Consider the following 72,089-nt stretch of genomic DNA (forward strand, 5'->3'; position numbering starts at 1 on the left):
CAGAGCCACTTCAGATGAGTTCCTTGCAGACTCGGGTCTGATCGCCCTCCTCGAGTACGGTTACTTAAGGGCAGATGGAATATGCCGAACGGGCGTGTGAGAGTAATTGGAGGAGGGTAAATATGACCCACCGCTTAATGGCGCTAAGGGTGTACAGCGCCTTCAGAACAATACCAGGCGACGCAGCGTGTGTTATTGTGGGAATGATCCCGATAGATATTCTGGCAAGCGAGACACGCTGCCTGTACGAGAAAAGGAAAATGAATCCTCCTGAAAAGGATGCAGAATACCGAAAGGCGGCAAGGTGAGAGTCGCTGGAGAAATGGCAGCAACGGTGAAATGACTCGCAGAGGTTTCGCTGGAGCCACACTTTGATTCCCCGTATTGAGAAGTATATCCAGCGACGATGCAGCGGGATTAACTACCATCTGACGCAATTCCTATCAGAATATGGTGGTTACAGGGAGTATCTGTACCAATTCAGGCTGGCTGATTCTCCCTTTTGTTCTGAATGTGGTTGCGGACCTGAGGACCCGGAACATGTTATGCTCCATTGTGCGCGATTTTTCTCAGAGAGGAGGAGTCAGGAAGAGTCCCTGAAAATCAACCCTAAGTCCACTGATCATTGTCGAGGAAATGTTGAAGTCGGAGGGAAACTGGTGTACGGTGAACTCCGCAATCAAAGGTATACAGGAGGAACTTGGGAAAGTGAAGCGCGCCAGTGGGACGCGAAGAACGGAAGGTTTGGTCGCTTAAAGCGCAGTCCACCTCGCGAAGTAATGCTTTGCCGCGGTTCCGCGGGGAAGGAAAAAGGCGAAAGTCGAGGTGGTTTTACTGGGTGAGAATCCCACACGTTGCTGCAACCTGGCGCTGTAGTGTCTTCGTAAGATTTCCATCTCCAGCCATTAAAAAAAAACAGACTGGCAGACAGATGAACAGACAGACATTGAACCGATTTGAGGTTTTGTTTCACACAAAACGTTAAAGTTGGGGTTACACAATAGCACTGGCAATCGCAGCAACTGCTCAGCACAATTTGTCATTCAGGCTTTTAACTTTACGCAGTTTCTGAGGTAATGTTTCATTCAAGGGAAAGGAACCGGCAAACGGAAAGTAATTTTCAGTTCAGCGTCCTCTTCTCTACCTCGGAGCTCCTTAATCTTTGGCTCTATATTCGCCGTGCATTCCCCAAATACTAAGAATGAAAAAACATGTCTTAGTTTTGAAGTTTAAAAGAAAAATAATTTTGTCAGCCTCTTTTGCGTCTGTAGAAAAGTGTTTTTCACTCCTAATCTCTCAAAAAGCCATCTCCACTAAGTCCCAAAGTTTCAAAGACTTATCTTGGCAATATTTTATGTTATCACGTTTCGCTCAAGCATCCAAAGTAATCAGTAAATATTGCTGGAGAATTTTGTTATTTTCATCTCGAAAATCAATTAAATTGGAACTGATACTTGTGGGATATAATATATCCCACCTATGGTAGCATTTAAGGCTAAGTTTCGTAGCATTGTTGAAACCAACAACCTATCTCAATCGCAACGCCATCGTGTACCGTTAGCAAAAGAGTACTTAGAATAACGTCGAGATTACGCCAATTTGTTGAGTGAAATTCTTCAGAGGGAACGACGTTAAACATGATTATCGCTTTGGCGCCGTTCTCGACACCACTTAATTGGGGAAAATTTCCATACATACATGCGTTTGCAAATCTCTTCAAATTTCAAACGTTTCCTGCGCCACTGTTTCCGCCAGATTTAGCGTGACAGGTTACGATGAATTAATTCACAATTCCGTAAATTTTCTACATCCTTGCCGCGTGCTTCGTCCTCCCTCGAGTGAAGCCAACCCAAAGGTGATGTGGTCCCCACGCGGAAGAGCATGGCGGCAAGAGACTCACATTTTCTGCATTCATTTTCCTAATGAGGGAACACCCTGCTTTCAGTAGATGAAATTTCTAATACCCAGACAGCTTTCGGGATTCCGCCGACGATTTTGATGAGGACATTGAAGCAGCACCAGACTGCAAACATGAATAATTTATAGTGTAAACTTCCATTCGAAGGTAGACTCTAAAAGGATGCTTTCTCGCCTCCAACAAGACAGTGGCTCGTAAACCATGTGTACCTACCAATAACGACTGCGGTCAATATTTGACTGCCGTTGGGTGGAATGGTTGGACCGCAAACTATACTGCAAATTTGAATAATAAATAAGACTCCTTTTAACATCATGTGTAAAGGGATAATTTTCCCAGCACGCTAAAGGCTTTTCCTTTGGATGATTGACTTTAGTATGGGTAAAATATAAAGCTTCCCTTTTATAACCAGGGAGTTCGGCAGCTCTGACCAGAATGTAGGGGAGAAAATGAAATGGAAAATTCAAATGCTGCCTTCGGTTATATCAATCGAAAGTTTTGCATATGGTGTTTAGGGTGCATTTTAATGGAGTCTGCTTTCGGGAGCAAAAATATTTTCCGACACGCTTTCTCCCAAAATTACTTTCGAGTTTTTGGAGCTTACTGAGTGAATGCTCCCTCAAAATGATATGGAAAACTAGGTAATTGTAAACAGTCGGGTCGGTTGTACACATTTTAGATGAGTACATTTTGAATAGGTACACGCAACTATATATAAAATATGTACGTGGAAGTATGAAAGATACAATAACAAAATCTTACAGCTTGCTCTAGGAATGAACTTCTATTTGACTACAGAATTTCTCCTTTTACTTCATTATATGCATTTTCGGCTGTCAAAGGGTAGTATTCGTCCCAGGGTGAAATGTGGATTAGCACTCACGGTGGAGCATAAAACCTGGAAAACTTCTCCTCCAGGTTGGGGTTGGGTAGGGCTGACAACCATACATGGAAAACCGATGTTACGAGACCACAGAAGGAGCCGCGGACAGAATGAAATTTAAAACGATGAACTCGGCAACGACAACGAAATAACGATTTGCGGATTTTCTCATGGAATATGTGCTCCCTATGCAGACCGAATGCTACTCAGCAGCTAGCCGATACCCTGTCCCAATATAACGCTGATGTAGCATCGCTGCAAGAGATGCTTTGGGCAGGGGCCGGTTTTTTGGAGAAAAGCCTCTACACCAGATATTACAGCGGCCATCCAGTAAACTATGTGGTCAGAGTAGGTTTCTTTGTTAGCCAGAAAATGAAACCGGTCGTTATCGGCTTTGAAAATATAAGCGAAAGGCTATGCACTATGCGTTTCCGCGACAAACTAAGGACGACCCTACAGAGGAGACTGCAGGGTCGGAGAAGGATACCTTCTATGGGACAATTGAGCGGACCCTCGAAGCCTGTCCCAAATATGATATCAAAAGAATACTTAGTGATTTCAACAGTCAAGTAGGAATGGAGCCGGTATTCAACCGATACGTCGGTTCCCACAGCTGGCCTAGGGATACCAATAGTAACGGACTATGGATTATTCAGTTAACAGTATTGCACGATATGGTTGTTGGAAGTACCTGGTTTGCGCGGAAAGTGGTCTACAAACATACGTGGGCCTCTCCAAATGGGAGCACTTTCAACCAAACTGACCACGTGCTGATTGAGCCCCGCCATCTACCAGCCTTGATGAATGTCTGAGCATATAGGAGGGCCAATGTGGACTTGGATCACTAACTCGTTAGTATGGTGCTCCGGGCTCGAATTACAATAGCATCTACCATCCCCTCTGATAATCAGAAGAGAGTGATTCGCGATGCAGATGTAAATGCGAGAGGTATCATCCTCTTCAACTCCACCCAACTACCGACGATATTGACATTATGGGAAGAACAACTCGAAATGTACAGTCTACCTTCATCCAGATCTTGCAGGCAGCGCAAAATCTCAGACTGCACATTAATGAAGGCAAGGTGAAGTACATTGTGGAAACGTCCGGGCCAAAACCAAAGAACGAAACGAAAACAATAAAGATAGGAGACTACAACTTTGAGACGGTTAATTATTTCTCCTATCTAGGGTCAAAAATTATAACCGATAACAGCTATGATGATGAAATCCGTGCACGGTTGCTGGCAGCCGACTTACCTATTTCAGCTTATAAAAACTGTTTCGTTCGAAACGTCTCACCATAAGGTCAAAACTCGTACTGTACGAGACTATGATGTTACCTGGGTGCTTAGCAAAAAAAATTGCGAACTCTTGGTCGTGTTCTAAAGAAGAATTCTCCGAAGAATTTTTGGCCCCCTATGTGAGGATGGATGATTCCGTAACTGCAAGTGAAGGTGGCGTGATAAGCTCACCTGCGATACCGAGCGGAATCACGGGAAGCTCAATATAATATGTGACAAAAGGGAATTTGATATTGCGGAAAATAATTGAAGAATTTTGTTTCGCATTACAAAAGAGCTTGCATGGCTATGAAAATCTTTCGATAGTGAGGGACATTAATGGTCGACTTTATATTCAGGATGGCAAGCAACTGAAAAGGTAGAAGGAACACTTAAACACGGTTCTTAAACTTGCCACAACCGGTGAGGTTCGCCTTCTTGTGAATGAAACGGCAGAAGAGAAATCATTTCGGCCGATAATGCACTCTCCCCGTAGAGTTATTCATCGCTGATCTGCTACTTCCACTCGCACGTCAATTTTCAGAATTCGAGACCTTTGCCAAAGAATGGAAGAAGGCAATTATTGCCTAGATTCCAAGGAAAGGTGCCCGTTCTGACGGGAGAGGTATCTGCATGTTTCCTACTGTCACGAAGATAATATCTAAAGTAGTCCTAGAGCGCATCACAGAACACCTCTAGAACTTGATCCACAGAGAACAGGCCGGTTTTCGGTCCGGAAGTTCCGGCATTGACCACATCAATACCCTACTGATCCTTTTGAAACAGTGTGCGGAGTTTAGATCCTCGCTTCACATGCCATTCATCGATTTCGAGAAAGCTTTGGATAGTGTGAACAGGTAATGAATCTGGCGGGCTCTATGGAGTAGAGCCAACTAGTAGTCATTATCATAGTAACATATGATGGCCCACTATTTCAGGCGCTGCACCGAGGTAAAATCTCGGAGGATTTTGAGTTTGAAAGCGGAGTCCGCCAAGGTTCCATCCAGTTGCCGATATTATTCCTTCTTATTACCGTTGATGTCCTTCATGCTGCTTTATCTGAAGGACGTGAAGGAATTCAGAGAGCTGACATCTTCCTTCAAACAGCTAGACTACGGTGATTACATCTGTTTGCTCTATCAGCGGGTCATGGCCCATCGCACTCTCCCCATCTAGATTAATGGGCAGAATATCGAGAGCATCAATTAATTTGTGACAAACAGATGTCATCTCTCACCAGGTCATTGACCTTGGCTAAATGGGTCTGGATTTGGAAAGAGAAGCAAGAAAAGTGGGTGTGAATATAAACACCTCCAAAGCGAAATCTCTTAGTCTAACGGAACATCATACTCTCTCTATCCCAATAACAGGCATTGCATCGAAAGTATCGATCAATTTGTATATCCAAGCGTGGTTTCTGCGGACGGTGGCACCGAACTAGATGTTGTCCGATGTCCCGTTTCAGTGTTTTGTCTATAATCTGGAAACACAGTTATTTCAGTTATTTCATCACCAAGATCAGGCTGACACTGTCATCTGTAAGTGCTCCTTCTGTCTTGTTATATGGGATTACTATAGCACATGAAAAAAGACCCTCCTATTACTCAAAGGCTCCAATCCACCGTCATAATAGGCGCCAGATACCAGCGGACGCATTGATGGAAGGAGGAAATAGTAGTGGATAGGTTACGCAATTGAAAAGGACGACAATTTCATTCCGGTTTTCCCATGCGTGTGTGTGTATGGGGTAAGAAGAGGCATAGCATCTGAACACCGAGACGGAAGTGGGTTCTAACAGGAAAAACGTCCTATGTTTAGCCAACTCTCTGTTGACACTCCAATTTCTGGTTCCGGAATGGGATAAATTGAACCGACGTTTACAGTTACCAGCTACTCAGAGTAGTTCCACCATATTGAATGTAGAAATAGAACTAGATCGTCTCCTGGACGATTTTTGAAATGGTGGATTGGTCGCCTTGAGCGCAGCTTGATTATCGATTGCGATGCACCGGTCCTTCCGGTCCTTCCGGTCCTTCGTTTATCAATCACTAAGGTTGTTGCCCTTACGGCTGCATACACTTCAGCCTGAGATATAGTTGAATATTGTTCAATTTTTGAGCCAGTGATGTATGTCCTGCCATGCATTTTTCTGGTTCGTCTCACTTTTCTCTACTTTCGTATTCACGCGCCCTTCGAAACAGATGTACGGAGATCCTAAAATCAGAAAGCATTACAAAAACTGGATTCAGTTCTGCCAATAACTCATCCAATGCTCTGTGTCCCTCACGTGCCTATTTATTTCTAAATAGACCTATGCAATTTTCTGAATTGATATATTCTGGGACTATAAATTGAATGCCCTTGGCATTGGTAATACCCAAAAGTTCTTTGCAATGAAGCTAGCTTACAGTGAAAACCCTTTTATTTCACCATAACTCAAACCATTCTACGGGCAAGCAAGCATTGGCCTAATGATATCAATATATATCCGCGTTACAATATAAGCCCCAGACCCTATGTCGAGGCAAAGATCTGTATAGCTCATAGGCAAAAACAATTCAGGTTCTTCCTATTTGTAAATAATGCTATCGTCCTTTCATTTGCATTTACTAACCCCGTGCCTCAGATAGCAGCTCCTAGTCAAATTAACAGCACGACTATGGCACCTAGTTGCCTTTCATAATTTCGTCCTATAACTTTAAAGACAAGGCACGAAGGGCAGGGTTTTAAGAACTCTTCACAACCTTGAAATTTCTCTCTCGCCTTTCAGCTCTTTAATTTTCTTTAGGCAGTAAGTTTGGGAAGTTTATTCAATCTTGGTTTTTATTGCTTTTACAATGCGATGCGGGTATTAAGTTTTATTAAGCTTCGATCGCGAAAGAAGCCCTCAGTCGCCCTGGGAAGTGAACGTTATTGCCAAGACGCTCATTAAATTTTATTCAGTCCGCTTCCTAGGATTCCGTCTATGAATTACAGTATGTTGGCCCATAATAGTGTCATGGGATTCTAGCCGCAACTGGATAATCCCGATTTACGGGTTAGAGCAGTGTGAGCGCTCTAACCAGGTGCGGTGGTAAACACGGGATCAGGGGCGAGCAGCTAAATAGCTTTGTCTCGACTTCCAGTGCAGCGTTGACGCTATAACACTGGCCTGACCTGTGGAGAAGCTGGAGAGGCTAAGAAGCTATCCTTATTCCTATCCTGGAGAAGCTGAAAAAATATTCTCCTTTTGAGCACCAAGGAAACTGTTGTGGTTCAGTTGAATAAAGAATGATTTTTATTTGTGAATTCTCGACCTTATATACAATTTGAAATGCTTACGTGGCTAATTTTTCACCTGCCTAAATTCTTATTCCTATTTCACAAAATACTGGGTCGGTGTCATAAGTTGCAAGTGCATGGATCATTGTGCATTGTTAGAATACATTTTACTGCATAATAAGTTTATATTTTGTAGATTATTAAGTATCATCGCAATAGTCATACCAAATTCTCAGTAACAGTGGTGGGAAAGTGAGACTTCTTCTATTGCCCGCCAGTCCCCAATAACTATTTGATTACATTTTGAAAGTATAAATAGTTGGGACAATTACTTCATTTCTCCTTGGCCGACGAACGGTGAAGCACACACAAGGATCTCAGCAATAAGACCAACTAGAGTGGTGAAATCAATCTATGCCTACTTTGCTTTTGTTGTTCACGATTTAGGTCGCACTGGTGACCCGCAGTGTGCATTTTAACTGGATGTTGGATATCAGTCAACTCAACTATCCAATTAGGGTAATATTCCCGGACCAGTGTGATACCACCACAATTGCCTCTTAGTGTACCGTAACTTCATTTTCATTCAAGTTTTTACGCCTGCACGCCGAATATATAAAAGAGGCGTAAGTTTCCAGCTCTCCTACTTGGTTCATATCTTCCTTTGCTGAGAGATGCACTCTTGCTCATTTATTGGAAGTTGAGAATTTTCAGTTTACAGAATATACACAATTTAAATGAAAATAAGGTTACAATTAGTTTGTAAATGCACGCAATACGAGTTCCAGAAAAAGCCTGTACGTACTCGTATATGCAGATGAATGCACTCCTACGTGAAATGCATTTCAAAATACTCACTTCAGAATTTCTGGGCTAATTAATGTTTGATATGAAAACGCTTTTGTATTGGTTGATTGGTTTCCTTTCGCAATGATCACAGCAACTACTCGCTCAATGTCCGTTGGCGAAATTAGACACACGGAATATGGGTAGCATATAATAGATGCATCTTTGCACTAATAGAGCAGGGTGCTGTTGAAGAGGAATGCTTTTGCCTAGTGTACTTAGATTACCAGACACGACTTTCATAGTTAGTATGTATTTCACGTTTTAAATGCGCCGGTGTCAGTTACAGGTAAATCTGAATGTCCTTCCAGATAGTATTATACTTTTTTTGATTTCTTTGAAGGAATTTCATGTGGTTAAAGAAGCTCCGCACGGAACATAAATCGGACCAATTTGTGTAAATTTGGATAAAACGCGTAGAGGAAGTTCATTATATTCATATTTACTAAATACTCTCCCAGCAAAATCAGCAGCAACAGCATTAACTGTTCACGCTAGACGAATTAGGTACTATTGCTTCTGCTTCTTTCAGACGCTGGTGCATTCGTTCTACCGTTGCAACTGCCACATTTATAAGCTGCATATGGTCCTACCATATAGCTTACCAGATCTACCGCTGCGAAAAAGGGCACCTAGGTTAGTCTCAAGGTTCAACTTTCAAAGCTTGGATAAATCAAAAAACATACTATGCACCTTCGGCTTCACTTTCTTACGGAAGACAACGAAGCGACTCATCCAAAGCGAACCTATAGAGGCATTTTTTGTACTCATCATATCTAGCTAAGAATTGAATCTCAACTCGTCTCACCAAGGTTTCGACATTTTTGGAAGCTGTTTACGTTTCAATGCTGAACCCCTGTTTTGTAGATAAGGGGTACTCCCTTTAAACTCAACGTCTAAAAATGTAGTTCATTCCATGCATCAGTTTTTACAGCACCATTTTTTTCAGAAAATAATTTTCAGGTGGACAGATAGACAGAGTGTCAATGAACTGATTTCACCAAGATTTTCCTTTCTTCGCACATATGCTCTCAGGAGGTTCTCTTTATTATAATATATCATTAATATACATCTATCAGTCTAGCTACTAGATTCAACCTGGACATTGGAAGATAGATTAATACGAAGCCGCGGAAAATCAAACTGCGGGGTAACTTACTTTTTGAGTTTACATGGAGGTTATTGTGTTTCGAACTAGGTTTTCCCAGTTTTTCTGCGCATAGGACGACATTGTAAGCTATCGCGGAAATCGCAGTTTTTACTAGAGGTTTAGATATAACTTGAAAAACTTCATGAACAGTTTACGCATGAAGAATTCCACGACGCAATGCCGTAGAGCAGTCTCCCGTGAGAGCGGAAGGAGAGCGAGTGCCTTACATAATTGGATGTAAGGAGGCGGCAATAGGTTTTGAAATTTTTCACCTTCTAACTACGCTCTGAGCACAGAGTATTTCATAATCTCTTGAATTCTGATTTGCGACAACGGTTGTATATCATTATCATCATCATCAACGCCGCAACAATCCGGTCCACCAATTCTATATCCCTAAAAGCTGTTTGGCGTCCTGGCCTACGCCATCGCTCCATCTTAGGCAGGGTCTGCCTCGTCTTCTTTTTCTACCACAGATATTGCACATATAGACTTTCCGGGTGGGATCATCCTCATCCATACGGATTAAGTGGCCCGCCCACCATAACCGATTGTGACGGATTTTATCCACAACCTGAAGGTCGTGGTATCGCTCATAGATTTCGTCATTGTGTAGGCTACGGAATCGTCCATCCTCATGTAGGGGGCCAAAAATTCTTCGAAGGATTCTTCTCTCGAACGCGGCCAAGAGTTCGCAATTTTTCTTGCTAAGAACCCAAGTCTCTGAGGAATACATGAGGACTGGCAAGATCATAGCCTTATACAGTATGAGCTTTGACCCTATGGTGAGAGTTTCGAGCAGTTTTTGTAAGCTGAAATAGGCTCTGTTGGCTGACAACAACCGTGCGCGGATTTCATAATCGTAGTTGTTATCGGATGTGATTTTCGACCCTAGATAGGAGAAATTATCAACGGTCTCAAAGTTGTATTCCCCTATCCTTATTCTTCTTCGTGTTTGACCGGTGCGGTTTGATGTTGTTGGTTTGTTGGTTTTCGGTGCTGTGGGTGCCACTACATATTTTGTCTTGCCTTCATTGATGTGCAGCTCAAGATCTCGCGCCGCCTGCTCGATCTGGATGAAGGCAATTTGTAAGTCTCGGGTGGTTCGTCCCATGATGTCAATATCGTCAGCATAGGCCAGCAGTTGGGTGGGCTTAAAGAGGATCGTACCTCTTGCATTTACCTCGGCATCACGGTTGTATATACAGTTAATTATATATACATACGTTTAGTCTTTAAGTATGTGCTCACTTTTGGGAAAGAGCTGAATGATCACAAATTTCTGCTATAATTGCTGAATAGTTGCATATCCTTAGAGATACCGCCAGCGAAACTTTAAACGTGTTTTTCTGAAAACAGTATTTCTTAAGTCAGTTGAAGATGAGTCATGGTTGAGACTATAGCTGCAGTTTTGCCCGCTGCTGCTTTTCCTTTTCCTTTTTCTTTGTTGATCTGCCCAAGTTCATTCTTCAAGCAAGCATTGAGTACCCCGAGCAGCAAGTCTTGCCATTGGCGGAATATTAGTTTTCGCGGAATTATCATGAGGACCTGGCGCCTTTGTATTTTTCATTTTTCATTCACATTTTGAGTCCTCACTACCCTGCGCTATAGTTAATATTGGAAATATTCGGTGATAAAAAAATGTACACCTCCTTTTGCATATATGGCGATCCTGTCGTCGACCATTTTTGAAAAATGGATTTCGTGGCATGCCGTCCTATCCTAAAGTAGGCCCTACTTATAGCCACTCCCGCCTTTCCATCAACACATTTGCGGTTGTCTGACCCAACTATTGCAAAGTGTTCAATTTGAAGCTTCCTTAATCAAATATGCCCTGATGACATGACGCAGACGTGAGTTGAAAAAGATCTCAAGGCCTTCGGGTAAAAGTGACGGTCACTTCCCCTCAACTTAATTTTAGTGTTGAAACAAGTGAATTTTGACTTTCGGTAAAACAACGAATGCTGATTTATCGCTGTTTACACGTCAAGCATAAGCAACGGTTAAAATATATCCAAACCATTCGGCCCCTTGCGTTTTCCGACTATTAATGAAAATAGGCTACCACTGTCGTCAAATTTCTCTAACTGGGACAGAGCAGAGATTTTACAGTTCTCCATCTATTCTAGAGCGGAAACTAGTTGGGAAGCTGGAAGGTATGAACATTTCTTTGTGTTTCTGCTGCAAGGATATTTGAGTGTAGAACTGTTCATTTACACGTAGCTTCTAATGTATACGCATTTAGCATGCCAGATGTGTGATATTGATATTTAATGTTTAGGGTTGTAGTAAATTTACAGGAATAGTGGGATTTTCACCACACTTGGTTCTGGGATGAACTTAAAAGGAGTTTAGACTTAGTTTAAATAATAATATAACAATACAAAATTTACTTTATTTGAAAAGGTATACGGGTAATTTCGTGATTTTTCGGTTCGGTAGTTTCTCAAAATGACACCGCTAAATAAGAGATCACTTTACAGCCCTTACCAGTTATGTTAAAACTAATACCATTTCCGAAAATTACTAATCAAGACCTTGCATTTGATATTGCATATAACTAGATACTCTCCAATGAAGTCAGCATAGAATTGTATTATTTACTGCATGTGTAGGGGCTGCTCATAGCTCCAAATTTTCCACCGAATTTCGTGTCAATACGGGTAACCGTTTATGAGAAAAGTGCATGTGACAAACAATGGGAAAAAGTCTCTTCTTTATTTATAGGACCCCCAAATTTCACTCGTATGTAAATTATTATCCTTAATTATGACGTCAACATCCTATTGCTTAAAGTGCAGTAAATTCCCGTGAAATTGGTAAGTTTCCATTCCTTAGTCCTAACTCAAATATTATGCGTGATTATGTCCTTTGTGTTGTTGCTAAAACTGATAATCCTAGGATGAACTTAATTACGGTTTTCCAGTTAATTTACAAAAGTTGGTAGTAAGTTTGTTTGGGCAGATTTCAGAAAGGGATCTATTTTAAAGCCAGACTTAAATAAGCGCATGTTACATATCCTCTGGATTCAGTACCACAAAAATATAACTCGTCCATTACAAAAGTAACCAAATACCCGCACCAGGTACCAGACAAAGGGCAGCAATTTTTCATTCAAGTCTCGCAGACATGCCGTCAGCATGAAAGAATCAAGGAACGTGTTTGTAAAGATTTGACTGTCCTAGGAAGTAAATTAGTGTCGAAATAAAAGTGTTAGTTTTGTTGGAAATATACGCCTTCGAGTTTGATTTAATAAAGGAAAGTTTACTTTTCACTTCTTTGCTCCCGCTCGAAAATAGCCACGAAACTCGCATGAACCTAAGTTTTTTTAGAATTTCGGATTGGGTAGAGCAGGTGAAGCGAGGATCTGAACTCCGCGCACTGTTCTAAGATGATTCGTAGACAGTTGATGCAGTCAATGGAAGACGATCCGGAGAGGAAACTAGCCTGCTCTCTGTCGGTCAAGCTTGTAAGGTGTCTTGTATGTGTCCAAGGATTATGGTGGTATGATACGGTTGGAACCTTCTTGAAGTGTTCTTTCTAACTCTTCAGTTGATCGTCATCGTAGACTATATTGCTGCGCTTGATATCCAACAAATTTTCTTTCACTTCAAACCGGCACGACAATATCAATCGGGGGAGGTTCGGTATGGAAGCGATAGACTTGCCGCGAATAAAGCGTTGGTAAAGCTTGACGAAGTTGAGAAGACTGAAATCATGACAAACACCAGAAGAAAAATTCCAATCAGGCAAAATGTGACAGTGAACGATTACAGCTTCAAACAAGCCGACAATTTTTAAGGATTTGTTGGTCAAATTAAACCTTATCAAAATCGGTCTAATGTCAGTCTATCAATCTGTCTGCCTGTCGGTCCTGCGCACTTTTCTCAGTTGACACGAAATTTGGCGAGAAGACGGGAGTTGAGAACGCTCACGAAAGTTACATCATTCTACGTTGAGTTTATGATGGGGTCCTTATATATGAAAAACGGGGGTGTCAATTTTTTTTCACCGAATGTAGTCATTTTGGGTATCAAATGAAAGGTCTCGATTAGTAATTTTTAATGCCAGTCTTAGTTTCGATATGTGTTGAAAAGGCGGGGAGTCCGGGGGGTCGAAAGTGATGATTTCTTTAACGGACCAAATTCTCAGAAACTACCAAACTTAAATATTTAAAAAAAAGACATGAAGCTGCCTCTATCCGCTGTCCAAGCCGTAAGATACTCTCCATATCGATATCTACTTAAATTTATTTAATTTAGTATAGCATTGGTATATTACTGTGTTTTGGGAAATCGTCTAAGAACCCCTTAAAGTTATAAAAATTTGCAATACAGTAGAGTAGTGTGAAGCATGATATTCCCAAGTTTGATGAAACTTGTACTATAATTCCTAAAGTTGCAATAGCTCAAAGTTGTTTTTTCCGTGTATATTTACTGCAACCCAAAGTACGAAATATCAATATAAAACTAAATTGGGTTGTTTGCCATGCTAAATACTAACTACGTATAAATGGGATAGTTCGGCGTTCAAATATATTTAAATAAGGAGAAAGCAAAACTTTCCATACCTGATGCTCTGTGTTTCCGGTTTCCGATATCTTTGCACTTAGGCACAGCTCTCAGAAAAAAAAATAACGAAGCAGACGAAATCAACAGGCAAATCATGCTTGCAAGCAAAACACTTCGATTCAGCCAGTCGTGTCTTATGGTAGCGGGACGTAGACCAAGAACCAGGCAGGATAACTAAAAATCAATGCTTCCAACTTCAAGTCCTCAAGAGAACCGTAGGCTAAGTGAGGGTGCGCGGAGGATGGCGAATGAAGTAAAAGAGTGAGTTGCACATATTATACGAGGAAGCTTCAGTGTGCAGGTCACATAAACGGTATGAAATTCAAAAGAATTCCCAGGCGCTTACTCAAAGTCAATAACGAACCATCCGGAAAACGCTGGAAGAAAGACAAGAGAAATAGGCAAACTCTTTTACGTTAAAAGTTTTAAAATATTTTATTATTTATAACAACATTAGTAATCCAAAAATTAGTAGTTTATACCGCGAAAAAGTCAAAATCCTGGGAAAAAATTGGATAAACGGAATTTTAACAGAACAAATTTATTAACAGCATGGTATTGGGGTGACGCCACTAGCCCGGTATCCGTTATGATAGAAGTCGAACGATATAGGCAGGAATTTTACTGTTAGGGAAAATGCACGATTCAATTTTAGCACGATTAACTCGTCAATTTGATTCATCATATTTTCAAAATCAATCAGAGATTTTTGAGGCCGGAGAGTAAACTCAATTCCTTGTAACTTTCATCGCATTTTAATTTTACAAATTCATGCTGAAATATCTCGCTGACTTAATCTCTCTATGTACGAATAGGTATGTATCTATCGGTCTTTGATTTGAAGGGAAGTTTACCGCAAAACTTTGAAGTAGACTTCCTTCCAGGCAATGCGGCCTATGCAGAAAAAGCGCAGGATAGTGTATTTAAAATTTATTTATGGTTTCCCCATGGTTCGTCACTGACTTTTATTAAAATGAAATAAACAGTTGCGCGTTTAGGCAGCAAAACAAAACCTAATTGGAGCACATTTCGTATTCTGTTCTTTAAAAAATCAAATAATCAGAGAACAGGTCGTTTTCCTATTCACGTTTGAAGATACGTTTGTGCCCAAGAGAGAAAACAACTTGAGCAAGCATCATAAAATTAGTTCCGGGCTTGGTGGAAAGTTTCAATTGTGCTGCGGCTTTGAAATCTTGGGCAGGAAACCTTTCCTCATAATTACACACAAGTTTATACACACATATGCATTCCTGTATGTCGAGACAGCAAACTTTCTATGGCTGATGGTTCTTGCGGATAAATTTTATTTAGATGTACTATGTGGGCAGGAAGGGGGACTTATCCATCCATGACCTAAACAATGAAAATAGTTTACAACTTATAACACGGCTTGAGACACCGAAGGCCAATCAACAGACCATAAAAGAGCCACAACACAATCCCTTCCGTCGCTTCCGAGCGCTTCCAGATTTATGTCCTTTGTTTCAATACTATGGCAGTGGACTTCACTAGAATGTCGCAAGTACCATAGAAGCTCAGATACGTACAAATATTTTGTGCAGAGGAGTTCGCACCAGGGTGTTGAATGGCTGGCAAAAGGATGTAGCACACTAACCACGGGGGAGCCTAAGGTAATTGTCCACAGTTTATGATTATGACAAAGTTTAACTTTATTGATCTTCTGTGCTGAATGCCCACTATAAGGAGCCCTGGAGGCTTTCGCTTTCGGCATTGGGTAAATAAGGGGTTTTGTGTATATTGCTTTATTATTAGAATTTAGCAATAATTGTGGACATTTTTACAGCCAGCTTTATGACACCACATTACCATGAACGGCAGGAGGCTTTCTTCCGTTTGTGTTTCTTTCCTTTGTGAGTATCTACATATATATTTATTGTGTGATTATTATGAGCTGAGATGTATAGTGCTCAGTGGCAACTGAATAAACATTTCAGAATGAATGGTTGAACCACAATTTGGGCCGAGTTGAATTGCTAATCATTATGAGATATTATAGAATCCAATCGACGCTGAATTGAATTGTTTCACCAATATTAGGATAATTTTGGGGTTTGTTGCTTCAGCCGAAAGCCCGCTGCATGAGTGCTGGCAAAGTCTTGTTCTACTCAATGTTCAGTGCACTCCACACAAGCAAACATTGTCACTTATTGCCTATATGCATGCCATCTCTCGCATTTTTGCGTAAACGTCTGATTACTTCCACTTTACTACGTACGCAAAAGATTACATTCATCACTATGTATAACTAAACTAATAACTATAACTAAAAATCTAATCTATAACGGAAAAACTTTGACTTTGCGAGTAGTTTGCAAACAGTTAGTACGATTATTTTCAAAAGCATTGACACCACCTTCTCATGAATGAATTAATTTATTGTCCTGAGTTTTATTGGAATAATAGTAGGTGATATTTGATCCTGTATTCCGTATTAATTTATTATTGATTAAGTGTTGCGACGAAAATCACTTTGGAAAATGATGTGTGATGTCAACGTAAATCGTAGTAATGACAATTATATTTTATAACAGTAGGGCGAATATTTAGTTAGGATAACTTTTAACAGATGACTCTAATGCTGGTAAGGAGATCTTGTCAAAGGCGCAAAGTGGTTTTCTAGTAAAGTGTTCACATGTCTTTTTGGAATGTTCCGTGGGGTATCAATGGGGCGGAAGTCCGCCCACAAAGTCAGAGTTCGCTCCGAGATATCGAGGCGAACATACGTGCTGCGCAGTGAAGTAAAGAAAATCACAGTAGAAGATGTTTTACAAGAACAATAAAAAAGTGACAAAAATGAGACGAAATAAGCACAATGCTCTGTTAGGGCATCATAGCAGTACTAAAGGGAAGTATACAGTGCAAGTTACGAATGATTGTTCTTCATTATTTCATTGAATATACGGAGGACTTCCGGCATCCACAGGATCACGAGGAGGGGAGGGATTACGGGCCCCTTAGAAATGGAAAACTATCACCATCACGACTGGAGGAAGGTGCTAGACGAGCTGAGAGGAGAAAAAGCGGCCATGGCACACCAGCTAGAGTGCCAACAACAAATTATCATGCAGCAGCTCGCAGCACTGCAAGAGACAGTGCGAGGCATATCAGCAGCAACGCTAACTGGAAAAATCACCGTGCAGCAGCACCGACAATTACCACAAGAAGCGGAATCATGCGATATGGACACTGTGGGACCGCCTGCGTCTCCTGAGGTCATCATCGACGATGGCGATCCATTCAACTTCGTCCGGAGGAGCAAGCAGATTAAGCTCAGTGTTAAAGCTGTTATTGCCTCCAAACACCTTCCCAAGCTTACGTACGGTTTGAACGTACCTTCATTTCTAAGATTATTAAAGGCTAAGGGGCTAAAAGCGTCCCTTAAATACACGAGGGCTGATAGGACCATCATACCCACGGAGACGGCGGAAGATTACGCCAAGGTCTTCGCGCTCTTTAAAGAGCAACGGCTAAATGCCTCAACTCGAACGCCCTCCTCCGCGGACTCCACCCTGTGGACATCCTTGAAGAACTAAAAGCTGATCACCCCGAATTCTCACTGAAAATGGCTACGAATCTTATCACGCGCAGAGACAAGGCTTTGCATAGTGAAAACCCAACAATCCCGATGAAATCGCAATCGAGGTTATTCATTGCGACTTTCCAGCCCTCTCAAGAGCTCAGCGAGATAACGAAGGTAAAATACATCCTTCATCAGGACGTAACCTTGGGAAAGGTTAAAAGTTTAGAAGAGGTGCAGTGTTTTAACTGCCAATATTTTGAGCACATTGCCTAAAATTGTATAATTGTGCGCAGGTGTGTTAAGTGCAAAAAATCCCATCCTCGCGGGGAATGCGCACGACCATTAGCCGAAGGGCTTCTTTGCTGCAAGTGCAGCCAATTTGGTCACCTCCGAGTTATTGCGGGTGCCCTGCTTACAAAGAAATGGTAACTACAAAGGAAGCAGCTAAACTGAGAAGAGCTAATGAAAACTCACAAACTCACTGTCACAAAACTTGGCCAATCCTGGCGTATCGTACGCGCAAGCACCCAAAATTTCTTTACCAAGAGTAAGTGGCAGCATAACTTGCTTCCATCTTCGCACCAAACGGCTTCCGTGAATTTGTGCAATCCCATGCGTCGACCTCCACCAATGGGCAGCGGCAATTCGATGCAATCAAACTTATCATGAACCTATGGAGTTAAATATTGTCACCTTTAACTCCGCGTATCTGATCTCACACGCCAAACATGCTACTGCTCAAGTGTGGATTGCTAGCCTGAAAGCAGGATATTATATTATCCGTAACGACGAGAACACTGCCACTGCCCTTTTAGTCAGAAAAGACTATCGATAGCGTGGCGACTTCAACTCGAAACAAACCTCCTGGTGCGATATGGAGTCAACAGAAACGGGGAAACCCTGCTTAAATGGATTCAAGACCTTACTCGCCAGGCTATGTCGATTTGGTCTTACCCGATTCTGCTACAAGACCCAGTAGTCAATCAACCATTGACTATTTCCTCCCATCGGAGGAAGTCTCTCTAAACTTTCAAATGATATCTTGCAACACTCTACCAGGCATGTTTGATCATTTTACGGTACAACTCAAACTTTCCTCGTCCTCCCAACTGTGAAAGCGAGTGATGCCCACCGTAATGTCCTTCGCCTACACTGACTGCGACAAATTCAAGTCAGACCTTGCACCAAGGCTGAACTTGAAAAAAACTCGCAACTGACCATAATCTATCAGACATTGAGATCGACGAAGCCATCATCTTGGCCACAGACGCCATTAATACCGCTACTCGCAGAAACACTAGGCTTATCAAAGTCGACGAGTTACAATATAACTCAGTCCGTCATGATATCATGCTCCACAGGAAAGTCAGACAAATTAGGCGTAGGAAACCCAAACGGATTTTCCACAAATACGGAAATTAAAAGTTAATGCTGAGTATAAAGCATTGCTTTCCCGGATTAGTCGTCTGAGTACAATATCCGGCAAAGAGGGGCGGCAAACATAAATCCCGCAATATCGGTCTTTCTGAAAACGGGGAACACATCTGCAGTGATACTAGGAAAGCGTAAGTTGTTTTGAGACTCAGCTAAATTTCCCTCCCCTTCCAAACAACCCAGCTATATCGTCGATTGTGATTCATTTGTCTCTGAGAACTCCAACAAGCTTGTTAAATTGACCACAACGAACATGCAAAGCGGACACGACGTTGCTTCGGGGCGCACGCGGGTTTCAGCCTGGACAAAGAGACCGCCTTTTTGTGACCACCGATCTCGAGCTGGAAGAAATGTTCTCCCCGCTCGAGAACGCGGTACGGGCCCTCATATGGAGGCTGCAGCGGTTTCCGGACGGCATCCGTTCTGATTAGCACATGCGTGCATGTGTCCAGTTCCTTGGGCGAACAAGCAGGTATGGACGAGTGTCGAGAGGGTGGTGGCGCCTTGATACGTCGGAGATTGTCCCTCAGCAGACGCACCAACCCCGACTCCGTGAGACCCGATCTCTTGTCGAAGACCGGATCGCTTGGGAGTCTCGGGTTCTCCCCGTAAACCAGCTCCGCGGGGCTGGCAGCAAATTCCTCTCGGCGGGTTGTACGAAGGCCGAGCAGGACGAGAGGCAAGACTTGCGTCCAGGACGGATCGTCGCGTGCCATAATGGCGGCTTTCAGCGTCCGGTGCCAACGTTCCAACATCCCATTGGATTGTGGGTGGTATGCCGTAGTCCGCTGACGTTTAAAACCAAGGAGTTTGCCTAACTCGGAGAAAAGGGTGGACTCAAATTGCATTCCCTGGTCAGTAATGACCACTGCAGGGACGCCAAAGCGAGGAATCCACTCTCGACAGAGGGCTTCAGCACATGATTGCGCCGTAATGTCTTTCAGAGGTATTGCCTCAGGCCACCGCGTGAACCTGTCGATGATTGTGAGGCAATACTTATAACCGTGGGGGGCGGAGTGATGTGGCGCGGCAGGATTCGCGAGGTGATGCGCAAAGTCGTGGATGAGTGGAATTGGATATCGGTCAGGAACAGTCTGTGCATTTAGCCTTCTGTAATCCCCACATGGGCGCCATTCGCCGTTTGGCTTAGGGACCATATGCAGTGGGGAAGACCAACAGCTGTTTGAGGGCCTGCAGATACCCTGTTGAACGAGTTGTTCAAACTCTTTCCGTGCAATTGCCAGTTTCTGAGATGGTAGAGGACGCACCTTCGAGAAGATCGGGGAACCAGTAGTGATAATGTGGTGCTGCACATTGTGCTTCACTGGTTTGGAGAGACTACAGTTGGTAGTAATCTGGCTGAACTTTTGGAGAAGTGCCCGAACACGAGAGTCGGTAATGTCTTCTAAAAGAACGGAAAGATTATTGCCTGGGTGAGATACCATAAGTCCCGACGAATTAATTTTGGTCGTGGAATCTATAAGAGACTTGTTTTGCAAGTCCACCAGCAATCCATAGTGACACAGGAAGTCTGCGCCTAGTATGGGGAAGCTGACATCCGCCAGGATGAAACGCCACGAAAACGTCCTACGCAAGCCAAGACTCACGTCTACTTGCCTATACCCGTACGTGTTTATGCGGGAGGAATTTGCTGCCGCAAGTTTGAGCGGTTGAGGGAAAAGTTGATGATGCTGGGGTACGGGAAGAACCGAAACTTCCGCACCCGTGTCGACGAGGTAGTTGCGCCTGCTGAGGGGGTCGAAAATAGTTAGGCGACGTGGCGCTGCGTTCTGGGTGGCCGCCGCCAAGACCCCCCGCGGACCTAGTTTTTTGCGGTAGGAGAGAATCTACACGGTAGCGTACATCTTGTCGCTTTATCCCCGAATCTGCGGTGGTACCAGCAAATCCCTTGGTCCGTGGACTGTCCTGACGACCTGCTACCTGATCGCCCTTTTCGGGTGGCAGACCGTGAGCGTGCTCGCGATCTGGCGCCCGAACGCTGAGCGTCCAACATCGCCCGCATCTCGGCCATACTGGCTGTTAAAGCAGCAATCTCGCGCCTCAATTCACCCACCTCATCCGACGGTGGTTGAACGGCCGCCAAGGTTGGGCGTACGTACACCTCCTGGACCTGGTCGGCCGTCGCTGCCAGTTCCTCCAAGGAACCGGAGACGCAAGCGAGGATCGCCTGGGTGCCCTCCGGGAGCCGACGCAGCCAGAGCGACTTGATGAGGTCGTCGCCGATCTTGCTCCCACCCAATTGCCTCATTTCACGAAGCAATTGGCTGGGAGTTCGATCACCCAACGTTAAACCCGCCAGCAAGTGGTCTAATTTTGCCGACTCGCTTGCCGACAGGCGCCTGATCAACTCGCTCTTGAGCTGCACGTACGATGTCGACTTCACCACGTCGGACACCAGAAGTATGGACTCTTCGTCCAGGCCGACCACCGCGTAGTTGAAACGTGTCGCGTCCGATGTGATGCCGGACATTTGGAACTGTGCTTCCAAATGCACGAACCACAGTTCGGGGTTCCGCCGCCAAAACGGAGGGACGCGTACGGCGAGGGCGGTCACTTGCGGGTCCGATGGGCCTGCTGCGTCTTTATTGTCAAAAGACATCTTGTTTCACTAAAAGTACGAGATTGAGATGCAAACGCGGTGAGTTTATACTGACACGGCAGGCCGCACCCACAAATGCACGCACGAAACGAGAAAAAAAAAAACGAAGCGGACGCTATCCAGCGCAGACCAAAAACACCACCAAAAATGGAGGACTCGCGATGCCAAACACCTCCACGCCGTCTCTTGCAGCGATTTCAAAATTTTTTATTACTATTTTTTTAACTGAATAAATAAATAAATATTATATATAAATGAATAATAATTTCTCTTAAGTATAGCTCCTCGTCGGTGGCGCTGGTCGAGTTTGTCGGCTGTAGCTGCGGCGTTGGCGGTGCTGGGGACGTCCGTTTGTTGCTGTTGTTGATTGTTGTGGCACTGATGTTGTTGTTGTTGATACTGCTGTGGTGGCTGTTGCTGCTGCTGTTGAATTTGTGGTGGTTGTTGTTGTGCAGGAGGGCGTTTTTCTTTCTTGCTTGTGCTCCGACTCGGGATGTGGATGGATTTCTATTACTTGACAATGGGAAATCATCTATGGCGCGAGTATAGTCCAGAGTATATTCAGCATCCGAATAATTGCATTCTTCTTCAGTTGGCTCATAGTCTCCATTTATGATCTCAAAACGTTTCTTGAAAATATCACGATGTCTTTCTTCCAAGCTGCGTTCCAATTCATAGACCTTACGATGAAATTCGGCATCAAGATGTGTTGTTATCAGTTGTAACTTTTGAAGGGCACGAACTTTTTTTTTAAAATCGGGGTCACCAATTAAGTATTTATTCAGTTTTATTAAAGCTATTGCATTATTGTCACTAAATTGTCTTTTATATACAAAAATATTTAATTTAATTCAAAAGAAAAATATTTGAAAAGCGAATCGTTTGAATTGACATAATCATAGAACTTATCTTTTTTTTATATTATTTACAATTATTCTTTAATTTAAGATGAAATACAAAACCAAAACGACCAGTCCGGTTGATGGTTGAGAACTGAATTCCTTCTTGCTTCTCAAACGTTAGAGGCAGAAAAGACGTCTCCCTTCATTTGTTTCTTTTCTGCCCCTAACTCATGGCACACTCGCCGGTCCTCCACTCCCGTGTCGTGATCCGCAAAGTGGATAGATCCGCGCCATCTATTCGTTGGCACTCGCAATATTCGAAATAAATTTCGAATGCCGCGAATCCTGCCGCGCCACAAACATTTCAGTTAAGTCATCGGATTCGCAATATTTTCTGAGTTTAACTCATCTCGCCGACTTAAACAAAGACCTTAACCGTAAAAGGTCAGCTTGATGAAATCAAGAACATTCCCAGAGCCTCCTTGAAATTTTTATTAGCAGTTTTCAATAACTGTATTAATAATTGCTACTTCCCATCTACGTGGAGGATTGCAAAAATGAGTGCGATCCGGAAAAAAGGCACCACACGTTTACTTATTATCTAACCTTGGCACACTGTTTGAGAAGGCATAATTCTCCATGCTTTCTCAAACAGTTCCGATCCCCGATAATGGCGTTGATCTGATTCGATTCGCCGATGAAACGCTTATCTACGCATCGAACTTCCACCCCAACAAGGCAGTCAAAGCGGTTAAGAATTACATAGTGGATTTCTACAAGTATTTCCGTAGTTGGAGAATCAAGATAAACAAGGTAAAAACGAAAATCTGCACCTTTAGGATAAAATCTAGATACTTAGGTTCTAGAGGGAACCACAGGAAAGCTTAACACTTAAAAATTAGAATCGGGAACATCACAGTGAGCAAATCTAGCTCGATCAAATACTTGGGAACAATACTGCATGAACGCCTAAAATTCAAACCTCACCTTCAGCTCGCTATCGGCAAGAAATGTGATGCAGTTAGTGGCATCTACTATCTTCTTCACAAGACAGTAGGTCTCAGCACCAAAACCAAACTGACCCTGTGTAAGACTCGGATAAGACCCATTATTTGCTACGGAGCACCAACTTGAATCCCATACTCCAACAATGCCATGGCAAAGTGTGAAGCATTCGAACGCCGAATCCTTAGACACTGCACAGGCTTGTCATACAACTGGAAGACCCAAAAGGAGAGCAAAAACGTGGAAGTTTATAGGCGAGCCAAAGAATACATTCTCACTGTATTGAAAAAGTTCTTCGAAAGAACGGAGGACCATCCCAACCCATTAATTCGGCATCTCTAGCAACAGGGTAAAACCACCCCATTGGCTACATCCTTAAGGCCCTGCGAAATCGTGAGTTCATCTCTAAAACCCAAAATCCTCACTCTTTTTGACACTCCTCGCCTCGTAGAGGTAGATAGAGGTTAAGCACAGGAAATTGTAATGTGTTTATTGCAAATATTAGTTAAGTATTAGTTAAGTATTTATTGTACGTTAGTTTAAGCTAGGTTAAGTTAAAATAAGTTAGGATAAGATATACTTAACTAGGTTAAGTAAGTAAATTTCCAGCCTTCTCGTGCCTTTAGTGCGGCGTAGTTTTTTGTAAACGGTAAGATTTCCTCGCAATGTATATATAGAATCATATACGCAGTAAAGTAGATTACAGAAAAGGTCGGGTTGGCCAAACTATGTAATAGTCACCCATTTCATAGACTTAATTATAATCAGCTATTATTTAAACTAGTCGTAAGTAATCATTGTCTAGTTTTAAGTTAGTAAGGAAATAAGTTGAAATTGAAAATTGCCCACAAAGTGGGTCTAGTTCTAGAGTTAGAACAGATGGTGTCGGTTATGAAGGAGTTAAAGGAATTGTTCTATAATTGATTAAGCAGTACGGCTATATAACTAGTTACAACTATATATAACTAGCTACAACTATATATAACTAGTAACGAGTACGAACAGCGAAGAACGTAACAATTGAAGACAGCAGTGACGATTACGTAAAGCAAAAGCGTAACAACGTTAAATAAAAACGTAACAGTATTTTAAATACCTTTTATGGTAAAAAATACACTACAACCTAAAAAGCAGCAATTCGGGAAACCGAAAGCTAAACGCTTCAGGTATGAAAGGTTTTGTGTATTTCTTTTATAAACACATTTGAGTGCGAATTTGTCCCATTAGTACGTAATACGTAATATACGCATATATTATGTGAGAATATCCACTTTCGGGTGATGTCGACATTCAAAATCTTGAATTTGCAAAGAAGTGACAAATTACACCTATTATAAGTTCGTTAGTAATACTGCGATTTCCACCAAGCTTGGTTGGATTATGCTCTACATTATAATCTATATAAATATATATAATACTAAAAATTATAGTATTATTGTATTATTAACTTTATTTGAATAGATATCGGTATGGAAGCTATTTCGGAGCTTAGCCACCATATGGTGGCAGCCTCTTGATTTTTTCCAGATTTCGATTGGGTAGTTTTTGAGAAAAGGTCTGTTAAATAGATTGTCACTTTCGACACCCCGAATTCAAGACCTTTCCAACAGATATCAAAACTAAGACCAGCCACGAAAAGTACTAACCGAGACCTTTCCTCTGATACTTCACATGACTATATTTACCCCTTGGCATGTATGGGGACCTCCCCTTAATTTCAACTTTCCACCAAATTTGGTGTCAATCGCTGCTACAGACGTGACGGACAGACAGACAGACAGTAAACCGATTTTAATGAGGTTTTGTTTTAAACAAAGCCTTAAAAATGGGACGCTCTAAGAAACACAAAACGCTCTCTTAAACACAAAAAGTTCCAAATTCAAATAAAATCAAATAAATCAGCGTAATCGTAATCGCCGTTCCCGGTCCATTATTCGAAGTATTAAGAGGAAGATTGATAGTCATAAGTCTCTTTGTGTCTAGATAAAAACATTGGGGAAATCTTAAATAAGCCGTTTCTAAACATGTCTGACAGGATGAAGCAAATAAGTCGATTTGAAGGATTTAGAGGTCGTGGAAATACAAAAAAAAATGTAGAGATAAAGAACAATCTTTGTAACAATAATACACCATCCGCATTCGCCAATCTGAATTTGCACGTGGGGAGGTAGTTGAAACTTGACCGTCTTACAAAATACACTCTTGTTTTCAGCACTTTCAGTGTGTACATTGAAGCAAAGCGAAATTATGAGTTATTCGCCTGATATTTTAAAGTGATTATAATGGATTTAGATAATACAACTTTTTAAGGTTTTTTGAATACAAAGTTTCATTAAAATCGTATTTTTCACTGAATATAACCATGAAAGGTCTGAATTAGTAATTTTCAAAGCAACAACATATCTGCTTTAACACTCGTTGCAAAGGAGGAGGGAGGAGGGATTGAGAAACTGTCTAACCAAAAAATTTAGAAAACAGTTATTATGGTCCGTGAGTCATAGTCGATGAAGCAGATGCCAACCATCTGCAATTCAATAGATAACAATGTCTGTAGTCCTTCCTGGAATAATATCCCATTAGATAAATAAATCCCCGACCTTCCAGGAACATTATCACCATGGGTAATAAAAGTCTGAACCCATATAGTAATAAAGATCACAGGTCATAGGGAAACATGTTTTGTATAGTTTCCCTGTGTTAAAGATAAGAACCATGGGTCATAAGGAAATATGTGTTGTATATTTCCCTGTCGACTCATTAGTAAATAAGACGTAGTATTTAAGGAGGTGTAGAAACGGAGATCAGCAGTTCCTCGAGTACTACCAGAGCGTAAGCACTCTGGCCCTCGTGAATGAATAAAAAAGTATAAAACAAATATCGTTTCATTTGTTAACCCATTTGTTAACTGTTATTTGTTAACTCGTGCACATAGTATGCAGGCCTAAAAAATACAATATATTACGATATCTACTTAAATATAGTTAGTAATGGTATATCATTATATTTTGAAAATTTACTGCGAATCCCCCTTAAGTTCATTCCAAATCCTTGAAATTTTCCAGCAACACAGCCTTGGCCATAATTATTAGGCACCCTATATTTTATGTCTTTTTCTTGTTTAGCGTGAAAACTGAAACTCTTTTAATGGTTTAATCAATTGCGATGTATAATCCACACAATACTATTAATATTTTGTTCATTCACTTTTGGCCTTTATTACAGCAGCTATGGTTTACGTTGTGTCCGGATGCTGTCCACATTGCTTGAAATGCATGAAATCGAACCGCTGCCAATCAGTTGGATCCTTCACATACTAGAGTGGAAAAAAAATCCACATATGAGTCGGCCAGAAGTCTATTGAAGCAGGATGCCTTAGGAGCTGCGTACAGGAAGGGGTTCTCTCCCCACTGTTAGTAATGGAAATCCTGCTGTGGCATCTGGAAGACAAAAATAAAAAAACAAAAAAATAAGTAATAATTATTGGCAAGTTTGCGGACACAGTATGTGACCGCTTGAATGCAACTCTGCATGAAATCCACAGTTGGTGCCTCCGCAATGGACTCACGGTGAACGCTAGGAAGACTGGACTAGTTATGTTTACTAGGAACGTCAAGTGGTGCAGCTATACGCTACCCACCGTAGCAAGGGCGGAAATCCAGCTGACACAAACAGTCAAGCATTTAGGAGTACATTTCGACTCCAAGTTAACGTGGAAGCACCATATCCAGGAAAAATATCAGAAATCCTGCAGATTGCTCTGGTTCTGTAGGAATGCGATAAGTAAGATGTGGGGACTTTTACCAAAATACATATACTGGATGTATACATCCATAATAAAACCCATTTTGATGTATGCACTCATCGTCTGGTGGCCAAGACTGAACTTTGCTAACAACAGGAAGCTGCTAATGCAGATTCAGAGACTTGGTAGCCTAAGTATTAGTGGAGCAATGAGTACTACGCCGATTGCGACACTTGAAACTATCCTAAATTTACCCCCCATTCGCTTGGAGGCGAAACAGAAAGCAGCCAATGACGCATACAGACTCGATACCATTGGGGCGTGGAAAGGCGGCCAATCACACGGTCATACGTTTATCTGGAAATTTCTTGATAAACATCCCTGATACTGACCGATCATATGGTTTCCAGATTCGCCTTTGAAAAGATATACACTATCGTAATCCCCGAGAGAGAAGAATGACCGACAAATGGCCGTGAGTCTTTTCAGATTACAGACTTAATATTCTTCACCGACGGGTCAGTCATGGAGGGTGGATCGGGCGGAGGGGTGTTCTCGGAGAATCCGATTATAGAACTGGCCCGACCCTTCGGAAAAATGACGACCATATTCCAGGCGGAGATATGTGCCATTTCATAGGCAGCAGAAGAATGTCTGCGACAAAAATGGAGGGGTCGCAACATTCGAATCTGTTCCGACAGTCGGGCGGCATTGTCAGCACTAAATAGCAACGACATATCAAGGCACTTTGCGTGGAATTGTCATCAAGTGCTGCTGAAACTTGGCCGACTGAATAAAACGTTCCTGATGTGGGTGCTGCGGCACCCTAACATCGCTGGTAATGAGGTGTCTGACAGATTGGCTCGCCGAGGATCAGGATTCACAATGGTGAGGTCAGAACCAGCTCTTGGAATCCGACCATCTACTGTCAAGTCTCCTCTGAAGGGTGAAATTGCAAGGATTCACGCAGCCGAGTGCAGAAATTTGGACTCTTGCCAGCAGGCGAAAATCCTTGTGAAAGAGCCTAGGGCCACTAGAGCGGCATTTTTGTTGTCCCTTAAGAAGTGGGGCATGAAAACCCTAGTAGGTCTTTTAACGGGACACTGAAACTATCATATGGAAAATATTGGTATAGTAGTTTCGGCTAGGTACAGCCGATGTTTTATGCAGCTGCTCGGCCTCCTCAGATCTCATACGAAGACAACTTGGCAAGGTTTTCTTCAATGAAGAATCTGCACATTCCCTGCCTCTGGGGAATGTTGCCAGATTCGCTAAAGCCTGCGAACACCGTAGACGAAGCTGCGGCTCCCCCCAGTAAACTAAACTAAACTAGCTATTTCTTTGCGACGGAAGAGAGCACGCAGATGCGCTTCCAATTGTGACACACAAAAACGGGAGCCTCACTTTGGAATATTACGATTATACCCTTGTTCCACTCTCAGGAAAAGGTCTCGGATTCCCAAGATTTCCAAATAAGTGGAAGCAGCATATCTGCAGCAACTGCAGGTGAAGCGATAAATAACTCTGTGGGGAGACTTGGTATTTACGTCATCGGATGAACGATTAGTGTCATTCAAAGACTTGTTTCCAAACAGCATGGTGAAGGAGAATAATAATCGTTGACATAGCAATCCAATTGGATCAGGGCCTTTAAGTGTATTAGAGAATTCAAGACCGTAACGGTGTATTACAGGATTACCATACTCTGTGCATTGCCCTCGCCTGAGATTATTATCCTGATTTGTCTCTGGTACTCATTCACATCTGAGCCGACTGGTATCCCACGTTAAATGACGGCACAAATTCCACTGAGGTTTGAACCGCAACCATCCGTATGGCAGCCTTGTGCTCTAACTACTCAGTTATCCGGACCCCGCACGGCGAAGAAGGCGCTCTTTTATCTGTAATCGTCCTCGAGGTGGGCAGTAGAACCGGTATTTCCATGAAATTTGCTGGAAATTTGACTTACCTAATATTTAGGGGCCTGAGATGTGACAATGAGGAACACCCCCGTCCCCGCCATCTTCTTGATTTACAGTGCAAAGGTCTACTTAAAATTTAGTCAAAATATGATTTGAAAAAAGTCGGGAAACCGGAAGCTGGACGCTTCAGGTACGAATGGTTTTGTGTATTTCTTAGCACCTAGTACGTAATATATGCATATCTTATGTGAGAATAGCGACTTTCGGATGATATTGACATTCATAGTCTTGAATTTGCGAAGAAGTGACAACTTTGACGTATTTTAACTTTGTTAGTAATAGTGCGTTTTCCATCAAACTTAATGACAATTACCAAAAATTATAGTAATATACTATTATTAACTTTATTTGTACAGGTATCAGTTTGGAAGGTATTTCGGAGCCCAAATACAATATAGTGGCAGCCCCCTGAGAATGGCCGCGTTAAAGGAATGATCACTTTCAACCCCCCGCACTCCCCACCTTTCCAACAAATATCAAAACTAAGATCGGCTTCGAAAAGTACTAACTGAGACCTTTAATTTGATACCACATGACTATATTTGATGAAAAAGAAATTTACACCCTCCTTTTGCATGTATGGGGAAACCCCCCAACCCCCCCCCCCCCCTTAAATTAGCTGTAAAAGGATGAAACTCACTGTATGCGTGAGCGTTCATAGTTCCCACCTTTCCACCAAATTTGCTGTCAATCGCTGTAACCATCTCCGGGAAAAATGGGTGTGGCGGAGAGACAGACAGACGGACAGACAATAAACCGATTTTAATAAGGTTTTGTGTTTACACAAAGCCTTAATAAAATGGAAGAGATTCCCGGAATTCTGAATTAGGCACATCGAAATTAACAATTCACTATGGGAATGAAAAACTGGGGAGAAATCTCATTTATAGATTCAAAAATTATTAGAAGGGTAAGAGGGATCTTCTTTCATACAGACACAAAGATTAATTCCGGAAAATTCAAACCACTCCCTCCATAGAATTGATTACATATTATTTTCAGGGCACAGCGAAAGAAGAAGAAAGAATCAACACCGGGATTAGGAACGGCTTCAAATCATTCAAACCGCAGGAATTGGGAACTCTGAAGAGTTTCCCTTGTAAGTCATGTAAGTAAGAGATAGAGAGACGACGAAACAAATAAACACAACTGAAGTTGACGCAACAAGCCAGATATACAAGCAGACAAGGCAACAAGAACCTCTATATCGAATGGAGTATAAGAAAGTTTTGTTTAAGACAAAACCCTTAAAAAAGACTAACCAATAAAGCCTGATTTATTATGGTGTATAAGCAGATGCGAAAGGAGAGAGCAGGACAATTTAGTTGAACTGTCATTCATCTAAATGAGGAAATTTAAGAACTTAGCTGCCAGGTCAACAATGATATTTCACAAAATCGGGAGGTGTAAGGAGCACACCTGCATAAGACAATTACAACTTGATAATTTTCCGGGTGGCTAGTTAGTAGATCTGGAAAAGTTAGGTTAATGACGTCAGGAAAGTTTGGGTATTCCAAAACGAAAACTATCTTCCTTCATTTGAATTTCGTAAGTTAATGGGAAGAGAAAAAGTTTGTCTCATAAAAAGTTTTTCCTTTTGTTGAACTAACAAAAGTTTCCATAACTTTTCATAAAAGAATGTTGAATAGTTAATTATATTTTGTGTAAAAAGGGATATCTTAGGAAAGTTTGATTCTACTTCGACTTGCTTCCTAAGTAGCTTTTCGTTGTTTATCGATTTATAAAAACTCCTTTGACAGTTCAGATACAAATATTGAAAATGCTAGGAACACGAATTGTGTCTTCCATGAAGTCACCTTCTTTTCGTTTCGTTGTTCAAACTATAAGAACTGAAGTGCAATAGCAATGGACAAGCTATGACTTTTACTCTACAAAGTATGAAGAGTTCACCCATCGCTTCAGTAAAATACGATTACTGAAGGAAAAAGAAGGGTTTTCTATAAAAAATTTTTGCCTTTGATTACGTTTGTTCTGAATTAAAATCGCGGGCGAGATGGATTTCCCCTTACATTGGAAAAATTGCAGTGAATCAATTTACTTGGACAAATCTACCATTATGAGTTTTGGTAAGATCGTTGTAGTGTCGTGGTTTCGCTGCAAGGAGACTTATTGTTCACCTTTATCGTTCAAATTTACATTTCGCCTTCATATTGCCCAAAAATATTAACATATATAAATTACATTTCTGAAAATTGTAGAACTTTTTTGAATATTATTCAGTTTTATTGTAGAAACTTTCAAGTATTCAAAAACTGTAATGAACTTTTTTAAGGCTCTGTGGAAAGCACGATTCACTCCCTGTCTGTCTGTCTGTTTGTCTGTGTCACACGCACTTTTCTCCAAAACGGCTAAACCGGTCCGAATGAAATTTGTGGTGGACAGATGAAAACTATTAACGCCCATGCATACAGTGAGTGACATAAATTTTCTTCACTGTTTGTAGTAATGTGGGGTATCAAATGAAAACCCTCAATTAGTACTTTCCGAAACGGATATTAGTTTCGACGTGGATTGTAAACTACGCGAGTAAGGAATGTACACACTTAAAGTGAGTTCATTGTTTAGTGTGTAGTTTCGAAAACTCAAACCCAAAAATCTGAAAAAATCACGGTGATGCACTTATATAAATTCTAGGCCTCAAAATATGTGCCATTGTAATATCTGCTCAAACTCAAAACTCAGTAATAGTAAATTATCAACTTTTAGGAATTGACTGAAAAACTCCTCTCTAAGCTCTAGGAGTACTAAATTTTGCCCCAGCATACACCTGCCAAGTTTGATGAAAGTCCGGCCACTAGTGTCAAAGTTATTGCAATTCAAATATTTCAATATTGCGCGAATTTGCTGCATTCGGAGCCATGCCAAATATATGCGGACGTTATAATTAATGAATATAATTGTCATCTAAGTGAAATACTAAAATCCCATTCATGAAGAATCCACCTCTTCTTCCCAGCTTATTTTAAGGTTCTGTTTGAAACAAAGCCTTATCAAACTCGATTCAATGTCTGTCTGTCCGCCTGTCCCACTCTCAAACTGCTGAACTGATTGTTACGACATTTTTTGAAAACGTGTATTTGTGCCTTCCCTTACAACTATTGGCAGCATTTTGTTTTGAGTTTCAAAGAGGGCTGCCGATACGGAGTATCGGTAAGGGAGTATAACATCTTTTTTCTCTGAATATGGTCACGTGATCATGATAGGGTTCGATTAGTACTTTTCGAAACTGATCGTATTTGTGACATTCGGTGAGACATAGGGGAGTGAGGGATCAAATTGTCTGCCCCTAGAAGTGAAGCAGGTCTCGTTCTCGGGCCTATTCAGCCGGAAAATCTGAAGCAAAATCACAATGTTGACCCTATACGAAATCTAGGCCTCAAAATACATCTGATTCCGGTAGTTACTCAAATAAAGTTAATAATAACAGATTATCCTATTTTAAAATTTTACTCTACAAGTGCAAAATTTGGCATTTGTATATTGGATAATATAAGACATAACTTGGGGAAGTCTGAATGAAATCCAAGAAGAGCCGCTACACCATATATTATACCGGCCATCCAGTAAACCATGTGCTCGGAGTAGATTTCTTAGTCAGCCAAAAAATGAAACCTGCTGTTATCGGCTTTGAAAACATAAGCGAACGGCTATGGACTCTGCGCTTACGAGGCAAGTTTAGAAATATAAGCCTCATTAACGTTCACGCCCCTACAGAGGAGACTGCAAAGTCGGAGAAGGATACCTGCCACGAGGCAGTAGAACGATCCCTTGAAGCCTGTCCCAAATATGATATCAAAATTATACTTGTTGATTTTAACAGCCAAGTAGGGAAGGAGCCCGTATTCAGGCGATACATTGGCTCCCACAGCTTACACGAAAAAAACAAATGATAACGGACTGCGGATTATCCAGTTAGCAGGACCACACGAAATGGTTGTTGGAAGTATCTGGTTTGCGCGGAAAGCGGTCCACAAACATATATGGCCCTCTCCAGACGGGACCAACTTCAACCAAATTGACCACGTGTTGATCGAACGCCGCCACCTCTTAGCCTTGATGAATGTCAGAACATATAGGGGGGCCAATATAAACTCGGATCACTATCTCGTTGGCATGGTGCTCCGAGCTCGAATAACAACACCACCTAGAATCCCCTCTGACAATCAGATGAGAGTGAACACTGAAGCCATCCACAAGACAGTCCTCCGCAACACCTATAAGAGGGAAATGGATGCTGCAATAACCGCAGTCAGCAGAGGATCTGGAGATGAAGCATCAACAAATGATCTTCACAATCACCTGAAGAACGTTATCATTGATACGGCCACAAATATACTTGGCCCCAGCCGCAAAAGAAGTCGGAACGGCTGGTTTGATGATCAATGTAAGCTAGCAACGGAACGGAAGAATGCTGCATACCGAGTAATGTTGCATTCTCAAAGAACGCGAGCACGCGCAGAGACTTATCACGAACTCCGTCGAGCGGAGAAGCGACTTCACAGACGACCAACAAGTCTGTGAACTAAAAAAGTACAGGGATCAACCGCACTAGGCGCGCAAGTCAGCAGGATGAATCCTTATACACATCGATGCTCATCCTGCCGAGACAAAGAGGGAAATCTGATTTCCGACAGAATGGGCATATTGGAGCGATGGGTTGAGTACTTTGATGAACTACTGAACAACCAGAACATCGGTGAGTTGGAGGTCCTGCCAACTGAAGACGACGGACAAATACTGCCACCACCAAGTTTAGGAGAAACAGTCCGTGCAATTCATCGGCTAAAAAATCATAAGTCGCCAGGAACCGATGGAAGTACAGCCGAATTGGTTAAATACGGAGGCGACCAGTTACACCAAGTGGTTCATCAACTTGTGCTCAAGGTATGGGAAAGCGGACCAATGCCCATACCAAAGAGGCTTCACTCCAGGCGAATCAGCAACAGATCAGATTTTCTCTCTGCGGCAAACGATGGAAAAACTGTTGGAATATGGACAACAGTTGCACTATCTGTTCATCGAGTTTAAATCCACCTATGATAGCATAGCCAGGGTAAAACTATACACGGCCATGAGAGAATTCGGTATCGAACTTAATCGACGAAATAAAAAGACTGACTAGGCTGACCCTGACCAATGTGCGAGGCCAGATAAAAGCAGCAGGATCACTCATAAGACCATTCGACATCAATAACGGTCTACGACAAGGGGATGCCCTATCATCCGTCCTCTTTATCCTGGCCCTCGAGAAAGTGATCCGTGATACTGATGTAAATGCAAGAGGTACGATCCTCTTTCAGTCCATCCGACTACTGGCCTATGCTGACGATATCGACATCATGAGAAGAACGACCCGAGACGTACAAACCGCCTTCATCCAGATCGAGCAGGCGGCGCGAGATCTTGGGCTGCTCATCAATGAAGGCAAGACAAAATATATGGTGGCAACGTCAGCACCGAAGACGAATCAACCAACAACATCAAACCGCACTAGTCAAACAGGAAGAATAAGGATAGGAGAATACAACTTTGAGACCGTTGACAATTTATCCTATCTAGGGTCTAAAATCACAACCGATAACAGCTACGATTATGAAATCCGCGCACGGTTGTTGTCAGCCAACAGAGCCTATTTCAGCTTACAAAGACTGTTCCGCTCGGAACGTCTCATCATAGGATCAAAGCTCTTACTGTACAAGACAATGATCTTACCAGTCCTCATGTATTCCTCGGAAACTTGGGTTTTTAGCAAGAAAAATTGCGAACTCTTGGCCGCGTTCGAGAGAAGAATCCTCCGAAGAATTTTTGGCCCCCTACATGAGGATGGATGATTTCGTAGCCTACACAATGACGAAATCTATAAGCGATACCATGACCGCCTGGTTGTGGATAAATTCCGGCTGAATAGGTTACGGTGGGCGGGTCACTTAATCCGTATGGATGAGGATGATCCGACCCGGAAAGTCTATAAGGGCAATATGTATAGTAGAAAAAGAAGACGAGGCAAACCCTGCCTAAGATGGATAGATGACGTAGGTCAGGACGCCAGGCAGCTTTTAGGGATATCGAATTGGTTGAGCTCGGCGCAAAACCGGGATGTCTGGAGATCCTTATTAAGGTAGTCCTAGACCGGATACCGGTTTTTGCGCCGTTAATGATGTTGTGGACGTTGAAGCGTTTGCATTTAACTACAATTTTTTGCACTCGAGTATATGACATCACCATCATATAAAGTGAAGTTATATGAACGGCGGGGTCCATTTAGTTTTTCTTTTTCAGCTTTTTTAGTTATTTATATATCAATATCAATTATGTAGGACAGACATGTGTGTGAATATGTATATGTTCATTGCGATAGGATATGGTAAACATGTATATTTGCTTACTTTGGAGCACAGAATAAAGTGAAAATGCGTCAACATGCGTTAGATCAATTTGCCTGGGTAGGTTTGTTTATTTAGAATTAGCCCAATATTGAATCCTTTAATATGTATGTATGTGTAGATGTATATCTGCAGTTTAGCAATCTATGAAGGAATATTCCGGAATGGAAAACCGTGCCTAGAGAGTTCCTCACATAATATGAAGGGAAAACCTTTTACCCGAAGTGGCCACCTTCCCATTTAGACTCTTCCGTCAGAAAGTTTTTCTAGGCTGGCAAATAGGGATATGAGTCTAAAATTGTTTGGCTCGAAGAAGACGCCTTTCTTTCATAGTAGCCTATTTTGTAGCAGTTAAGACCAGATTGTTACGGGGTGGAGATGTGTTGAACTGAGTCTCAAATGATAAAGTCAGGAAGCTAGAACACCATCTGACTGGCAAGAAATTACCACTGTTCCAATACGGAAAAAGAAAGGTAGTCCAACAGAATGTTCACATTACCGTCCGATCCGGTTACTTTCCCATACCATGAATATTTTTGAACGCATTCTTGAAAACCGTATTCGCGAAATCGTTAAAACAACCGTGAATCAAGCCGGATTTGTCAAAAACTGCGGAACTATTTACGCAATACACGCTGCGCGGTTAATCATGGAGAAACATCGTGAGAAACATCGCCCTCTTTACATTGCGTTTTTGGATCTAGAAAAAGCGTTTGACCGTGTGCCTTACGAACTCATCTGGTATGCTTTACAACAACATTTAGTGCCAGAAGAACTCGTGCGCTAGGTTCAATAGCTCTACCACGATCCAAAAAATAAAGTTCGAACTATGGCGGGTGTATCAAAACCGCTTCGTGTCTCTCTTGGTGTCCATCAACAAAGCGCCCTCTCACCACTCCTCTTTGTCCTTGTTATGGACACTGTCACACGGGACATCCAACATCTAGCGCCCTATACGCAACACGCTATCAGATTGAATCTAAACAAAAGTGAATTTTTGACAACCGATCCCCATGAAACAGGCACTGTTAGCGGCAGCGATCTTCCCAGAACTGAGCAATTTAAACACCTTCGGGTTAACGCTATCAGCCAATGGAGACCTGCATTATGAATGCTTCACGCATTAACGCAACTTGGATGAACTGGCATTCCACAAAGGGTGTCCTTTGTGATCGACGTATTAACAAACGTATCAAATCTAAAATTTATCGCAATGTCATCCGTCCAGTTGCTCTCTATGGTTCTGAGTGTTGGCCAAGTATAAAAGACAATGAATGGCGTCTTGTGGTAAGCGAGTCGAAGATGTTGCGTTGGACTAGAGGCTTGACACGTTTTGATCACATCCGAAATGAGAATATCCGCGATCGATATGGGATTACACCGATTATGGAAAAGTTGCGAGAGAGGCGTGTTCGATGGTATGGTCACACAATTCGCGCTAACGAGAATTCACTTGCCAAGTTTGGTGTGAACATCGAAGTCGATGGTAAATGACCAAAAAGCAGGCCGAAACAACGGCGGCTTGATACGCTGAATGGGGATTTAAAAGCCTCTAGATTGCATCCAAATCAGGCATTCGATAGAGCCAAATAACAAAACCGATCACGACGAGCCGACCCCACTTGTGAACGGGACAGAGGCGGAAGAAAAAGAAGGATGAAGCTTTTTGGAGTTGTAACGCTGCACTTCCTATGCTAACTTCGACTACTCCAGGGTTACCTTTTAGTTGAGGATGTACTATACTTTACTTTAAAAACTTCACTTAGTTCTTGAGAGGCCTCTGAAGTGGTTATAAAAACCCAAACTGAGGCGTGGTCCTCACTAGGCTCTGTGGGTTCTATCTCTTGTTTTTTGGGGTAATTTTCAAACTTGTATTCTTCAACAATTTGTTTGGAAACATTAGTATTATATGTTAAGGAGCTTTCTGCTATTTGGGCTTAGATGCACTGACAGTAAAAGTACTCAGCTGCTGCTTTCTGTTCTGCTGCTGCTGCTATTCATAGACCCAAGGTGAATATGATTTAGGTCAGGCTAATCGGAATCAAGTTCATTTTTTTTCAGGTTATCACATCTGTTACTAGTACTTCCCCATATTTCAGCGACATAGTTCATGATTTTATGCTTTGTTGTGTGACAAACTTTGGGTGCACGCCAGTAAAAAAGGAAGAATTAAGGGAATATTTTAAAACTGTTACAAAAAGGAAACTATTAAAATCACCCACTTAAAATTTTGTATGCTTCTTTATTAAGTCTAGCGTTGGACTTAATATCCAATAAGAAAATTAGAAGACGTTGCAGGTATGGAATGGAATGAAAGCCTCAAAATTGTTTTGCGAAGAGAAAGCACTTCAAAGTAAAAACATAAAATGTTCTTCTTCTTCTTAATGTCTGTACCGGTATTAGACACTAGATAGACAAATATCTGGGTCAGGCAAACGTCCTTTGAGATAACTGTCTGTTTCGGACAAAGTCTGCTTCTGTATCAGATAAATGTCTGAGTCTGTCTGAGACATCGGATAGTCTGTGTCGGACAACAGGCAGACACATGTCTATGTCCGAATGTGAAACAGGTGATTGGACAATTGACTCAGGCAGTACGTGCATATAAATAATTGGCACTTGTGACATATGATCCAAAATGGAATATTTGGTCGGTTATTCGTAGTTTGTAAAAAAAGCGTGATGCTCCTGCTCTTCAACAGGTTCTCAACCACACAAGTTGCCGCCCTTAGCATCGGCACACTTCAGCCTAAAAGGCCGTGGCATATTGTTCCAAAGGAAAAAACATTTCTCGTATTTATACGAGAGGTAGATTCCTGCTCTAGAACTCAGTTCTATTTTTTTTGAGCTATCGGTATAGAAGACAGTAGTATTTTGCTGCTAAATGTTCTTCTGATTTGTCCCAGTTTGCTTTACGTTTCAGGATAACTCCATACCGGATGCAGCGAACATAAGTCTAATGATAGCAACATATATCCGCATTACCTGAGGCCATAAATGTTTGTTCCAAAGAAGCCTCACCTCTAAAATAACTCTCAGATATTTCACTTTTTCGGAAAATTGAAGGGATGCAAACCTTACCTCTCCCGTAGGCAAAGGCTACTCAGTTTCCTTTTTGAAAATAATACCATTGTGGCGAACAATCAAATGACCTTTCAATGTCCACGAACACCTCCATCGCGTACTCATCTTTCAGAGTTGCGTAATTCGTATTTGAAACGAAAAAGTAAAGATCAGACTCACAGGACTTTCTACGCTATAAACAAACCAACGTTTTCTTTTAGCGGGTGCGGCCTTAGCGTCTTCTTGCGAATGTAATGGTCAACCAATCTGTCCAGACATTTCAACGAAAATAATGTTAAACTGATTTGTCTGAAGTTTTTTGGATTTGAATAGTCGTATTTCCCAGGCTTAGGTATGCAGCATACCTTACCACGTAGGCCAGAGCAAGATACCCTCAAAAAATATTTGCTAGAAGTTGCTCTAAGTGCTCTATACCCCCTTTTCGCATTGCTGGGTAAATACCATCCATACCATGAAGTGTTCAAAAGATAGTATAGTAGTTCTCACCTCTTCGTTGATAACAACCATTTACAGTGGCAGAATTCCCTTTGCGATACTTTCATATTAACGGGTTTGCAGAAAGCATGAATTTTCTTCCTCCCACTCCTGTCATGGGGTAAAGTACTTTAAAGGCAGTCTGCACAGACTGGACTGAAATTTGTAAAAGTTCCATACGATTTTCTAAGAGAGTCAAATTCAGCCGACTCATCTTTTTTAAGGACTCGCACAGCATGGAAATCTCATTTTCTCCTTCCCGCTCGTCACAGTGTGCATAGAAGAGGTCTCACTTCGAACGTTTTATGAGCCTCTTATATTCACTTAATTCTTATTGCTTTTACAGGCCCGATTCAGAAGGCATGTCGTTGGTTTCCTGAGTCTTTCAAGTTCTAAGTTCCACCAGGGAGTCATATTACTGCTCCCTCCTCGGGAAATAGGACAAACCTTTTCAAAACCCTCTAAAAGTGTGTGATTCAGAGTTTCCAATTGATCTTCTATCGCCAAAAAAGTCCTTAGTTGTTAGGGAACTGCAATTTGTCCCAAAGAAGTTCATTGATATTTGTTCAATCTGTTTTCCTAAGATTCCGTCTTCGTGTTACAGACTATAGTCAGACTGAATTTCAAGCTACGGGGATGTAACAGTGAGACTTCATCTAACCCCTGCCAGTCTCTAATCAACTCTAATCAATTTTTAGATAAGGGTACATGGGCATTTAGTTTTATTTTGTAGATATCAGATTTTAATTGTGTGGGGAACACACAATCGTGTTGTGCAATCTGAATTTTTGACCAGAAAACTAGTCAGTGAATGAGAAGTATTATTTGAGTATAACGAGGCATGTACGTAAAGCATTTCTTCAAGAGGATTTATGGGCAAAAAACTTCCAAATTCTTCTGATTCGGCTCGCAACGATTGGTTTCTGTTCAGTTAAATCAAAAGGTACGGCGGATGCATTTCAGCAGTCGAAAAGAGAAAATGGACTAATGCAAGGCGGGCTTATTTTGAAAAGGATAATCTCGCGATGAAATACGAAAACTTTTGATCAACAAAAGCGGTCGCTAGTTTTTTCAACATTTCGAGTAACAATGCAGGTACGTATCTAGGAAATCTAGTTCGATATAATAGCGGAATACACGCACATCACTCATGGCTAGGAACGAATATTATTAAAAATGTTTGGGCTCAATTCGTATAATATTGTCCTCAGGCGCTGCAGAATTAATAATAATAATAACTACTAATAATAAGTTCGCTCCTACTACGAAATAACGGCGGGGGCGGGTACAACATCTTACCGCCCCTTGTTGCACCAGAGATTCGTCGAGGGTTTCCCGCAATTCGCGCACGTGACTGTGCAGCGAGTCGCAGACCAGTACCGCTTTATTACTTGCAGCGACACAATCCCGGCCACCATCAGGGAACGTGTTCGACTTGAGGTCGTCGGGAAAACTGGTGACCGAGAGTCGATGGGGCAGAGGCGGCGGCATCAACAACACCACGCCGCACTGGAGGCAACAGGTTCAGTACTCGCCGAAGCACTCTTCTCCACTGCCCAGCTGAGGTTTCCGCTCAAGTTCGGGACGAATTCCAAAGAGCGTGTATAGAATTCTCGGATATGGATCCATTGCATAGACCAGGTATTCCTCAATGATGAGATTTCATCTCAGCTGTGTGCTGATATGCCGCTGCTGCAACTACAATTACTTGTGAATTGTGGTGCAGTGGCGGCTATCAGATAGCACGGTCAGAAGATTCGCTTTAGTGTTATTGGTTTGAGTGAGCAAAGAGAGGCGGGACTCACTATGGCAGGACATCGCTAGACTGATTCAGATCAGTACTGGCAATGCCAGCCTACGGGTGAGAAATAAAGTGCAGAGGGTTTATCGCAACTATGCCATCCCCAGTGAGACACCCGTAGTTGAAATTCTGGACACACTGAAGCAGTAACTTTCTGTGATATGCATTCGGTTACGACGGTATGGCGAAAGTCATTCCAGACGTGTCCAGAATGCAACATACGTGAGGAACCAGCGGAGCTTTTTAAGATCTCACAACGAATCCCAACAGAGCGTCCAGACAGTGCAGTTTTTGGTAACAGAAACGAACGAGTATTGGCTTGAACTTTGGGGGTTACCCGCCCAGCATGCTAAGGTTTACCTACCTTATCCCTAAGAAGGACACGGTTCAGGACCCCGCAGACACAAGACCGATTACTTGCGTACTACCAACCCTGTACAAATTCATCACGTCCATTATCAGTGGAAGGATGAATGCGCACCTCGAGACCAGCGACATTCTGTCCGAGGAGCAGAAGGGCTGCCGAGTTGGGTTAAGGGGTTGCAAAGGGCAACTTATTATCGACTCGGTAGTTGTAGGACAAGCAACTAGAGGCCAAAGAAACCTCTTTAGTTGCTATATCGATTATGCCAAGGGTTTTGATAGCATTCCGCATACTTGGCTAATCGATATCCTACATTTGTATCGCATTGATCCGAAAATAATAAAGTTTTTGACGACAGTCATGGAAGGGTGGCATACTACCTTATCAGTTCCTACATCTGATGGTGCTAATACCTCAGAGCCCATCCGTATATGGCGGGGCATCTTCCAGGGGAACTCATTGAGTCCCCTTTGGTTTTGTATGGCACTGAACCCTCTTTTATGGCTACTGAATGATGCTAGAAGGCATGGTTTTGCAATAAAGTATGACCTACGTACTAAGTGCGAACTGACACACTTGGTGAACCTAGATTACATCAATCTGTATGCGAGTCGCTTGCATGCTGCTGTCTGTAAGGCAGATTGTGCGCTGACTCCACTTGAAGAATCGATGTTTCAATTCTCTGAGTGGGGTGAAATCGGAGCAAGAGCGGATCGATTAATGAAAGTCGAATGCAATGCACGGTAACCAAGTGAACTGTCTTTGGCAGCCATTTGATGATTTGCATTTGTCGAACGGATGGCTGTGCGCTGGGGAGCTCTTTGCTGAGACGGACGGGATTATGTGTGCCCTTCAGGATGGCGTGGTCGCCAACAGAGCTTATAAAAAGCTCATCATGAAAGAATGGGTGAAGAACGACCATTGCAGAATGTGTGGTTCGGAGTTAGAGGCGTTGGACCATCTCATTTCTGGCTGTACTGTTATGGCACCGGTGCAATACATCACCAGGCATAATGCTGTATGTAAGGTTATCCATCAAAACCTTGCATATAAGCATGGGCTGATCACGGGAACATGTCTGGTTTACCGATATGAGCCGCAAGCAGTACTTGATAGTTCTGCTTACAACATGTATTGGGACCGGCAAGTTCTGACTGATCGCCACACTCTACACAACAAGCCTGACGTACTGTTAGTTGACAAGACGGGTCGCTCCGCGTATATTATTGATGTTGCTATCCCCCATAATAGCAACATTGAACGGAAATACGTGGAGAAGAAGGTGAACTATGAGCCATTGGCTCGGGAAATCAAAGAAATTTGGCGTCTCAAGCGGGTGGTTGTAGTTCCAATAATATTGTGAGCTACAGGTATTGTACCTAAATCCCTCACGGTTTCCCTTGATGTCCTGGGACTTTCGCAAGGTCTGGTTCAAACCATGCAGGAGTACACCATTCTGCATACGTGCTCGATGTTGCGGGGAGTACTCGACAGAGTCTCCCACTGACCTACCACCGGCCACCACCACCAGCGCCCCTTTAGTTTTTAAGTAGATAGGATCATGCGAGCCTAAATGCTTGGCACTTAGTTCTAGTATTAGGTAAAATCCGGCATCTGCCGAGATTGTGATAACTCGGAAATAATAATAATCGTTGGCAATTGGATCATTTTATTCGAGAACGTAACGGTACATTACAGTACACTGTAGGAGGCAATGTGTTCAACATTGCTGATTTGACTCACGTATTCATTCACAGCTGAGTCGACTGGTATCCCACAGCCACAATTAATAGAAGGCGGTAATTGCGCAACTACAAATATAAAGATACAGAAATTAAAAACAGAACTACGTATGTATGTTGATATAATTAAGTATGATTAAAGGGCATGAACTAAAGTAATGGTACACGCTGCCTTGTCATTTCAAGTCAATGTTTCAGTTTCACTTTCAAAAGAACGAACATATTTGATCAAAAACTCCATACCGACCTCACAGTAAAGTCCCGAATATTATGCATTCCCAGAAGGTGGATTATTCTTGCATCGTTTATAAGCGTTTCCTAAACGCTTTTGTCATTAACATACTTTCCCGGCCTTTTTTAAGTGGAGGTGCAAGCGGGGGGATGCAGCAAAGCTAAAATTCTGTACGAATTTTGTGAAGATAGAAACTGCGAGATGTAATAAGTATTTCAGTACGTTCAATTGCACAATGTACCGATCATAAGTATAAGGACGCTTCTTTCATGTGATTCCGAGTAGAGCAGCATACTCAGCGTTTTGTAAAAAATAGATATGGTACATTTTGGAAAAAAATTCTCTGATCCCTAACGAAACATTATTTCGTTCATGTACGGTACCCAATAGTTTATTAAGTTGGATTGTCCACTTGCATGAATTTACTAATGTATTAGGAATCCCATCACTGAACAAAACCAATGTGTGCTGACTTTTCCTATTCGCAATGTTCCTTGACACATATTTATAACTGTGTACTGTGCTTTTTATGAAGGAGCACGGAAACTCAAATTCGCTCCTGGCACAGAGTTCTTAGTAGATGATAAGTGGAACAGTCATACTTATGAAGGTGCAAAGCAAGTAACAATGACTCTAGCTCCTCTGTATGCAGCACAAAGAATGCAACGTCGCTTTATTCTGAACATATGTCAAGACTGGAATGAAATAGGAGAGGACTCTTAATCCAGTTAAGAAAGTCACTGGCATTGTGAAATGAAAGAAAACTTTCGTTTCCCGGAGATAATGCGGAAGTGACATATAATACCATACAGCAGGGCAAATAGTTTTTCGTTGTTCAAATTCATAGCGCACGAATGGTGCACATATTAGACAACGTACATATGTACGTGCATTTCTACCCCCCTCTAAATAAATTGCGTAACATTATGTTTTCCTAACGCTTTCCCAACTGTAGTATCTGCAAGCAAAACAATTGAATGGCTTGTTCCAGTGGTATCTTACTTTGGTTGTTCCCTTGTTCAGATATTCAAACACTTGGGATGTCCTGAGTGTTGCAATGATGTAACAAAGTTTCATTGTACTCGTACATGCAGTGGAAGGAGATACCTGTAATGACTTGCATATTTGTTCCTCTTTTGTACAATGTAAACAAAATGAACCTAATTCTCAAGGAAACTTTCCCTATTTATTTATGAATGGCAATCTCATCTCTATTGTTCTCATTGTTCTTTTCTCATTATTTTTGAAAACTACCGGAAACCGGAACCCAATTATGAGCCTTGAAGATCCTTGACGTATACATAGGTACTCAGAAAAGAAGTTCTAAAATTTTGAAACCAGCGGATAAAACAGTTCACTTTTCATTTTTTCAACGTATACCACACCCTTTTGAAGTCAACAGTATGTAAATTCACACACTATCGCCAATGACACTCTCTCACTACAAATGAACAGCAAATCCAAACAAATGGGATAGTTTTTATTTCATCATTATGCTTGTCTTGCAATACTTTGTTATATGCGTAATTGAATTCTTTTAAACTTTATCAAGTCAAAAGGGAAATAGATTGACACCTCAACTTCCAGACTTTTTCTTGGACCGATTTTGAGCTGTTAGTCGCACCTAAAATCTGATTATTAGAACATCGACTTACTACTGATTGAGAATATTTACCCATAAAAAGCGGGCCTCCAAACACTTTCGCCTTTGTAAAAAGCCCAATTGCAGCAACCGCCAACCGGCTCCTTCACAAAAAGCCAACAGATTAAAGCGATTTGCCAACTTTGGCTAGTTAAAGAGACAATTAGGCACTTGCCAATAGAGAATCTCTTGGACTGAGCCGCAATGTGACAGTCAATGAGTATTTCGCTGGACCTTAATACTGGAAGGTTGAGAACCTTACCCACGAACTCCTCACGCGGAAATGCTACTATCTACATACTACTCAATACAGGCTTAGGCTTTGTTTTCCTGCAATCAAGCAAAGATTAAAAGTTTCAGTGTTTCAGTAAATCCGAGTATATCACTGCCCAGATATGCGGAAATTCCAAAACATGGCCGATGAGCTGGATCGGATATTGGTAGTACCCAGTCATAAAGTTTTGTTTACAGTGATGCTTGCAATGCAAAATCTTTTGTCTCACCTTACTCCACGTCACCTTATAAAGCCTGAGCTTGTGTCACGGGCTATAGGCCGACTTACATAATGTACAGGGTGCGGCAGCATAACTTCGTTTTTTCAAAACTCAATAAAAACTATTGTATGCATCGGGAAATATTTATTTATTTTTTATAATGTAGGTACATGTCTAAAGTTTTTATTTATATTGTTTTGAAGATCAAATCTGTTAGGTGACGTCCCCCATTCTCCATACATTGCGTAAACCGACTTCTGGCGTTTGTCATCACTCTTGTTAGCATAGCAGGTGTTATGTTGGCAATTTCTTCTTGGATGTTGGTCTTCAAATCTTGTAGGGTTCTTGGACGGTTCACATAATCACGGGATTTCAAAAACCCCCATAGAAAAAAATCACAAGGGGACAGATCGGAAAAGCGTGCCGGCCATTCCAAATCGCCTTGAGATAAGGCGCTCTGGAAAGTGTTCCCTCAAAACAGCCATCGATGCTCTTGAAGTGTGTGCTGTTGCACCGTCTTGTTGGAACCAAGTGTCCCCCAAATCCAAATTTTCTAGCCGTGGGAAAAAAAAATTCTGTAGCATGTTTACATACCTGTCCGAATACACTGTCACTGTAACCTCATTTTCCTCAAAAAACCAGGGACCAATAATTCCAGCTGAGGAAATTGCACACCACACTGTGACTTTGGGTGAATGCAAAGGCTGTGATGCAATTCTCGAGGGTTGGTGTCAGCCCAGTAGCGCATGTTTTGTTTGCTAACCAACCCACACAATTGAAAATGGGCTTCATCGCTAAAAAAAACAATAGCACCCTCGGGAACGACATCAAGAAGAAGCTCATACGAATTCATCCGAGAATTGAAGTCACGTTCTGAAAGTTCCTGCACTATCGCCATCTTATAGGGATGAAAATGAAGATCATCACGAAGAATTCCTCTCACAGAACGATCGGATAGTCCAAGGGCAGATGCGTGTTTGCGCGCAGAACGCCGTGGCGATCGCAACATTGACACTCTCACTGCTTCAATGTTCTGAGGTGATCTAACGGGCCGAGGGACTCCAGTTCTTCCTTTTGTCGCACTTGCAGTTTGTCGGAATGTAGTGACCCATGTAACAATTGATTTGCGGTCTGGGACGGGAGCCAACGGGGCTAAATTAAAGCGATTCCGAAATGCACGCTGGGTTGCAATAACCGAACATCCGCTTGAAAAGTAAACCTCAACGGCAAAGGGACGCTCCTCACTATTCCAACGCATGATGGCGACTGAACCGTATTGGGACAAAACTTTACAGTATCCCCTCTTGAACGAGACCACTAGTGCTCCGCTATGACATCAACTAATTGAGTGGCGCGCATTTTAAAAAAGGAAGTTATGCTGCCGCACCCTGTATAAGCTAGGAGAGGTCGTTTCATCTTTACTTTGAATGTTTGTTCCAAAGAACCTTATTCAATGTAATTCCTATATATTTGATTCTTTGAAAAGTTTTGTAAAACAAAACCTCATTAAAATCGGTTCAATGTCTGTATGTCCGTCTGTCCGCCTGTTCATCTCGCTGTTTGTCTGACTGTCGGTCACACCCAATTTACTAGGAAACGGTTGAACTTATTTTTATGAAACTTGTTGACAACATGTGGTGTGATTCCTTTTGCATGCTGAATGGGGGAGCTCCTCATATATCCAAAATGGGAGGTGTAATTTCATGTGAAGTATCAAACGAAATGGTGCGATCAGTACTTTTCGAAACAGATTTTATTTTTGATATTGGTTGAAACACAGGGGAATAAGGATTCAAAGGGTTTCCCCCAAAAAGTGAAGCATGTCTCATTCTCGGAACCTCTCTAATCGAAAAATTTTAAACAAAATCACAGTGATGCGCCTCAAAACACATCCCGTTCCGATATCTGCACAAATCAAGTTACTAATTATTATTTCCCGACTTATAACAATCTCGGTGGATGTCGCATTTTACTAGCACTAAGCGCCAAGCATTTAGGCTCGGACGATCCTACCTACTTAAAAAATAAAGGGGCACTGGTCGCCGGAGGTACGTTAGTGGAAAAATCCGTTGAGAGTTCCTCGCAACATCAAGCACGTATGCAGAATAGTGTACTTGTATTATTATCACTATTCTGTTAAGGGAAGTTGCACTTCTTCCTCAAGGAACGATTGTGCCCTTTTACTGGTTATAGTGTACCTATTAACTACAGTATGTCAAGCAAGCCTATAACTGTTAGGAATTTTAGTATATTCCCTACTTCCAAAGATTTTAATTTTGCAGTTGGTATCAAGTGCTCTCCCAGGTGCTTACTTTGCACAATTCCCGGACACTGTCCGAAAATGTATATAGATGTTTGGCACACTCCGCATAGAACCTGCAGGCAGTCTCTGTAGATATCCCTAGCTTTCCCAGGTGATTTTTTAGTCTGAAATGACCAGTGAATATTTCCACTAGAATCCAGAGGTTCTTCTTGGTGAGGTTTAAACAGTCCTTTTTGCGCTTGGGATCGTACCCCCTATAAGCACACTGGACCGCTCATTCCTGGAAGGTTAGTTGAGTATCTCTCCTATGCGGAATCCGGCTCTGTAATCAGTTGCTGATTTAAGCCATATGGCAAAGCCACGTGCTCCAAGTTTGCCTTATTATTTCAACGTGTTTCAAACTTCCTATTGAAGTGAAACCCTGTTGCTATGTTATCCTTTCGAATCCATAATTTGGCATGTCGCCTAGAAAAAATGCCAATATTCCTTCGATTTAGGCAGCTCCTTGCCTCGCTAATACCCCCCAAAATCCTGACAATCGCCCACCTTGTCTGTATCTGTCTTTGCTGATGGAAAGGGGTGAATCCCAGAATGACCTCCAGGGATGTCGTTGGGAATGTCCTCATTGCCCCACAGATACACACAGAAGCCAGTCTGTCGTGTTTGTGTAACTCTTTGGCTTGTGTGTTGAGTTCAGTCTTTTTTTTTCTGTCCAGATTACCACTCCACAGGTCTTGCAATGTAAATCCAAAATAGTATCTTCGGGTGAAACCATTTTTTCCGTGCAAGTCATCACAGCTCTCGTAGCTTGCTGGCAAATGTTTCCGACAGGCGTCTTCTAGAGTAATTTTTGATCGAGTATAGTTCCTAAATATTTTACCTCTTTTTTTTTATTTCCCTGCTTGCTATGTAACCTAATGGCTCTCAGGTGATCAACCTTACCGTTCCTAGTCAATGACACTATGGTGATTTTGGCTGGATTGGTACGCAGCCCCACCTTCCTGCACCAAGCACTAGTAATCCTTAATCCAGAGCACGGGTATCCTCATATTTACTTATACGGATTCAAACAATAGCGCCTTCGTAACCCTGGACCTGTAATACAGTATTTGTTAGCTCGTCTAGGATTTCGTCCAATACCATACTCCACACAAGCGGTGATAGTACCGCGCCCTGTGGACAACTGAGTAGTATTCATGACAATAGATTTTTTACCTGTCGGTACTTCCATATGCCAACTCTCTAACATTTTGCCCTTCCAGAAATCCAGGGTGTTTTCCATTCCCCCGCAGATCAGGAAATGTGTTATGAATAGCTCCATCGATATCCGAAAATGCACACTATTTCTTTTGTTTCTATGGCATCCCGTAATACATTCGTCTGCTGATACAAAGCAATTTCGGGTAATAGTCGGGTCGGGTCAATGTTAGACATTAATTAATACAGTACCGAACAATTTTGTTGTTGTTGCTGTCCTCGTCCTTTGTTCCTTCGATATGCGAACATTGGATTGTGCGATTGAGTAACTGCCCAAAATAGTGGGCCCATCGATGGGTATGGAACAGGTAATAAGTTCCATACCTTCGACGAAATTCCCTGTTGCGTCTCTGTAAAATTTAGTCCTGGCCTGGAACTTTGGTATGAATCTGTTTTCGTCAGATTGTAGGCAAATCTTACACTAAGTCTTTTAAAGTTATCCTTCACTCTGCAGATCTTTCCGTTCTTATTTCTGCAGATTTTGTCACCGATATGTCTTAATTCTACGTATTTATTCAGTTTGCCTCTCGTGGGTTATATACAGTGTTTTCTGATCGCTTGCCTGCTGGTACTCTTTATCAAATCATTCCTTCCATTTGAGTCGCGATCCGTATTCGATGATTTCTCTGCTGATCTCTGTAGCAGTCTTGATTTAAGTTGATTTTACTTCATATCAATGTCATCGGCTTCCTGGTTTCGCTTCAGCGTCTGTAAGATTTGCTATTCTAACACTATGACATATTCTGATGCCATATCATCGTTCTTTTCAATATCGAAGCGGGTTCATCGTAATACTGTCACTATCTGCTACCCAGCATTGATATATTGTTCTGGCGATAATTGTAGCGGTCGTTGTCCTGCTCCCTGGTGTAAGCGTACGTCAAAGATATTAGATGCAGATTGTACTTTACTGAAGACGTCGCCAATCTGGTTGAACGTCGTCTCATCTGGTGAGGTCTGGCTCCTGCAATGAGAAAAATCAAGTTGACGAGATTGCCGTGTTTTTACTACAAATGAACTCAATGAATATAACCCCCAGTAGTTCTACAGTGGGATAAGCTCTTTTCTGATTTTTGGATTGAAGCCGCCAATATAATTTTTACGACATTCGAGGGCAGTGAGTCAAATATTTACTCAAGAAGACTGTAGAATTTATCGTTTATTGACTTCGTTTGAGCGTATACGTTGATAAGTCAAACGTCAGAATGACAAATTTTGTTATCTCTCTGAGCGCCCCGGGAGCTCGTTTTGTTAGAGCGCTGGGCTATCATAGTGGAAGACCGCGGTTCAAACATCACTGGTGGCAGAGGGATTTGTTATCGTGATTGGATCTCGAGTGCCAGTCGACTCAGCTATGAATTGATACCTGAGTCAAACCAGGGTAATAATCTCGGGCGACCACATTGCCTTCTGCAGTGTATTGTTGTATACTGTTTACGATCTCAAATGAAGTGCTCTAACACACTTCAAGGCCCTGATCCAATATGGATTGTTGCGCCAAAGATCATTATTATTAATTACAGGCTTCTTGAACGACAAACTTTTCGAAAAACTTTGAGCAGGATCTTTTCCGACACTGTATATCATTTAATCTTAAACAAGTTCATACATATGTCTTCCTATTTGACGTTGCACTTCTAGGAGTGTATATTTTGCTTAGTAGACTGTTTCCTAGATTATTATTATCATCTGTGTGGAGTTGAAAAATGTCCCACTGGGCGCCTCTTCGTGCTGATAAGGGAACACTAGGCGGATGATATAAACATGCAAACGTACGCATCAGAAGATGTGTGCGCCTGGGCATGATTATACGCAGACCGAGTCGATGGAAACAAATGCCCACCCATGGATAAAAAATAGTAATGAGAAGCATACCCAGAAATCAAACCAAATATGAAAGACGAAGAAGGTAGTTTTTTTACAGTTCAGGCCTTCGGAAACCCAGTGCCGGTGGCCTTTGGGGGGCTCCCGGCGTCCAGAGTGCCTCACTAGTAGTAAACTTAGCTTATGGAAATTAGGTCCACGTCAGATCCTTTTCGTAACAGCTCGAAGCTTGGAAAGGCACCACTGAGGGCGATGTTACCCCTCGGCAATCGAGACTCTTCTCGATACTCGGAAGGGAGTACGGATAAGCCCCGGACCGACAAAAATGTAGCTGTTGTTACAGAAGAGAGAGAAGGTAGCAAATTGAGCTGAGTCGGTTAAATTTCCAAAAAAAATTTACGTTTACTGTTTTAACTTTCACAAAAGGGTAAAAATCTGCAGTTTGTAAATCCAAGCAATGGTGAAACGTGGGTAGCAAAAACTGGCAGGAGGAAAAAAAGGAGATTAGCCCGGAAATAATCATTCCATCATCATTATTTCCAAAAAGGAAATATGTCTTACGCTGATATCTTCCGGAAGATTAAAGCCGATCCGGAATCAGCAGACTTGGCGGTAGCCGTATCAGGCGTGCGGGGATGTTCGAATCAAGGGTGAAAACCAAGGATAGTTTTCGTGGGCAGGTGGGGGAAATACTCGATGATCAAGCGGAAGTGAAAGGTAAAAAGCAAGAGATAGTAATCGAGTTTCGAGGACCTAGAGGAAGTAACATCGTGGGAGGATATGTTATCGGTGTTGCCCTAAGAGAAGAAACTAATTTCAACGGAATAGAAGAAAGTGCGATAAAGACGATGAAGAAGACATATGGAGGTACACAGACCACTATTATTAGCTTGTCGCTGGAATGGTAGATCGTGTGCACATTGAGGGAGTAAGTATCTCTTAATAAATTCTTCAGGTGCTTGATTTCGGTCACTTTGCAGGGGGAATCATGAACACGGTTGCAAGAAGGAAGGGTAGCGAATTTTCAAAGAAATAAACTGAAGTACAGAACTGTCTGTTTTCCCGTATTGTGTGAAAACATCCTATTAAAATGGTGTCCTCACGTCGTAGATTATGCGGACAATTCGTGAAAGTTTTGAAACATGAAAAATACGGCTAGAAATCTAAATTTATTCTACATTAGGTTGTTAGATGTTAGATGGTATGGAAAACCAATTGCTTTTCGACCCACTCGCCATTAATATCGGACAAAATGTTACTCGCGATTATGATGCTTGCAAGAACCGTAGCTTATGGTTCAGCAAATCAAAATTTATGCTCTTTTCCACGTCGTCATGTTCGGCTACTTTTTGGAAAACGTTAGGACGTCAAATACGTAGTGTCGACGGTCAAACATAGTGGAGAATCTATAATGGTATGGTTTAATTTTTCACATGATGCAGTCGGCTTAATGTTTATCATCACGTAAGGACTGCAGTCAAATACTGCAATTTATTAACGGGGCCTACCTCAATCTCGTGATGAATTGGGCAGCGATTGGATTCTTATACATGACAATAATCTTCAGGGCTGTGAATTGTGACAAATTATTCAACTTTTAGTTTGCATGCTTGTTCATTTCTTTCGTTTTTGTTAAGGTTTTTGGTATGGAAATCATATTTTAAATGAGTGAATACGTATTTCTTTTCCACCTAAAATTTTGAAGAAAACGGCAGCAACGAAAATGGTTACTTTATGAAATTTTTTTTAGAAATTGGAATTATATACCTTATTCTATATAAAATATACTGGACGCTTCAGGAATGAAAAGTTTTGTGTATTTCTTATATAAAGACATTTGAGTGTGCATTTGTCCCATTAGTACATAGCACGTAATATATGCATATATTATGTGAGACTATTCACTTTCAGGTGATATTGACATTTATAATCTTGAATTTGCAAAGGAACAACAACTTTGTTAATAATAGTGCGGTTGCCACAAAACTTAGTAGAATCATACTCTATATTATAGCCTACATTACTGCATGCAATTTCGTGGTACTAGGATGAACTGAAGGGGTGTTTTGGAGCAAATGACCAATAATTATAGTAATATACTATTACTAATTTTATTTGAAAGGGTATCAGTAGCCTAGGTACCTCTTGATTTTTTTCAGATCTTTCGGTTGGGTAGTTTCTGCCAATGGGCTCGTTAAAGAAATGATCATTTTCGACACTCCGCACTCCCCACCTTTACAACAAATGTTAAAATTAAGACCGGCTTCTGAAAGTATTATACTAACCGAGACCTTTCATGTGATACCCTACAGGACTATACTTGGTGAAAAAAAATGTACACACCGCTTTTCCATATATAGGGACCCCCCCCCCCCCCCTTAAATTCAACGTAAAAGGATGTAACTCACTGTGCGTGATTGTTCTCAGTTCCGACCTTTTCAACAAATATGGTGGTAAAAGGTTAGTATAGGTCCCAAGGCGAAACCTGGATTGGTAACCACGATGGAGCATAAAACCTGGGAAACGCCTGCTGAACCAACACCAACAGCTCTACTACCAAACCCTGTCTCCACTTCCACATGGTGACCGCTGGGAGCTCTTTTTTAACAAAAAGCTGCAGATGGAGAGGGATGAGGGAAGTCTCCGGTCCCCAAAAACTGGGACAAATTGCACCAACTAGTCCTCCACGTTGGGGCTTGGGTAGGGCTGACAACCATTCACGGAAAACAAATTGTTACAAAGCCTTAACAGGAGCCCCGGAGAAGGATGCCTTCTCCGAGACAGTACAACGAACCCTCGAAGTCTGTCCCAGATATGATTCAAAATCATACTTGCGGATTTTAACAGCCAAGTAGGAACGGAGCCAGACAATACGTTGGCTCGAATAGCTTACATCAAAATACAAATGATAACGGACTGCGGATTATTTAATTAGCAGTTCACCCGAAACGGTTGGAAGTACCTGGTTTGCGCGGAAAGCGGTCCAATCATAAATACGGCCACTAACACATTTGGCCCCAGCCGCAAAAAGAGTCGAAGCGACTGGTACGACGATGAAGCTGGCAGCAGTAGGGAAGAATGCCGCATACCGAGTAATGTTGCATTCTCATAGGTCGGGGGCAGGCGCGGAGACTTATCACGAATTCCGGCGAGCGGAGAAGCGACATCACAAACGGAAAAAGGAAGCCTGAGAGAACCAACAAGTCTGTGAACTCGAAAAGTGTAGGGTCAGGCGGTGAAGCCGGGTGAAGCCTTACACACCTCGATGCTCATCCTATCGAGACAAAGAGGGAAATCTGATTTCCGACAGAATGGGCACATTGGAGCGATGGGTCGAGTATTCTGATGAACTATTGAACAACCAGAACATCGGCGAGTTGGAGGTCATGCCAACTGAATACGACGGGCAAATACTGCCACCACCAAGTGTAGAAGACACAGTCCGTCCTCTGTGCGGCAAGCGATGGAAAAACTATTTGAATAAACATCAGTTGCACCATTTTTCATCGACTTTAAAGCCGCTTATGATAGCACAGCCAGGGTAAAATTGTACACGGCCATGAGAGAATTTCGGTATCCCAAAGAAATTAATAAGACTGACTAGGCTAACCCTGACCAATGCGCGAGGCCAGATAAAAGCAACAGGATCACTCTCAAGACCATTCGACATGAATAGCATTCGAGAAAAGAATGGTCCGAAGAATTTTTGGCCCCCTACATGAGGATGGACGTTTCCGTAATCTACATAACGACGAAATCTATAAGCGATGGTTCAATAGATTACGGTGCGCGGGTCACTTAATCTGTAGGGATGAGGATGATCCAGCCTGGAAAGCCTATAAGGGCAGTATCTATGGTAGATAAAGAAGATGAGGCAGACCCTGCCTAAGATGGAGCAGTGGCGTAGGTCAGGACGCCAGACAGCTATTAGCAATATCGAATTGGTGGACCTCGCGCGAAACCAGAATGTCTGGAGTTCCTTATTAATGCAGCCCTAGACCGAATACCGGTTGTTGCGCCGTTGATGATGGTATAACAGTCTCCGAGAAAGATGCATGTGGCGGAAAGACAGACAGAGAGACCTGTGTGCAGTAGCCAAATCTCCTATCTGACGCGACCCCAGCTGGCGGATTGGGGCATATCTATTGATGTATAAATATGTGTTCACGCACTTTTCTTTTCTGACTGTGCATGGGCTAGTGTGTGCTCATCTCTGGTGCGTGGACCAAAATGGCTTTGAGGAAGATACCCACAACAAAAAACAGCTATTAAAGACTTGAGAAGGAGAAAACTTACGGTGTAGGGGCTCGCAACTCCAGTACCGGTGGCTTTTGGGAGTGAGCAAGCGGGCTCCCGGTCGTCGATATCCTTCGATCGCAGTGCCTCGGTGATGGATAACTAGGCCACCGTAGCATTTAGTGCTACAAGTATTTTAGATTTGAAAAGGGAAGCGTTTATGCCAAGTGCCACTCTACCAAGAACACCAGTAACAAAATCGGAGGAGGATGAATTAAAAGCAGCTCGCTGGACGATAAAAACAGCACCAACACCGACCGCACAAATTCAAGAGGAGCAACAGTATGAGGTACTCCAGGACCAGGAAAAGGGCCCAGTCAGAAGAAGTTCGTCAACTTTGAGATGCCAAACATAAAAAACATCAAGTGGAGGGAAGGCCAACGAATGCGAAATGTGAAGGACTATTTAAAAGTAGTAATCGGGTTATCATTCATGAACAGCAGAGTCTTGAAGAAGAAGAATTACCCTTCATATAGCTTGGTGCAAAAATGGTTGAGTTGTCTGTTCATCAAGGACAAGCAACAAGTCACAGCTGGAGGAACGAAATTCCAACGGCAGGTCAAAATCTGTTGCCCCAACGGTGTCACAGGCGACTCAAGTGATACCTAATCGTAATGTAATCAACCTGCCACCAAACAAGATAATGCGGAAAAAATGTGGATCCTCTGGGAAATCAGCAATACAAATAGTTCCGAATGGCGGAACTAAATGTGCCAAAGAGAGAAAGCAGGTCCCCCAAGCGCACGTTCCAGCAATCGAATCGGAAAAATCCAAGAGGAATGAAAACGGTGGATGGAATAAGATAGGTAATAAAAGGGCAAAGAAAATGGCAAAAGTGCGAAATCACCCAGAAGCAATTGTGATCTCCAGGAATGAAGTTTGTCCTCCGCGGAGATACTGAAAAAGGTCAAAGCTGACCCCGACCTAAAAGATCTAGGCGGAAATGTCAGCAAGATTCGAAGGACCCAGAAGGGTGACCTCATGTTTGAGCTGAAAAAAAAATAGCTTGGGAAACACTGATTGCTTCCGAACTCAGGTTAACAACTCAATTGGGGAGAGTGTTACAGTATGGACCCAAAAATATGAGATCCATCTCAAGTGCAAGGATCTCGATGAAGTGACATCCAAAGGAGAAATTTGCACTGCCTTGATGGAACAGTTCAAGTTGGAGGAACTTGCCGAGAAGTCCATTGTGAGTTTGCCGAAAGCCTATAGCAATACTCAAACAACCACATTGCGATTACCAGGGGACACAGTACAGAAGCTATTCGCGGCTGGAAAAGTTCGAATCGGATGGGTTGTTTGCTGTCGGCAGATTTCTCTAAAGAGGTGGTTTAGGTGCCTCGCGTTTGGTCACTTTGCAAACTTCCATACAATGTACTGGGAGTCATATATGCAGCGGTTTTGTGGGGCGAAAATAAACTGGGTATATGTGTATAGCCCTTGCATCCCAAGTCTAACATTGTCCGAATTCAAAGAAATGCTTGACAGTCTTGTTTTCGATGCAAAGGATGATTGCTGGTGACTTCAATGTTTGGGTCCGTGAGTAGGGTAGTAGAGAGACAAATGCAGGGGGGCGCAGTCTATTAGGTTATGTAAATACCTTTCAGAAAGGGGATCTACCTCAATCGTAGACCTAACTTTTGTCAGCCCTGCACTGGCACGTGGTATGCCCTGGTCCGTCAGCAAAGACTGCACCCACATTGATCAGAAGTCAATCTTCTTTAAGCCATGGCTGGAGTCACCGGGCAGAAGACCATCATGATCGAAACCGAGAAAGATGTCAGGCTGGTCTGCTAAAGCTCTGGATAAGCAGAACTTCATATAGGTGCGGCCAGGTCAACCTTATAAGGCAGGTGTCTTTACGGAAGAGCTGCCCATGTGGTCCACTGCATTGCCAAAGCGTGTTCATTCCCCAGTAGAAGACCAAACTACTGTGGGAATACTGAACTTGTCGGCCTTCGAGAAGCCTGTCACCTAGCCAGAAGAGCGGCTCAGAGGGCGGTAGGAAGAATCGATCAAGGGCGCCTATAAGGAAGTCGTGGGGGAACCTCTATTGAATCATGATGGGGCGATTCAGAGGCCGATCATCTTCACAGATCACGTGCCCTTCACTTTTGTTACAAAGTATCCTTCCAGCAAGAGGAGGGCACAGACAGCTTCCAGCGACCTCTGAATATGACCCCAATACCGCCAGTCATCAATGACGAGCTGTTAGAAATCTACGCGTTCGAAACATGCATGTCCGAGGGGATATTTTCTTCATCATAGAAGCCGCAGAAATTATTGCTACTGGCTAAGGCTGCAAACCTACTAGTGAGCCAACATCCTACAGACCTATTCGCCTTTTGGACACTGTGGGAACAATGCATTATTATGCATATATGTATTTCCGGAGCAACTTACTCCCTTCATCAGTACAAAGCTAAAGTAGCAGGCCGAACTACAATTTTATTTTATTATGTATATATATATTTCGGGCGCAACTTACTTCATCGGTACAAAGCTACTTCAGCTTTGCGCTGATGAAGGGAGTAAGTTGCTATATATATGCATAATAAAATAAAATTGTAGTTTGGAGTAAGCTACTGGTCTATCAATTTTACACTTAACTACAAATAGAAGACAATATCTATCCTCTTAGATTACTCCCGGTTGTTGGCAGCCAGGGAGGCTTCTCAGATCGACAGTGTAGGTTCCGTAAAGCCAAATCAACCAACGATGTCATCAAAATGGTTACTGGCTTGGCCGAAGATGCAATCCACAGAAAGGGCAGTACTAGCAGATATTGCGTGGTAGTGACCCCGGATGTGAGAAATGCATTCACTCGGCCCATTGGAACTTAATACGGGAATCTCCGGCGAAGATTGGTATTCCCGCTTATCTTGCAGCTATTGTCAACAGCTATTTACAAGAACGGAGGCTCTGGTATGACACTGATGCCAGACCCCAGGATTACGTTGTCTCTGCGGGTGTCCCACAGGGCTCCGTACTGGGCCCACTGCTGTGGAACATCATATACAACGATGTGCTTAACCTTCCCCTTCCGGTGGAACCCACGGTGGTGGGCTACGCCGACAATATAGCGCTGATTGTGGTCGCACCGCGAAAATGCTGAGTTATACTTATGGAAAGCAATAAGTGCTGATAAGGGTTTCCAAGAGAGTTCTGGTCTGACACTTGTCGAGGAAAAACGGAAGCGGTCATCATTACCAAGCGCGCAAAGGAAATTATGCCGTATTAAAATTGGGAATCATGTCATCACTTCTAAACCTGCCATCAAATACTTAGGAGCAACACGCATTATGCTTATGACAATGCATCCACTGCAAGTGTGGCCCTCGCAAGGTTGTTGCCGAACGTGGGAGGACCACGTCACGCTTCCCGGCTGTTTCTAGCTAGGGTAGTGAGTCCGATCCTGCTCTATGCGGCTCCAGTTTGGGGAAAGGTATTGCAAGTCACATTTAACGCTAACAAACTCAGTTCAGTCTACAAAAGATTACCTCTAAGGGTGCGCTTGGAATTCAGGACTGTCACAGATGATGGAGCATTCATCATCTCTGAAATAATGCCCATTGACATCATGGCAGATGAGATCACGAATATATACAATGCGAAGTCTATCTCTCCTTTATTGCAGACGAAAAACGCTGAAAGGAAGAGATCTTTAAACAGATGCCAAGAGCATTATGGGAAAGGGTCGGAGGACACACAGGCTCATCCCTGCCATCAAGAAGTGGTTGGAGAAATGACACGGTGAGCTTAATTATAATCTTATCCAGTTTCTCACGGAGCATGGAGGATATCGCCAGTACCTGTTCAGGTTTAAACTAGATACCTCACCCGATTGTCCAGAGGACCCAGAGCACATATTCTTCCACAATCCGAAATTTGTACAAGAAAGAAAGAACCTACTGTGAACCTACTCTTGGAGAGGTACTCGTACCAGAAAAACTGGTGCGCAAAATGCTAGCATGTCAGGAAGAGTGGGATGCGATCAACTCCATGGTCACATCTATCCAGAGCCAACTGAGAAAGGCAGAGGAGAGTAGAAAAGCACGGTTACGTACGCCGTGTTGAGACGAAAGGTGACCAACTTAGAGTGAGCTGACTGCATCTCGTGATGTAATACCTTAAGGTAGTTCCACAGGGGTTGGGAGAAGTCGGGGTGGTTTTAATGGGTGAGAATCCCACACGCTGGCGTGTCCAGGCCAGTGTCTTTTGAAAATTTCCACCTCCTCAAAAAAAAAAACCATGAACCAGGAAGCTCGCGCTTCGGGTATAAAGGTTTTGTGTTTATCTTATGTAAGAAACTTCAACGCATCCGTATAAAGCTACAAATCCAACATATTCCTGCATATTTTTACAAACCACAATAAATACGTACATATTACAGTCATAGATATTATACTCACCTTAAACAAACAAACTACCTATTTCCGGATATTGTACATACACATGCAGGTACATAAATTGATCGTACCCATATTTCCGATTTACTTCGTGCACAAAAGCATGCATATGTACATATATAGTACGTACATTAAATACGGCTGGTTTAATGTACAAATATATCTATCTGAATTAGACACTACTCGCAAACTTCATTAGCACGCATATACTATATACCTACATGCACACATGTCTATTTGGAGTAATTGATATTTATATACAAATGACTAAAAAACTAAAATAAAATAATTCTTTGAGACCCCATTCATAAGAACCCATTTCGTTGTGGTATTGAGGAACTGATATGTGGTGATGACGTCATACAGCTTGTAGAGTGCACGAAATTCAAAAAAAAAATGATTGTGATTTTTTCCAGATTTTTCGGTAGGATAGGTTCTGAGAACGAGACCTGTTACACTTTTTTTGGGTCATATTTTCAGCCCTCATTCCACTATATTTCACCCAATTTCAAATATGGAACCAGTTTCGAAAAGTACCAATTGAGACCTTTCATTTAACACCCGACATGGCCACATTTTATGAAAAAAAATGTTGCACTCTCCATTCACATATATGGGGGAGCCCCCCTTAAACTTAACACAAAATGGTGCCACTTACTGCATGTAAAGGGAGCAGCATATTACACTCTCTCGCGTGACAATCGGTCAAGCCGTTTCTGAATAAATCGGGTGTGACAGGCAGACAGACAGACAGGCAGACAGACACCGACTCGATTTTAATAAGGTTTTGTTTCACACAAAACCTTAAAAAGAAAGGACATACGTACAGACAGACAGACAGCCATGAATGTATCGTTCTCATAAAACTTTGAGCACGCTTTTTCTCCGGTACTGCATACAACAATTTCCATGGCGATCGGTTGAACGGTTTCGGAGTCTGTGAATTACCGACGGATTTATTTACCAAAAACTACCATTTTTATATGTATAGTGGATTATATAAAAGATAAAATTCTGCAAGATTATCAAAGGTTTGCTGCATTCGAACCAACTATTGTCTGGAAAAAGCCAACAGCGATCTAAGACGAGACATCAAGTACTTCCAATAGTCCTCTGGGTAGCAGCATCGCTTTGCGGTTCGTTGGTGTTTGAAGAAATTTCAGTATTGGTTGTGTGAACAACCACGATACGGCTCGAAAACTTCTATTTTATTCGAATTGTTACTCTTAAAGTTACTTGAGGAAATATTATATATAATCAGCGAGAAAATGAAGTAGAATCATTTTATATGTAGCGGCAATTGACGCAGCAAACAGGACATCGACCGGTGGTGTAAACAGCTTACATAAGTAAACGGAAGATTTGTCGGTAATTCTGAAGAATATGATTGAAAACTAATTATTATTGACAAGAAGGCTTGGAAAATAATTAAAAGTAAGGATATTTGTCGAATAAGAATTGAAAAGAAAACATAAAAGATCGCTATAAATTTATAATATTCCATGACACAACTCCAAAACGTATGCACAAAAGTTCAATCGCCAGCCAAGCATAAATTCTTTGAAATTTAAACTTGCAAGAAATGCAATTCACTGGTTGCTCCATATTTGCTTTCCATCCAAATCCGACACTTCTTTTTACATTATTCTCGCCGTAAACGTGAATTTTTTCCACAATTTTCTACAAAGTATCTGTTCGAATGCGATGACCACTAGAGAGGAAAAGGCTGCTGAAAGAAAAGCGTTGGATGATTTTCCGATGATTCTGGCTTCCATATTCCATTCCATACTTTCCTTCGCTTATTGGATTCAATTTACATAATCCCCATCTCAATTCGAAGAAGAATTTATTAATCATTTTGATAAATTAGGAAAAGGGTTTTATGTGATGCATGCATCCTTTACAGACCTCCATATGTTTTATTTGCGGGTTATTTTAGATTCTTAATTCTAAAATGACTTTAAATAATGCTTTTGCTTACGCCTTTTAGAATTCATGAAATCTTGTAAAACAGCTGCTATGAAAAGACGAAAAATAAAGATTCAGAAAAAATAGGAAAATAAAATATAAAAATAAAATATGTTGGATACTGCAAGCTCACGACTTTATGTATGAAAAGTTCATATGATATTGGTATTTTATCTCACCAGAGAGCTTTTAGGGATATCGAATTGGTAGACCTCGGCGCAAAACCGGGGTGTCTGGAGTTCTTTACTAAGGCAGGCCTAGACTGAATACCGGTGGCTGCGCCATTGACGATGATTCTATCTTTACTTAGGATACATGAAGGTGCAGGGGTATAAGGTGAATAAGGAAAACCTGCCGTGTAAGCTCTTCGGGCACGAATTCATTTGGAGACCACAATCAGAGCTCCGCCATGCCAGACACACAGTATTGCAACGAAGGTGTGGCGGCCTCGTTCAACAGCGAAAATATGCTGTCGAAGGGCTATGCTCGTTTCCATGGTTCTAGATAACCTCCGGTGGGGCTTCCTTGCAAGTCACTTCAGATGAGCTCCTTGCAAATTGGGGTCCGACCGCCCTCCTCGAGTATATGACCATTCTATCTTTTATCAAATAAAATAGTGTTTTTCGCATCATATAACATAATAACAGCACGATTTCTTTCAAACTTTCTAGATAGTTGCCCTATATTTCTGTCAAAATTTGAATGAATTCGCAGGAGGTTTCTAGTAATTTTGTAAAATACATTTTCCTTTTGTTCGTACCCTACGGTGCAAAATTTTAGAAAGACAGCTCCACTCCAAATCAGTAGAACGACCGAGTTAGAACGGGCGCGTGTAGGATCAATAACGTGTAGAAACAATAACGATCCTTTCCAAGAATGGACATTTGGCTTACGTCGATATCCTCCGGGAAGTGAAAGCCGATCCGGAGTTGATCGACTTTCACGGTGGTTTGAGTCGTACCAAGTGAGCGCAGAAAGGGAACCTGATGTTGGGGCGAGATAAACCCAGGTTCGGCCGTGTGACGATTTAAGGGTTAAGTATCTCCCGTTAGATGCCTCAAGTGCCTCGATGCATTAGTTGGCAAAATTGTGTGTAGAGAAGAGGGCCATCTTATGAAAGATTGTACCGGAGATCCACAATGCATGTGTTGCAAAGGGAAAGGGAAAGGGAAGGTGAACGACCGACACCTTGCAGATGATGGCATGCCTGCGCAGTATAGGAGGGAACCGCATCTTAGGGCTAAATAGGGTTAACATGAATTAACCTCTACCATTGTGAGATAGTTCAAGACCTGTTTTCGCAGACCTTTCGAGAGTCGAATGTGTACGTGGCGATAATCTACGAGTGTTTTCAAAATTACCGTTGTATTACGTGGATAAAGATATATTGTATTACGTGGATAAAGTATGGGCATGTGGAAGGCAAGCCATATAAGAAACAAAGGTATTCCGGGGGCCGACTTTGTAAGAACAAAAGTCCATATCTACAGCTGTAAGCCCCTCCTAGTGCAACAAAAGCGCAATATGAGGAGATGCTAGATAACTTGGAGTTCGAAGTTAAAGACCGTAGCTCTTAAATTATTGCTGGCGTTTTCAACGCGTGGACCTTAGACTTTAGAAGCCGAATGATAAATACAAGGGAACGAATCCTACTTGAAATCTCCGCGGAGTTGGACATTGTACCCGGTAAAGTTGGATACGTCCCCACCTTCTGATGCAGAGCGTTAGGCTCGAACGTCGATCTGATTAACTCCAGCACATTGTTAGTCTGAAGGATAATCTGCCGGGTGAGCGAACATTGCAGCCACAGTGCCCACTAGGCCATTTTTATTCGATAAGGATAAGAGGGAACCCTAAACATGAGCAGATGGTGAAAAAATACTGTGAACTTCAAAATAGCTTTAAGAAGACTATACGGCAAGTTAAGCAGAATTGCTATAGCCAGCTCTGTCTGACCATTAACACCCCTCACGAGATATTTTCGATCACATTTGAGATCCTCCGCAATTCTACAGCCACTGCGGCAGCTTCCACTCCCCTGACCAACTGCCTGAAGAGTCGCGCCTGGTCGGTTATGCAGACGACGTTGCGGCACTTGTTGCCGGACGCACTGTTGAACAGGCGCAAAGCAGACTTGGCATATTGATGCGACGGGTAAGCGGATGGATGACTGCTCACGGTTTCAACCTTGCGCTGGAGAAAACCGAAGTAGTCATCCTGACCAGAAGGAGAATCCCGACCTTGCGTCCCATATCGATCGGCGAGTTGACTATAGAGTCAAAACCAGCGGTTAAATACCTTGGTTTAATGCTCGACTCGAAGATGAGCTTCTTCGAGCAAATCAAAGCAGCCGCGGACATGGCTGCAGCAGGAGTCGCGGCCTTGAGTCGGCTAATGGCGAATGTGGGCGGCCCTATATCAACTAGGAGACGTCCCCTCATGGGAGCAACGCAGTCCGTCCTTCTCTATGGTGCGGAGGTATGGGCTGATGCCCTTGACAAGGAGGTGCATCGTAAACGCCTCGCTCAAGTGCAGAGGCGGGGAGCTTTGCGAGTGGCGTCTGCTTATCGCACTGTCTCCGAACCGGCTGTGATGGTGATTGCGGGAGTGATTCCCGTTGCCCTCCTTGCCAAGGAGCGCAAAGCTATCTATCGCCGTAAGGGCGAAAACTTAAGAGAAGTGGTTGCCCGTGAAGAACGTCAACGCACCCTTAACGAGTGGCAACTTTCTTGGCAAAATGAGCCAAGGGGCAAGTGGACTGCGCGGCTCATCGACAAATTAGACCCGTGGTTGAACAGAAAGCACGGTGAGATTGATTACTTCCTTACCCAGCTTCTAACTGGGCATGGAGGCTTTCAGTCTTACCTGCACAGGGTTGGGAAGGCGCGATCTCCTGACTGTGTGTTCTGCAATAGAGTGGCGGATGACGCTGAACACACCTTTTTCTCTTGCGAGAGGTGGGACGGCCTCCGCCAGCAGCTTTATGCAGACACAGGGGAGCTCTCTCCAGACAACATTGTCAGAGAGATGCTGAAGAGCGCTGGCAGCTGGAATCGTATTGCGCATTATGTTCGGGCTCTTCTTACTACGAAGAAGATTGAACTCGACCGGCAGAGGGATCGGACGGTAAGGGGTTCCCTGAACTAACAACTCCCTTCCTCCCCTCCCCTCCCGTTGGTGAAAGGAATTCCCTGACTTGAAGGCTCCCAAAGCCGGGAGAGCGGGAGGGCTAGCCCGAAGTAATGTGTCAAACGGTTCCAGGCTAGTTCTCTGATGACAGGGAGGTGTTTAGTTGGTAGTCCGCCAGCGTACTGTTGCGGGAGTCCAACACTCTGTGCGTAAACGCATTCACCTACCCTACTCCCAAAAAAAAAAAAAAAAAAAAAAAAACTCCCCTGACCAACGCAGAGACAAATTCGCTTTTGTCGAGCACATAACGCTCGCCATGGCTCGCAGTCAATAGAGACAGTAGAGCCTCCAATCCATTCCAATCATTGATCTGCATCCACCACAGGATCAAAGGTCTTACTGTATTAGAAACCTTCGAAGAATTTTTGCCCTCCACATGAGGATGGACAATTCCGTAGCCTACATAACGACGAAATTTATGAGCGATATCAAGACCGTCTGGTTGTGGATAAAATCCGGCTCAACAGGTTGCGGCGGGCAACCCGATCCGTATGGATGAGGCAGGCCTAGACCGAATACCGGTTGTTGCGCCGTAGATGATGGTGGAGATTTACAAATCTGCAGGTTGTCAGTCCACGGATTTCTATCCTCGCTTTTGGAGACCTAGGCCCCTTTCTAGATTTGCTTTTTTGATTCCCTTTACCGATGGCCCATGTGCGGCTAAAATGCCTTAATCAGACTGACGAAAAATTTGCTACAAGCTGCTGTGCTACAACATACCTGCGTGGGCGATGTTGGCAATGCAGGAAGTACTGCTCTCCCCAGCGGGCCAATCTAGTCTGCTTTGTGACATTTATCTAGTATTTATAGCGATCAAATTATTGTTGATTCTGATTCGCCAGATGTAATTCACACTCTCATAGACTATCACTAATCATCCCATTAAATTTAATTTTGTATTTTTCTTATAACTGGAGAACCGGTACCAGGCAGAATATTAACTCAAAAATGAGGAAAATTTCAATAGGACAATGCTACGCCAACGGACACGAGAATGAGTCTCTCTATGACAAATTGAACTCAGTCCTGAAAAGGCTTTCCAAAGGTAATATTGCGATCATGATAACTAACATGGATACCCAAGTAGGCTCCAATAACACCTTGTTCGAATATGTGGCAGAGAAAAATTGTTTGTGGTTTTCTGCAGTTTCTACCACCTCCTCATTGATGGTACATTGTACGAATTCAACTGGCTGGTAGAGTACGTGTAATCAGTTTGACAACTTCACGGTTAGCAGTGTTGAAGAAGAGAGGCACTGACACTGGCCTCGAGCGAGAGTATAACCTGACGGTTGCTTTCTTTCATGTGCATCTATTCGCATGGGCGAGGAGGCTATCATGGCGCTCGAGGTGACAATCTCTTCCAGTTTCTATGGACTTAGCACCTCCATTTATCAATGAACACTGTGAATTTAAGATTTTCCTAGGTACTGAAGAAGGGATATGTGAAATCCACTTTTTTATCAATAAATTCAGTTTCCTTTCTGTCTGTCATTCTAATGCAGATAATGAATTCGATAATCCTCCAAGCATTCAATCTGTTATACTTAATTTGTCTATTTTCTAGCCACGCCAGGTTCTGCTGCATTGACCACATCAACACCCTGGCGGCCAGTATGAAACAGTGTAAGGAGTTCTCCTGCTCTTCATTGATTTCAAGAAAACTTTCAGCAAGAAGTTAACGGAAACCCTATTGGGAATTTTCTATATAGGCAGGTAATTCGGGGAAACCGGTATTTATTTCCAGAGCAACTTTTCTGAAGAATTTGAAATCCAAAGCGAGTCCGAACAATGTCTGCCACTGACACTTTCTTGCGCATTATTGGTGATATCCTGCATGCTGCCTTGTCGGAAGGATACCAGTAGCTTTAGTGGATCATGACATCTTTCTGCGAATAACAAACACTGATTGAAATGCCTATCTTGTCTATCTGGGTACCGTTGCTTCCGCCAATAGTGGCGTCTAAACAACTGTCTCCTTCGTGACTGTGAGTATAAGAAAGGGATGATTAGCAAGAGTAGCAATAGTGAAGAAAGCAACCTGCCTTGAGTGCGACAAGTGGCAGAGTATTCACATGCTTCCTATCATCGCAAATGTATATGTTTCCTAAGATGAACGTCAGGGTATCGATCCGTTATATTGAAGAAGAGAGCATTTCCGCGTAAAGTAGCCAAAACACGGAAAATAGTTAAGAGAAAATGGGCTCATTTGACACATCACAACACAAAGGAGGAATTCCGTGTACCTTCATACAATGCCAAATTACGTGGCGAATAAATCATGTGTAAAATTTACTCTGAAGCAATTCGCAGTTTTGTACAACGAATAATGGTAGGTGCCACAACATCAGCAGAAGAAGCCGTGGTCACTATGGAAGCAGGGATAAAGTGACTTAGTACCCCGACGAAAGATGAAATTCGAAGTGGGATATCAAAACTGCAAAAAAGCGAGCGATCGGGAAGCCCTAAAAATAAACCGCATAGTAAGGGAAAAACCAGTGTCTTATTTCAAAGGGGATAAGGCAATAACCGTAGTAATCATCTGTTGAATGGGAAAGGTAGGAAAGTCCTCTACTTGGGTCACTAAATCTATTCCTAATATGCTCTTTCTTGCGAAAAGTACGCACTTTTCCCAGAAACGCCTGTACCCATTGATACGAAATTTGGTGGAAAAGCCCGTGTATTTAGTTCGACTTTGTGCGCCATCTAGTCGAAAGTTTATTTTTATTTTTGTTACTCATATCGTCCCGACCAGCAACTAGTTATCAGCAATACTTTTTAGGAGTATGAAAACACATATTCACGTGTAGGGAAAACATCTCGGAGTGGAAACTTGCTTAATTTTGCACCAATGAAATCGAGAGAAGTGGTTTCCTCCAAAACTCCATTATCACTATTGGATGGGGGAGATAAGTACCGAAAAGGAGTTTTTCGGACCAAGCTGATTGATTTCAAGTTTCAATTAACTTTTTCTCATCATCATCATCAACGGCGCAACAACCGGTATCCGGTCTAGGCCTGCCTTAATAAGGAACTCCAGACATCCCGGTTTTGCGCCGAGGTCCACCAATTCGATATCCCTAAAAGCTGTCTGGCGTCCTGGCCCACGCCATCGCTCCATCTTAGGCAGGGTCTGCCTCGTCTTCTTTTCCTACCATAGGTATTGCCCTTATAGACTTTCCGGGTGGGATCATCTTCATCCATACGGATTAAGTGAACCGTCCACCGTAACCTATTGAGCCGGATTTTATCCACAACCGGACGGTCATGGTATCGCTCATAGATTTCGTCATTGTGTAGGCTACGGAATCGTCCATCCTCATGTAGGGGGCCAAAAATTCTTCGGAGGATTCTTCTCTCGAACGCGGCCAAGAGTTCGCAATTTTTCTTGCTAAGAACCCAAGTTTCCGAGGAATACATGAGGACTGGCAAGATCATAGTCTTGTACAGTAAGAGCTTTGACCTTTTCTCAAGTTTGGCGAATTTACCCAGTATTCAATAGCAAATGAAATGGCCGATCATATACCACAGGATAATTCAGCTTGTAAGCAAAAGTAACTTCAACTTAGTCAGGTGTACAAAGGATGACATTTAAAAACAAGGATGAGATTTAGGCAACAATATTATACATATTCCGTATATAAATTAAAAAACTCATTCTCAGAAAACCGAAAACACTTATTATGCACGCCGATGGCAAGCAGTCTCCGATTTAAAAATTTTGTCTACGCAGTTGAAAGCTACTGGAAGCAGTTTCCTTCGAATGGATACTTTGATCTCTTCTAAAAATGAAAGAAAGTCCTTGCACCGGAAAATTCTTTGACTTTCGCCTCCGTTGCTTTTACTTTTTTTATCGCCCACGTAAAATTTTTTGAGGAACACTTTGCATATTCCTAAAAAAACACAACTGCAGAGAAAATTTGAATTACAAATCGCCCGCTTCATCAAAAATTCTGTTTCTCTTCTCGCTTGTGACAGCTATTGCCATCTGATGGTTGAATTTCTGCCATCGGATCTCACAAAATTTGTCAGGTATGTTTGCACTCCCTTTGTTCGAAGCAAATCGATAGAAGTCCATGTGTATCAAGGGAGGTTTGTACCGAGGTGTATTTTATGTGTAAAATGAACCCACCCACAGAAAAAACGCATAGGGGACACTATATGCTTGGTTTGATAGGATTTGAAACAGCTGGCAGAGTTTGAACATATGAAACCTTGTAATGTGTAGCTGATCCAATTTAATTACGAAATCATTTAGGAGATTATGTTAATTCCAAACGTGGTGAAAAGTAGAAGGATATTATTAAAAGCAAGCCGTCGACGTTCTATCATATGTAGATGCCTATGTATGCTGGCAACTGCCAGCTGAAATACATGGCACACTCAGTAGAGTAAGTTCAAATTCCGCGAATGAAGATTGTAACCGCGTTAACCACACGATATTTGACCGCGGATTGTCGCAGGATTCTTCTCTCGAACGCGGCCACCGATTCGCAATTTTTCTTGCTAAGAACCCAGGTCTCCGAGGAATACATGAGCCGCTTCGAGCAGAACAGTTTTTATAAGCTGAGATAGGCTCTGTTGGCAGCCAACAACCGTGCGTGGATTTCATCATCGTAGCTGCTATCGGTTGTTGTTTTCGATCCTAGACAGGAGAAATTATCAACAGTTTAAAAGTTGTAGTCTCCTATCTTTATTCCTCTCATTTGACCAGTGCGGTTTGATGTTCTTGGTTTTTGGTGTTGACGTTGTCACCACATATTCTGTCTTTCCTTGATTGATGTGCAACTCAAGATTTCGCACGCATGCCCAATCTGCATGAAGGTAGTTTGTACGTCTCGGGTCGTTCTACCCACGATGTCGATATCGTCAGCATAGGTCTATGGATAGACTTAAAGAGGGTCGTATCTCTCGCATTTACCTCAGCATCATGGATCGCTTTCTCGAGGGCCAGGTTAGAGAGGACGCATGATAAGGCATCACTTTGTCGTAAACCGTTGTTGATGTCGAATGGTCTTGAGAGTGATCTTGTTACTTTTATCTGGCCTCGCACATTGGTCAGGGTCAGCCTAGTCAGTCTTATCAATTTCGTCGTTATACCGAATTCTCTCATGGCCCTGTACAGTTTTACCCTGGCTATGCTATCATAAGGGCTTTGAAGTCGATGAAAAAATGGTGCAATTGATGTCCATATTCCAGTAGTTTTCCCATCGCTTGGAGTAGAGAGAAAATCTGATCAGTTGCTGATTTGCCTGGAGTAAAGCCTCTTTGGTATGGGCCAATGATATTCTGAGCATATGGTGCTATCTGGCCTAGCAAGAATATCTTATAGATTGTACTCAGCAATTTACTATTTAATTTATCCCTAAGTAATAATACTCCGCGTGAATTTCGTAAAAAATGCGTAGAAAATTTCGACTCCGAAATATCTTTCCGTGTGCTTAATATTATGTCTAGGAGTTGAGGTACCAGCAGACCGAATCCTTTTCTGACTTCTAAAAGGTGTCCAATCTTCCTCGCTAACTAGATTGCCTATTTTACTGCATATCGGAGTGACGAGTGAAAGGAAGCCCGTATCTCAATGTATCTCCTATTGACTGCTAGGGTTTTGTGCGAACCAAAACCTTGTTAGAAGTGAGTCGATGTCTGTCTGCCCGTCTGTCTATCTGTCTGCCCGTCTATCACACGCATTTTTCTCGGAGAGTGATTGTCAATAAATTTGGTTGAAAGGTCGCAGTTAGCACGTCTTAGTTTTGATATTTATTGTAAAGTTGGGGAATACGGGGAGTCGAAAGGGATAATGGGCTCATTCTCAGAAACGAACCTACTGAAAAAACTGAAAAAATTCAAGAGGCTGCCACTATGTGGTGCCAAGACTTTGAAATACTCTCCATACCAATATCCTTTCAAATATAGTTAATAATAGTATATTACTATAATTTTTAGTAATTGGTTGCGAAACTTCCCTTAAATTCATCCTTGCACCACGTAATTATGCAATAATATAGATTATAACGTAGAGCATGATCCTACCAGGCTTGGTGGAAATCGCACTATTACTAATAAAGTTATAATAGGTCAACGTTGTCGGTTTTTTGCAAATTCAATACAAATCTCAATGTCACCCGAAAGTGTATACCCTTACATAATATATGCATACATTAAGTGCTACGTACTAATGGGGTAAATGCACACTAAAATGTCTTTATATAAGAAATGAGGTTGTATTTCAGTTTTAGGGTTCTCTGTAAAACAGAACTTTACTTAAATCGAATCAATGTCTCTGAGTCTATATGTTTGTCAAATATAGTGAACTCAGAAACGGCTTAACTAATGTTAAGAAATTCGTTGATAATTCTTTTATATCTAATAAGCAGCATGATTTTGTGTAGAGGTGAAATCACTACCCATATCTCACATGGCACACAAGCAAAAGAGCTCAATCAGCACTCCTTAAAAAGTTATAAATTTCAATTTAGCTGGAGAAAAGGAAGTTGGAATTGAAAATGTATCCACCATTAAGTGTAATAGGTGTCGTACTCAAACCCATTGAGATATTAAGCCCCGTGTATACTACGAGTGGCGCAAGCAAATATTTTATTTTTACTTTGTTAGCTTTTTTTGTGTTCTGGTTTATTAGTTTCACTTACTCCAGCATACACATCACACCACATATGTACCATACACGAGTATTGTCAGTGCGCTTTTCCTTCGGTCATAGGTCTTATCCATTGCTTCAGAAATGGAAAAATTATGGTGTCAAAAAATGTGTAAAGGGTAGTTTTATATGGTCTTAGTAATTAGGTTCAAGCTAAAAGAAACGATTTTCACCATTGCAGTTGATCTATTTTGTGTCATGTCCATGTATGTCCTGAAATGTGACTACCAATATTGTTGGTGTCCGGATGGCTCAAGTGGCTAGAGCGCTGGGCTGTCGAAGTGGAAGGTCGCGACTCAAATTTCACTGGTGGCAAACGGATTTACTATCATGATTGGATGTCGAATACTAGTCGACTCACCTGTGAATGAGTACCTGAGTCAAATCACGAAAATAATTTCGGGCGAGGGCAATGCTGCCCACATTGCCTCCTACAGAGTACTGTAATCCAGTAGTGAACCGTTACGGTCTCGAATGAAGTAGTCTAACACACTTCGAGGCCCTGATTTAATTGGATTGTCGCGCCAACGACATAATGCAATTACGAATGTAAAACAAACATGCATTGGACTTGAAAAGTATTGATACACTTCGGGGGAAATTTCGTTCGGTGGTTTCCGAAACGCCTTCCGGGGATCATTTTTTAAGGAGATGTATTGTTTATTGATCTGTAGCTTCAGGTTTACCGGTTGGGAACGCAAATATAGTTGATATGTATGCCGCGAGTTTCAAACTCCGTATTTGCTTACCTACAGGCATACTGTCTTCTATTAAAAACAAAAAGGTTGCATTTACTTTCGCCGGACCGCAGAAATTAATATCAAAAATATTAGGTTTTTATAGTACACTTTTTCACTAAGGAATTATCATCACACGAGCTAAATCTGGAAACGAAAAAAATAGCAGCT

The sequence above is a fragment of the Hermetia illucens genome, chromosome 2 (genome assembly GCF_905115235.1).
Source record: "Hermetia illucens chromosome 2, iHerIll2.2.curated.20191125, whole genome shotgun sequence".
NCBI classification, from domain to species: domain Eukaryota; kingdom Metazoa; phylum Arthropoda; class Insecta; order Diptera; family Stratiomyidae; genus Hermetia; species Hermetia illucens.